The sequence below is a fragment of the Sus scrofa genome, chromosome 15 (genome assembly GCF_000003025.6).
Source record: "Sus scrofa isolate TJ Tabasco breed Duroc chromosome 15, Sscrofa11.1, whole genome shotgun sequence".
Lineage (NCBI taxonomy): Eukaryota > Metazoa > Chordata > Mammalia > Artiodactyla > Suidae > Sus > Sus scrofa.
In genome coordinates, this window is record NC_010457.5 from 24,493,126 (window position 1) to 24,565,214 (window position 72,089).

The following is a 72,089-nucleotide window of genomic DNA, read 5'->3' on the forward strand; positions in this document are numbered from 1 at the left end:
TTAACTTCAACAGTATACTGTTCCTGTAGCACTCCATACCCTCTCATCAATATCCTTATTGAGGATTCCTTGTATATAAGAAGTCACTTCTCTTGCTGCTTTCAAGATTCCCTCTTTGTCTTTGACAGTGTGACTCTAATGAATATCACAATGGGTCTCTTTGAGCTTATCTTACTATTTGCTGACCTTTTTGGATTTGTAGATTTGTGTATTTCATCACATTTGGGAAGCTTTCAGCTGCTAATTCCTCATATATTCTTTTGGCCATTTTTCCCTTCCTTCTTCCTAGATGTGTGTGTTGGTCAGCTTGATGATACCCCACAAATCCTTTAACTCTGTTCACTTTTCTTCACTCTTTTTCTTCCTGTTCAGATGCAGTAATCTTAATAATCATATCTTTAAGTTTTCTAATTCATTCTTCAGTTTGCTCAAATATGTTTTTGAACCCCTCTAGTGTATTTTTCATTTCATTTATTGTACCCTTCAGCTCCAGAATTGCTTTTTGGCCCCATTTTTATATTTTCTCTTTATCGATACTCTCATTTTGTCAATACACTGTTTTTCTATCTTTGTTTTTGTGTTCTTTTGGCTCTTTGAACATCTTTAAAACAATTGTTTTCAAGTCTTTTTATAATAAATCTGACAGCTGGACTTCCTCAGGTATGTTGTCTATACGTTTATTTTGTTCCTTTGAATGGGCCATGCCTTCCTATTTCTTTGTATGTCTTGTAGTTTTTTTGATTGAAAGCTGGGGCTTTTGAGTCTTATACTGTGATAAATCAGTAAGTCAGCATCTTCCTCCTCCACAAAGTTTCCATTGTTGTTGTTATTTAATTTTAAAAAATTGTTATAAGCTGCCTCCATGCTGGGTATTGGCCTAAAGTGAAAGCCTAAGGTTTTTTCCATCTCTTTCCCTGGCCATACTTTCTAAATTCCACTATATATAGGGTTGTTTTTGAATGCCCAAAACAGCAGGTCCTGCTGCTGTAAATTTCCTGGAAGCTGATTCAGCTAATGAGGGTTGAACAATGACCATACAGCCTCTATGCCTTCCCCTTAGTAATCTGAAGAAACAATCTGTAGTTAGAACTCAGAACCCTGATATTTGGAGGACAGGGTCTTTATTACCCACTCTGGTTCAGGAAAGTCATGCCAGAAATGTGGATCTCTGTCCCTACAAATGCCTTCCGTGTGGCAAGGATTAGGTAGAAGATGAGTAGCTTCCACCATGCTAATGGCTGAAACTGATAGAAAATTAACTGCAATTTATCAGCCAAGCTATATCCTAGAAGCTCCAAGTGTTCAAATAAACCTCAGAGTTACAACATAGCCACTTCACACTGTTTCTGGCATTACAATTGTTCAGCTGGAGAGATATATTCCTGCCAATTCCTACTCCATCATCTTCCCTGACATCACTCCTGACTTTATGTTTTAAAGGGATAGATCTGGTTGCTATATTGAATGTGGACCATATGATAGCAAGGATAGTTAGAAAATTGTTGAAGTGGAGATGAAATGTAAAGCATATTAAATATACTATGTATTACATATGAAAGTTTTTAAGAGAGTAAATTCTAGTGGTTCTCATCACAAAGGAAAAAAAATTTCCTATTTCTTTAATGTATCTGTATAAGATGATGGCTGTTCCTTAAACTTTTTGATGTAATCATTTCATGATGTACATAAACTTATACAGTTATACACCAATTCATTGGTGATGTTCTGTATCAACTGTATCTCAATAAGACTGGAAGGAAAAAATATAACACAAAAATGCAAATTCTAGGTTTGAATATTATATTCAAATCCTGTTTCTAAAAAAAATAAATTAGTGAGGTAATTCAGGTGAGAGATTGTAATGACTTGCACCAGAATGGTAGTGGAGAAATTTTGGATATATTTTGATGGTAAAGCCAAAGGATTTCCTAATGGTTGAATGTGGGGAGAGAAAGAGCAAGTGTGAGAGAGAGAAAAGAGTCAAGTCTGGCTTCAAGATTTTTGATTGAAGCAACTGGAGTGATAAACTTGTCATCAACTAAGATGGAACAAATATCAGGAGCCCAGTTTTAGCACATAGAGCTTGCAAAGTCTGCATGACATGTATGTAGAAATAACTATCTGAAGTTCGACAGCAAAGTCTGATCTAGAAATATGGATCTGTGAATAATGACACACAGGTAGAATTTCAACTGTGAGATTAGATAACATCACCAAGTAAGAGAGTAAAGTTGGAAAAGAAAAAGGATAGAACTTGGGGCACCCTAACATTAAGAGATGAGGAAAGAGAATGAATCAACAAAATAAATCAAGAGTTACCAGTGAGGGAGGAGAACTATCAAAAGAGTGTTGTGTCTTAAAAGACAATAGAGGGAGTTCACATCATGGCTCAGTGGTAGCAAACCTGACTAGGGTCCTGAGGACTCAGGTTCAATGCCTGGCTTTGCTCAGTGAGTTAAGGATCCAGTGTTGCTGTGAGCTGTGTGTAGGTCACAGATGCAGCTTGGATCCTGAGTTGCTGTGGCTATAGCATAGGTCAGCATGGGACTGCTAGCATGGGAACTTACATATGCCACAGGTGTGGTCTTAAAAAGACCAAAAAACAAAAAACAAAAAACCAAAAAACAAAAAACCAGCACAATAAAGGATTATCTCAAGGAGAAGAGAGTGAGCAACCCTATGATGTGCTTCTGATAAATAAAATGAGGACTAAAACTTGACCATAGTATGGCACCATGTAGAATTCATTGGTGATGTTAATGAGAGTGTTTTGAGTTGAATGAACATTCCATTGGAGTGGACTTAAAGGGTATGGGAGGACAGAGCTCCAGTAGCACAATAGGTTAGCATGTGGTAATTATATAAAGGTCATGGGAGGAGAGGATTTACCAATTGAGCACTGACAATTTTGAGGAAGTTTTTTCACAAACAAGAGCAAAAAATTGGGTAGTAAGTTGTAGGAAGCGGATCACGAGTAAGTGTTTTAGAATGGAGCGATAATAGAGTGTATGTTCAGCAGTTAGGAATTATTTAGTAGAGGCTGTAACATTAATCTTATATAGAGAGGGAAGGACTCCTGCTGGAGAAATGCCTCTAAGTTAGTGAGAGGTCATGGGATTTAGTGCATGGCCTGAGTGAATGGTTCTTGATAGGAACTTGGACAGTTCATCTAAGTCTTAAGAAGGGAGGCAGAATCCTCAAAGGAGATGCTTGTGGTGATGGGAGTCCAAAGTCTCACTTCTGCTTGCTTGACTTTTCTTAGTAAGGAGGAGAGCAAAGTCATCAGTTGAGAGTAAAGACAGCAGGCGAAGTGAAGATAAAGAGTTGTTTGGGAGAGCAACTATAGTTCTATAAAGAACTTCAGTACAACTGCCAGATGGGATTAAGGTTCATTTACAGTTTATGTCACAAGATTAAAATGAGACCACCAGCACGATCACGTCATTTTCTCCAGTGACATTCAGTTACATGAAGTGTTGCATCTAACCTGTGCCGTGGTTTTTGCCAAATGAGAACAATGAAGCAAAATGGGAACAAGGGAGTTGAGGATGTGTGCCAGGGTGATGTAATGACTGACCTTAAATTTAAGTAGGAGAAAGAGGACAAGAAGAGGGCAAAGGACAGTAGAAGAGTGACAGAAAGACAGATCAGAAGACTTAGAGGCAAAGAAACAGCATACTGAGGGGAGATTTGGAAAGATAGGTGGTGTGGCCAGAGAGTGGAATGTATAAGTAATTATGAAGGATTTACAATGAGTAAAAATAACAAGATAGGGCTGACCCTAGGAACCTGTGACTAATGGAGGGTGAAGAACTAGATCATTAGAGAGGATAAAAGTCTGTTTTCTTCTCTTACCATTGGCGCAGAGCTTGAGACAGATTAGGCCCTCAATGAACATTTGTTGAATGAATTGGGGATGACTGACAACCACCTCCAGGCAATTCTGATTGATTTCCTATCTTCTCTGTTCCATTCCACTTGCTCTCAGTCCAGGATTGTTCAGGCAAAATTGCTTTAAATCCATGTGCAGGTGACCCTTGGCACAATTGCAGATTCTAATTGTAGTTCTTTCTCTTTTAGCGCATATTTAGCACTTACTAAATATACAGAGACTTATACAGAGACTTCCAAGATGCTGGATGGTTCCACTCTCTCCTGCATCTCCTCTAACTCCCAAAACCTGCTCTGAGAAAGGAATAATATTTTTCATTTATACTTTGCTGTGTGTTAGTTATTGTTTCCTCTCTAAAGAGGGGCTACATTTAAATTGGGGCAAAAAAGGGTTGGCCCCTGTGAAAACATTGTAGATGTCAGGAAGGCAGAGGAAGTTGTGTTTTGAAATCAAACCAGGGAGGCATAGCTGCCTTGCTGGACTTTGCCCTGGGTGTGCCTTGGGTGAGAGTGCTGGGTCAGTGGAAAGTCCCACCATAGACCAATCTGCTTCCCTTTTTTCCCCTCTGTTCTGAGAACCAGGCTGCAGTCCTGACACAGCAATCCCAAATGTGTATGAGCATCCTTGTACGGGAGAGAGAAGATATGCAGAAGTTTTCAGGCCAGTGACCAAACCCACACCACAGGAATGATAATGCTGGATCATTAACCACTAGGCTACCAGGGAACTCCTTTAACTTTTGTTTTAATTAACGTTATTGAGGTATAATTTACATACTATATATTTTATAATATATACGTATACATATATAATTTCAAGTGTAAATTCAAGTGTTATTTCAAGTGTAAAATTCGATGAGTTTTGTAACTAACGCCCAGTCAAGGTGGAGAACATTGCCATCAACCCAGGAATTTCCTCTGTGCTCCTCTTCAGTCAATTATCCCTTCCCTTCACTCCAGGAATTCATGGCTCTGTTTTCTGACCCTACTGACCAGTGTGGCTTGTTCTAGAACCTTATATAAATGAAATCATACAATATGTACTGTTGAGATCTAGCTCTTTTCACTCAGCATAATGGCTTTTGAGGTTTACCCTGTTGCTGCTTCTTTATTGCTGATTAGTATCCCATTGAATGGATATAGCACCATATATCTGTTCACCTATTGATGGCCATTTTTGTTGTTGATTTCTTTTAACAAATAATCCACAGTTATTTAGCTTCATTAAGTACCATTATTAATGAAAGTGCTGAACTGGGCCTGGGGCACATTAACCACCGCTATAATACATGACTGACAGGGCAAAAAAAGTCAATAGATAGAAACTGTTACTGTTTGTCTCCTTTATGTTTTTTTTAGCTTGGGTCCTTCTTTCCCTTATCTCTGCTGGTGAGATTAAGCTAACAGCAGAACAAATGGCCAAACAGCCTGTGATGGGTGACTAGGATTCAAGGACCGTCTGGGGATTTGACTTGCTCACATGCCATGAGGTTTTGTTTTGAATTGCAGGGTTTGTGTGGATGATTTTCATTCATTAACATGGTTGCCCCAGTTTTAAATTGGAATGGGATCGCTCAGGAGTTTCTGGTTATCTGTCAGGTAGCCATGGACTGCACTAACTTGGGACCCACTTGTTCATAGGGAGTTAAGCTTTGCAGAGGACAGAATGAGCTGGGTCTTGCTTGCCTGGGACTCTAGCCCCAGTACCATGTCTATTAAAGTTCCATGAGCCATGTGCTGTCACTTTGGAGGACACCAGAACTTGAAAAAACTGCAACAGAAGCCCTCAGAAAACACATTTAAATTCTCCAATGCAATTATATACACTCTGCTAGAAAAATAAAGCCAAAGCTTGCATTTCTTGAACAACATTGTCCCCAGATGCAAGTTGACCACTTCATCTGGTGCTCAAGGGAAGTAACAACCAGATAAAAGTGTCTGAGTGGGACTTAGGAAGAGACTGTACAATATTCCCCAAGTTGTGTGTTTTGCACTTCATGGAAAACAAGGGATTTTTAAGGGTAACATTGACAATGCAGGAGTTTCACATTTCATGCTGGCTTGATATAAGATGCTATTCCACTGAAAGCCCTTTCATTTACAAATACACTTACACTTTTATTATTATTTCTTTTGATCCTCACACCCGCCCTCCATAGGCAAACAGGGAAACTAATATTACCCCATTTTGCAAACGAGGATGCTGAAACACAGAAAAAGGAGCAGGGCTGTGGCCAGAGTGAGGGGGTGACCAGAGTCATTGAAAATAAAGTGTGGGATCTTGTGGTTTATTTAAAATGTTGATTTTGTCTTCATGATGGGACTTCTGCATTAATTTTATTTTTAATGTATTGTGTTAAAATACTACTTGCTTTGGAGTTCCTGTTGTGACTCAGCAGGTTAAGGACTTGACATTGTCTCCTTGGGAATGAGGGTTGGATCCCTAGTCTCCCTTAGTGGGTTAAAGATCTGGCGTTGGCATTCCCATTGTGGCTCATGGTAACAAATCCAACTAGTGTCCATGAGGATCTCTGACCTCATTCAGTGGGTTAAGGATCTGGCTTTGCAGTGAGCTGTGGCGTAGGTCGCAAACGCAGTTCAGACCCCATGTTGCTGTGGCTGTAACATAGGCTGGCACCTGCAGCTCCAATTCCACCCCTAGCCTTGGAACTTCCATATGCCAAAGGTGCAGCCCCAAAGTCAAAAAAAAAAAAAAAAAGAAAACATCTGGTGTTGATGCAAACTGCGGTACAAGTTGTAGCTGCAGTTCTGATTTGACCCCTAGCCCCATATGCCACAGGTATGGCTGTTAAAAAAAATAATAATTAATTAAATTAAATTAAATACTGCTTACTTTGATTACTGAGCCTTTTGCATCTGAAACTAGTGCCTTATTTGCCTAGTCCTGGCCCTACAGGTTGAATGGATTAGCTTGAATCCTATGAAGTACCCATTTATCAAGTGTCATATGGAATAAATAACAGTAATTTCCAATGGTTCAATGTCATGGATCCTCCCAGGATGGAGTCCTGAGGGCTCATGCAGGTCTCTGTGCTGCCTGTCACCCCCTTATTATTCTGCCCTCTGGTCCTCAGCCTGGTTGTGCATTAGAATCAGCCATGAGGCTTCTTATTAAAACCAGAATCTGGAGTTCCCATCATGGCACAGTGGAAACAAATCTGACTAGGAACCATGAGGTTGCGGGTTCGATCCCTGGGCTTGCTCAGTGGGTTAAGGATCCAGTGTTGCCATAAGCTGTGGTGTAGGTCGCAGATGCTGCTCGAATCTGGCATTGCTGTAGCTGTGGTGTAGGCCGGCGGCTACAGCTCCAATTAGAACCCTAGCCTGGGAACCTCCATATGCCACGGTCCTAAAAAGACAGGGAAAAAAAAAAAAAAAAAAAAACAGAATCTGAGTCTTGGGTTGGGGAATGCCGTGTGTGTTTTCACAAAGCTCATCTGGTATGAACTTCTAGATTACAGCCCTTGGATTAAACTAGATTTAAACCAAACCGTAGAGGCAGGACATCCTGAATTTGAATTCTGGTGTCATCCCTTTCTAACCACAAGATCTGGGGCAAGTTGCAAGTTATTGTGAGTATTGAGTAATGTCTGTAAGTGTCCAGCACAGTTCCTGACACCTAATACATCCTTCCTGGGTAACAGTTAATACTTCTATGAGCTATTCCTTTGTGAAGTTCAGAGAAATTAAGTCAGTCACCCAAGCTCACACAGCAAGTTAACAAAAGAGCTGGATTTGGGTGCCATACCTATCTGGCCCAGAGCCAGAACTAAATGACAATATTTGACATCTGCTAGATGCTCCCTCTAAAGAAAACTACAGGTGTCCCTTCTGCACCCTGTGAGTGAGGACCAACATTGTCAGAGCTGCACTGAGCAGGTGGAAAGAGGAGTCACTGCAGCTCAGCTGAAGGTTCCTTTTTGGGGGGAGGCAGAAGCCCCTTGTAGCCCCTGTTCTGGGGTGGTTCATCCCCAAACTTGTAACTGAAGCTGCCAGATGCCTTCATTTACTCACTTCCAAGTATCTTTCTTTAGCTGTTTCTGTCCTGGCTTCTGCTTCTAGCCCTCAGGCCAAACCTGTGACTTCCTGAGTGTCAACACTGTAGACACACTGGGGACCCCTGCCTGGCAAGACACTGCCCTTCCTGGGTTTCTTTCCCCTTTGGCTTTCTGCCAGGACACAGGCCAAAGAAAGTGACTTGGCCCAGCTCAGCCCCATCTCCTAACCCTTCTCCTCTCATGTGCCAAGTATCTCAGTCATCCCTGGTTCCCCTGTCCCTTGGCCCATGCATCTGTGAGGCTACACTTGCCATCTTTGTCATCAGTGAGGCCCTTGCCTTATCTTGCTTTACAGGTAACCCCCCAATCATCCCTTCATTTCATTTTCTTTTTCGGCCATGCCTGTCATGTGGAAGATCCCAGGCCAGAGACTGAACCCTCACCACTGCAGTGACAATACCAGGTCTTTAACCCATGAGCCACAAGGGAACTCCCTTTAAACCCAGATCTAATCATAAAATTCCTTGCAGTTTCCCTCCCCTGCTTCCCCTACATCCAGGCCACCTCTGCCCTACCAGCTGCTCCAGTCACCAACAGTGATTTTTAGGAATTCAGTTGTATCCACATTGTGAACTGGAGTTTGGCACTTGCCATCTGCCTCTAGATGGATTAAATCATGAGCTACTGCAACTGCCAACACGTACCATTCCCTGAAAGGAGCTCAGGGTGGAGACCAGGAGTGAGGCACTCTGCACTCTGGGAAAACTGAAAGAACAGGTCTTCAGATAGATATTTTCAGAAGACGTTATGTGCCCAATCCTTGGATCTCCTGGTATCTAGAAAAGCATTAAATGGTGATGTCTGCTCCTTGGGATTGGTAGTAACCTTCGTGAGAAAAGCAGCAAACCTCGGTGAAATGTGTGCATGGCTGCATGCACCTCCCTTTTCAGCTTTATCACATATATCCTGATATTACCCCCTTTCCTCTTTAGGGTGGTATTTCAGAACTGTCTAAAATGCTGCCTCCTGGGCTATAGTTAAGTCAACAAAACAAAGGATGTCAGAGTCATCTGTGAGTGTAGCCACCTCCAAGTGTGAGTCAGTGAACCCTGAGGGAACTTAGGAAGGAAACAAAGAATACTTGCCATCTAGCAGCAATCAGACTGCAGCCACTCCTAAGAGTGAGCCCTGAGGAAACTCAGGCTCTGAAAACACAAGATATTTGCCCCAGATGGCTGGGTTGTATATCAAAGGAATGATTTCAGTGAGCCCAGGCCTTTGCATCTTCCCATAGAAAAGTACCAAATTCCTTGACTTAATATACCTGGTTTTCTGTTACTAGAAGTAATTTTTTGTTCCTACTAACTGCCTTTTTGTTGCAAAAACTCCAATGTATCTTAGCTCCTCCCTTGCCTTCCTGGATTGGATTCCTCAGGGTTACTTTAGATACTTCCTCCTGGGTTTAAGTCCTAATTTTGACCAAAATAAAACTTAACTCTCAGCTTTTAGTTGCACATATGGGGTGGGACTTGGGACTCTGCCTTTATAAAAATTTCCCAAGTGATGCTAATGCTGCTGGCCCATGGTCCACACCTTGGGCAGCAAGGATGAACTCCTAGGGCTGAAGTAGGTCAGAGGAGGCAGGTTTCAGTGTGGGCCAGAGTAGTCCCAGGACAACGCATTGGGTCTAGGATGATGGCTTGGGTAGGTAGATGAGATGGGGAGAAATGGCCTCCTGGATCATCAGCTCTCTGCTTTCAGGGGTATGGGAGCAAGGAATGCTTTCAAGGACCTGTGACTCGTGCCCCAGAGGTCCCCCTTAACAAGCAGCTGCACGAGGCAGGAGTTCCACATGTGGATAGCCCGTTTTGAAATGCCTCATCTGATCATGTCAAGAATCATTTTGCTAATTTGGAAATCAGAGCCAAAGGAAGTTCTGCGTGCTCTACAAGTAGCAGCAGCAGTTAAAAGGGAACAATCTTTCTTGAGTGGTTCCTCTTGGGGGAGCATTTCTGCTGGCTCCAGAACTTTGGCCATCTATAAAGCTTAGCAGTGGAAATAAGGAAATTCTCAAGGAAGAGGAGCCATTGACCAGCACCAGAGAAAGGACAGCTCATGACCAAACCATGTTGCCTAAAGTGGAGACCTTTGAAATTAATGGTAAAGTACTACTCCCCAATAATGACATTGCCTGTGATATAGTCTTTCTCTTGGCAACACAAGAGTAGACAAGTCAATTGAAAGTCTAGGTTTGCACCTTTGACTCTCAATAATACAGTTCTGTTTGCTTTCATGCTTCCATCAGAAATTCGTATGATGTTAGTAATAAGTGCTCTGACTTTAAGTATACAGGGGTTTTTGTTGTTGTTGTTTGATTGATTTTGCTTTTTAGGGCCACACCTGTGGCATATAGAGGTTCCCAGACTAAGGGTCTAATCGGAGCTACAACTGCCAGGCTATGCCACAGCAATGCAGGATCCAAGCCACGTCTGTGACCTACACCACAGCTCAAGGCATCCCAGATCCTTAACCCCCTGACTGAGTCCAGGGATTGAACCCCCAACCCCATGGTTCCTAGTTGGATTCATTACCTCTGCACCAGGATGGGAACTCCCAGGGATTTTTTTCTTTAGTTTCACAACTCCTTTAAATTATACTTAAATATTTTCCCTTTGATTGATCCTACTGTATATTATATGGCCCTCTTTTTTATTAGTGTCTCATTCTGACATGAGGTTATAGGTGTGATGAACTGTGTGATGAAAGAATAATGCAGAACAAGAGGGATGAAAAAATTCCACAAAAACTGAAGCCAAGTTTTACATTTATTTAATGCCATTCCAAAAAAATTCTTTAAGGTGACTTCTGTTATAACTCCTGTGTTGCTCAGGGAGCGATTTTTCCATCTGGTGTGGCCTAGGATATATTATAGCTTGGTAATTAGTTTGTCTTAGATTACACTCATATTTTAAAAATTCAGTCAACTCTGTTGTTTTTTTTTCTCCCTCAGTGTTACATGGGTGATACCTTTTTTAAAATCCTCTAGAATTTGTAGCATTTAAAGTCACTGTTGAGTGCTTTCCTCAGGGGATCTCTGATTTCTCATTTCAGAATATCCTTTTGAAATTGTCTTCCAAGTCAATCAGTCACCCCCATTCCCAGTCTTTTCTGGAAGTTGTATGTGTGGGAACAAATGCAGCACCATCCCCTGTCCTGACTCTCCTTCTCATCCAGAGTCTGTCTGTGAAGGTCACTGGCTGGAATTTATGGGGGTCCAAAGATGGGGGATCCAAAGATGAGTGGTCCAAGGCTCTGCCTTTAAGAATTTATGGTGGTATGACAAAGAAAGCAGGGGCATAAGTGACTTTAATTGTTGGTTACTCAGACAGAACTTTGGGGAAGGCAGCATTTTGAACTTATGACTTTTTAAGATGCTGAAAATGTTCAAGCAAAGTCAGATGATCAAACATATTTGCACCTACTACCTGCTGGGTGTTGCACTCAGCACTGAGGAAACAGACAAAGATCAGCATGGCCTCTGGCCTCAGGGAGCCCATAGTCATGCTGGCGGTGGCAGGAGGATGGCAGAGCGAGCCTATCCATAACCTACCTCTATACAATTCATTGCTGGCTCTCACTGAGATTTTCACAGGATTTTATGGACAGAGCCAACCTGGTTTGGGGCACTGGAGGGCAGAGCTGAGACCTCTTCTAAAGTTTAAAGGATAAAAAGGATTGCTTAGAGAAAGGAGATGGTGGCGAGGGTACCATGTGTTTATGATATACTTACAAGGAATATTAAGAAAAAAAATACAAATAACTTCATACTGTTGGGCCAAAATTGGATGGGGAAGCTTACTGGGGATTGAGAATAGGACAAATTAATTTGGACTTCACCCTGAGGACAATTGGGGAGCTTTGAAGAGATTAAAGCTGGGCTGAGAGGCAGTGATTGGAATTTGATGGGGTGGTGGATGGGGGACGAGCTGGAAAGAGTAATGCCAAGGACAGAGGACAGCTGGGCAGCAAGAGATGATGAGAAGCAGTGGGTGTGTTGAAGGAAGAGAGAGAATACTCTGGAGAATTATTAGAAGTCAAATCAGTAGTTCTATAGTGGGGACACAAGGCAAGTGAGGACGATGAGAGTCAAGGGTGAATCTCAGATTTCTGACTTGGGTTTACAGATGCAACAAACTAAAAATTTAACCAAAACCCCAAATCAGTCCAGTTTGGATGGAATGTTTTCCTAAATGTTTTCACAACTTCCTGTCTCTCCTCATACAAAGAACATGGAACACATGGAACTTTCTAGATGAGAGCCATTATGGAGTGATCACCATGAGGCTCTGTAACACGGGGACACCCTTGGGACTTACTGAGATTAAAAAAAAACAAAACCAACTTGCTTCAGCACTAAATGGCTCCAAGCTTGTTTACCTGTCAGTTTATCTATCTATCTATCTATCTATCTATCTATCTATCTATCTATCTAACTATATATCTGTCTATCACCTATCTATCTACCTATCTGTCGGCTGAAGACTGCTTTGGTTTTCTGAAGAGACTGCATATTTTGGCTCTTGCTGCCCTGAAGGTCCAGCGAAATCCTGGTCTCCCCTCATGAACCAGTATCAGCCTCTTCCCTTTAGCAACAGAACATTTGAGCTTGAACAAGAGCTTTCTCATTTGTCCCTGTAAACAATATCTTTCTGGAATGTGCTCCTTTCCACCTTCTTGAAAATATGAGCATTTGCCTGTCTCAAGTCTTCCTGTCACTTTTCTGATGTGTCTAGCTCTTCAAGTTCTGTTACCACACCAAGCCCCTTCCAATCTTTGTGGTATTATCTGATCCTCTTACCAGAAGCCCTCCACTATTTCAGGTTTCACATCTTTCTTCATAATATTTCTTCCACCAATTTCAGTCTGAAGAACATCCTTATTGACAAAAAAGACCTCTAAAAATACAAATTGAGAAATCATGAGTTTTTGTGCTGTTTGTTTGTCTTAACATTAAGCATTGGTCCCAGCATTGTATCTACCTGTCCCTTCTTCCTGCACTGAAGTTAATTTTAAATGTTCTGCCAACAGACCTTAACCCCAGAGTGCATTCAGGGTCAGCCTTGCTGATAGGACTACTTTCACTTCATGTCATTGTTCTGACATAATTTTTTTTTGTCATGTCACCATTTTCATCTTTTAAAGAAATATGATTTATGCAGAGGTGATCTTTTTTCCCACTATTTTTTTGGGAAGTAATTCTAAATTCACAGACAGTTGCAAAAAAAAAATGTACAGGGAAGCTCTGTGACCTTCACCCATTTTTCTCTAGTGATAAAATCTTGCACAGCTATAGAACAATATGCCAGGTAGGAAACTGATACTAGTATAACCCAAGAGCTTTTTAGATTTCTTTAGTCTTACATGCTCTCATTTGTGTGTGTGAATATAGGGCTCTACAATTTTACCAGATGTGTGTATTTGTGTAACCATCACCAAAATCAAGATACAAAACAATCCATCACCACAAACATCTCATGACTTTTTTATAGACACACATACCCTCTTTGCCCACCCAAAAATCGCTACTTCCCAGTAACCACTAATCTGTTCCTCCTTTCTATAACTTTGCTATTTAAAAAATATTATATAAATAGAATTCCACAGTATGCAACATTTTAAAGATTAGCTTTTTTTTCATGTGGCATAATTCCATTGAGATCCATCCAAGTTGTTGTATGTATCAATAGTTGGTTCTTTTATTAATGAGTATTATTTATGAATATTATTGTGTGATATGAATGTATCACAGTTGGTTTAACCATTCACTCATTGAAAGACATTTGGGTTGTTTCCATTTTGGCTATTAAAAATAAAGCTTTTATGACCATTTATACAAGTATAAATTTTCATTTCTCTGTGATAAGTGCCCCAAAGTGAAATTTCTAGATTGTAAATACATGTTTGGTATCACAGGAAGCAGCTAATCTATTTTTCCAGTGTAAATGTACCATTTTACATTCCCACCAGCAGTGTACAACTGATTTCCTTTTTTCTGTATCCTTACCAGCAATTGGTATTATTGCTATTTTTATTTTAGTCACTTTGATAGACATGTAATAGTGATATGTCTTTATAGTTTTAATTTGCTTTGCTTTTCCTTAATAGCTAATAATGTTGAATATCTTTGCATGTTTAGTTGCCATTTTATACCCTCGTAAGTGAAATGTCTATTCATGTCATTTGCCTATGTTTTCACTGGTGTGTTTTTGTTTGTTTTTTTAAGGGCCGCACCTGCAGCATATGGAAGTTTCCAGGCTAGAGGTAAAATTGGAGCTGCAGCTGCCAGCCTATACCACAGCCACAGCAATGCTGGATCCAAGCCGAGTCTACAAATTACACCACAGCTCACGGCAAAGCCAGATCCTTAACCCACTAAGTGAGGCCAGGGGTCGAAAACGCATCCTCATGGATACTAGTCGGGTTCATTAACTGCTGGGCCATGAAGAAACTCCGGATTTTTTCTGTTTTTACTAAGATAAACTAATAATAAATGTTTTGAGAATTCTTGATACATTCAAGATACAAGTCTGGATATTTTTCAGATATTCTCTCACAGTCCATAATTTGTCTTTTTATCCTCCTAACAAAGTCTTTTGCAAAACCAAAGTATTTAATTCCACTGAGGTCCAATTTATTGATTTTCTTTTTATGGATTGTGCTTTTGGTGTCAAGACTGAGAACTTTTCACCTAGCCCTGAGTCCTGAAGAATTTCTCCTAGACTTAATTCTAAAAGTTTTATAGTTTTACATTATAGTACCATGGTTAATTGTGAGTTGATTTTTTAAGATGGGAAGTTGAGGTTGGGTTTGTTTGTTTGTTTTTCTTGTGGATATCCAATTGCTTCAACACCATCTGCTGAAAAGACTATCCTTCCTCTAGTTAATTACTTTTGCTCCTTTGTCAGAAATCAGTTGGATATACATCTGTGGGTCTATTTCTGTGTTCTTTATTCTGTCCCATTAATCTACATGTCTATCTCTGCACCAAGACTGCACTGTCTTGATACTGTATGTCTTGACATCAGGTAGCTATTTCTCACATTTAGTTCTTTTATTTCAAGATTAACTTCTGGAACTTCTGCCTTTCCATATAAATTTTAGTATAAATTTATACCTACAAAAATCCTTTCTGGGATTTTTTAAGAATTATATCATACCTCTAGATTAGTTTGAGAATTGACATCTTTACTATATTCAGTCTTACAATCCATGAATATGATATGTTTCTAAATTTATTTAGGTCATTGGATTTTATTTTTAATAAGGATTGTATAACTTTCAGCATGCAGATCCTGCATACATTTGGTTAAATTTATATCTAAATATTTCATTTTCTTTGGAGCAATTATAAATGCCATTCCATTTTTAATTTTGATTTCCAGTCATTTGTCAGTTGCATATAGAAAAAGGGAATGAGAACAGACTTCCTTGTCTTGTTCCCAATCTAAAGAGAAAATTTTCTGTCTTACCATTATGTGTGATATAAGCTTTAGATATCTTGTAGATGCTCTCTCTCTCTCTCTTTTTAACTTGAGGAAATTCTCTTCTGGTTCTGTTGTTGTTAGTTATTATGAGAATTATAATTACGACAGTTATATTACAAATTGGATTTTGTTAAGGTCTTTTTATTCATCAACTATATGATTATATGGTTTTTCCTCTTTAGGCTACTGATATGTTGATTATAATGATCAATTTTCAGGTATTGAACTGGTCTTGCATACCTGGAAATTCCTTAGTCATGGTATATAAATCCTATTGATATTGCTTTATATGGTTTACTGTTATTTTGTTGAAGATTTTTGTATGAAATTTGTGAGAGATATTAATCTTTAGTTTCCTTTTTTATACTGTCTTTGTCTGATTTTCTTTTTTTCTTTTTTTTTTGGTTGGGGGGGAAGGTGCACACTCGCAGCATGTGGAAGTTCCCAGGCCAAGGGTTGCAGCCTCACCAGAACCGAGCTGCATCTGCAATGGCTGATCAGTTAACCCACTGAGAGAGGGGAGACCAGGGACTGAACCTGCATCCTCATGGATTCTAGTCAAGTTTCATTACCACTGAGCCATGACGGGAACTCTGTGTTTGTCTAATTTTCATATTAGGGTAATAGAAAATGAGTTGGGGGTATTTTCTACCCTTTTATTATTCATAAAAAATTGTTTAAACTTGGTGCTAATTACTTTTTTAAAGGTTAGGATACTCCAACAAAATTATGTGGACCTGGATATTTCTTTTAAATTACAAACTTAATGTGTTTAATGGATATAGATATTTATATTATCTATTTCATCTTAGTTGAATTTTTGTAGTTTGTAATTTTTGAGGAAATGGTTCATTTCTTCTAAGTTGTGAGCAAAAAGTTAGTTGTATTTTCTAATTTTTTTTTCTGTCCTTTTTTTTTTCTTTAGGTCCACACATGTGGCATATGGAGGTTCCCAGGCTAGCGGTCAAATCAGAGCTGTAGCCGCTGGCCTATGCCACAGCAACAGCAATGCTGGATCTGAGCAATGTACACCACAGCTCATGGCAACCTCGGATTCTTAACCCACTGAGGGAGGCCAGGGATGGAACGTGCATCCTCATGGATACTACTCAGATTTGTTTCTGCTGAGCCATGACAAGAACTCCTCTTATTTTCTTTTTAATAGTTTCAACATCTGTGGTGATACTACCTGTTTTATTTTTGATATTGGTGATTTGTGTTTTCTTCCTTTTTATATTGGTCAGTCTTGCTAGAGCTTTATCAATTTTATTGATTTCATTCAAAGAACTAGATTTTTTTGTAGGGTAGATAAAGTTTATTATTAGATTTTGAAACTGGAATATTTTAAAATTATAGTTGATTTACAATGTTATGCCAATTTATGCTATACAGCAAAGTGATATATGTATATATATATATACATATATATACACATATACATATATACACACACATTCTTTTTATATATATCTTTTTCATCATGATCTATCCCAGGAGATTGGATATTATTCCCTGTGCTATAGAGTAGGAACTTGCTGTTTCAGATTTTTTTCTTTTGTATTCTTATTTTAAATCTCATTGATTTCTGCTCGGATCTTTATTGTAACCTGTTTAGGGGTTATTTTGTTCTTCTTTTCTGGTTTCTTGAGGTAAGAACTTAGTTTATTGACTTGTGACCTTTCCTCATTTGAAATGTAAGTATTTAGCACTGTAAATTTCCCTCCCAGTGCTGTTTTAGCTGTATCCCATACTTTGATGTGTTGTATTTTCACTATCATTCAGCTTTATTTTTAAACTTTTTTCCTTTGAGACTTTCTCTATGACCCATGCATAAGTTAGAAGTTTAAAAAAAATTCCAAGTATTTGGAGATTTTTTCTATTGCCTACGTGTTACTGATTTCTGTTTTGATTCCATTATTGTCAGAGAACACACTCTGCAAAATTTAAATTCTTTTACATTTTATTGGGCTTGTTTTATGACCCATGATATGGTCTTAGGGAATATTCCATGTATGCATGCAGAAAATGTGTATTCTACTGTTGTTGCATGGAATAGTCTATAAATGTTACATCCTATTGGTTGATGGTGTTGTTCAGTTCTTCTATATCTTTGCTTATTTCCTATCAATTGCTGAGAATGGGATGTTAATGTCCCCAATTATAAGTGACATTTGTCCATTTCTCCTTTCAGTTGTATCAATTTTTTTTTCATGTGAATAGAAGAGCTACTGTTTGGTTTCTTACAGATAGCTTATAATTGAATCCTGCTTTTAAATTCACTTTGCCAATATCTGCCATTTACTTGGTGTATTTAGACCATTTATATTAAAGTAATTTCACATATGGTAGGCTTAAATCTGCATTTTATTTTGTATTTACTCTGTTTCCTCTGATTCTGATTCATCTGTTTCTCTTTTCTTACCTTCCTATGGGTTACTTGAGCCCTTTTTTAGAATTCCATTTTATTTGTTTACAGGTTTTGGGAGTACATCTCTTCAAGTAGTTCATTTAGTTGTTGCTCTGGGCATTACATATGTTATGTATTATATCTGAAATACATAACTTATCACAGTCTATTGGTGTCAACATTTTATGACTTTGAGTGAAGTATAGAAATACTATATCCATTTATGTCTTTTTATCCTCTTAACTTTTAAAAATGAATTGTCTGATGTATTCCTCCACATACACTGAGTACCATATCAGATAGTATTAAAATTTATGTTTCAATCATCAAATGTGATTCTTTAAAATTATTTGGAGAAGGATGGAGTTCCCATCATGCCTCAGTGGTTAACGAATCCAACTAGGAACCACAAGGTTGCGGGTTCAGTCCCTGGCTTTGCTCAGTGGGTTAAGGATCTGGTGTTGCTGTGAGCTGTGGTGAAAGTCGCAGATGTGGCTCGGATCCTGCATTGCTATGGCTCTGGTGTAGGCTAGTGGCTACAGCTCTGATTGGACCCCTAGCCTGGGAACCTCCATATGCTGTGGGTATGGCCCTAGAAAAGACAAAAAGACACACACACACACACACACACACAAAAAATGGGAGACAGGATTAAGATGGCAGAATAGAAGGACTGGAGTCAACTTCTCTCCTAAAAACAACAAAATTCACAACTAAAGACTGAGCGCTCTTCACCCAAATGGACTGGAAACCTTAAAAAAGATACCCTACTCTAGAAGAAAAAGAGGAGGCCACATCAAGAGGTAGGAGGGGCGATTTCATGATACAAACAACCTCATACCTCCCAGGTGGGAAGCTCCACAGACTAAAAACTAACTGGTTCACAGAGACTCACCTACAGGAATGAGAGTTCTGAGCCCCATATCAAACCCTCATGTGTGGGGATCCGGCACTGGGATAAAGAGCCCCTGGAGCACTTGGCATTGAAGGCCAATGGGGCTTGTGCACAGGAGCTCCACAGGACTGGGGGAAATGGAGTCCCCATTCTTAAAAGGTGCACACGGACTTTCACGTGCACTGGGTCCCAGGGCAGAGCAAGGTCTCCATAGGAATCTGGGTCAAACCTGACTGCAGTTCTTGGAGGACCTCCTGGGAAAACAGGGGTGAATGTGGCTTGTTGTAAGTGAGAGATATTGAAGGCAAAGCTCTCAGGAATATTCAGAAGCTGCCTTTCTTTGGAGGTGGCCATTTTGGGAAAATCTGGCCCCACCCATAAGTCAGCCTGAGAAGCCCCAGGGCAAACAACAATCCAGGTGGGATCACAGCCCTGCCCCTCAGAAAACAGGCTACCTAAAGACCCCTCAGGCACACAGCTGTCTCTAATCCCATCCAGAGACTAAGCCCCACCTACAAGAGGGATTAGAATCAGCTCCACCTACCAGTGGGCAGGCATCAGCCCCTCCCATCAGGAAGCCTACAGCAAGCCCCCATACCGACTTCAGCCACAAGGGAGGCAGACTCCAGAAGTAAGAGAGGCTACAACTCTATTATCTATAAAAAGGTCACCACACCAAAAACTTATAAAAATGAAAAGACAGAGAACTATAACTCAGATGAGGGAGAAAGGAAAAACACCAGAAAATCAGCTAAGCAATGAAGAGATTCTCAGCCTCCAGGAAAAAGACTTTAGAGTGCTGATGCTGAAGATGATGCAAGACATTGGAAATAAGCTGGAGGCAAAGATGGATAACTTACAGGAAATGCTGAGCAAAAAGATACAAGATATAAAACTTAAACAAGAAGAGATGCAAAATACAATAACTGAAATAAAAAATTCACTAGAAGAAGCTAACAGCAGAATACAGGAGGCAGAAGAATGAATAAGCAAGGTGGAGGACAGATTAATGGAAATTACTGATGCAGAACAGAAAAGAGAAAAAAGGTTGAAAACAAATGAAGAGAGTCTCAGATAACTCTGGGACAACGTGAAACGCAACAACATCTGTATTATAGGGGTGCCAGAAGGAGAAGAGAGAGAGAACAAGACAGAAAAAATATTCCAAGAGATAACAGCCAAAAACTTCCCTAACATGGGAAAGGAACAACTCATTCAAATCCAGGAAGCACAACGAGTACCATATAAAATAAACCCAAGGAGGAACACACTGAGACACATACTAATCAAACTGACCAAAATTAAAGACAAAGAGAAAATCTTGAAAGCAGCTAGGGAAAAGAAACAAAGAACATACAAGGGAACCCCAATAAGGTTATTGGTAGATTTTTCAGCAGAAACTCTGCAGGCCAGAAGGGAGCGGCATGATATACTTAACGTGATGAAAGGAAAAAACCTCCAAGCAAGATTACTTTATCCAGCAAGGCTCTCATTTAGATTTGAAGGAGAAATCAAGACCTTCACAGATAAGCAAAAGTTGAGAGAATTCAGCAACACTAAACCAGGCTTACAACAAATACTAAAGGAACTTCTCTAGTCAGAAAAGAAAAGACAGCAACAGGAAACAAAAATTCCACAAATGACAAGGCTCACCAGTAAAGGTATATATACAGTAAAGATACAAAATCATCCATGCACAATTATACCACCAAAGTCAGACATCATGAGAAGAGGTGGGTACAAATACAGGCCACTGGAGATGAACTTGCAATTAAGAGAACAACAACTTAAAACAATGTCACATACATATAGACTCATATCAAAACTTCAGAATAACTGCAAACCAAAAATCTACAGTTGATACACAAACAAGGAATCTCTGGAGAAGAAATATATCTCATAGTAAATAAGTGGATAATCCACCATGAAGGGGGTCATTTGACATCATTCTTGGAATGCTGAAGTCTTCTTAGATCTGATTCTGATTTCCTCTCCATCAAAGAATTTGTGATAATTATAATTAAATAATGCAACTGTACATTACAATTAAATAATACAGTACCAAAAAATTATGACTAGAAGGATGTCTAGTTATATTCCTATATTTTACTCATTCTTTTTTCCATTTTCCTGGTCTTCCTTCCTTTTTTGAAGTGTCACATCTTCTTCTATCATTTCCATTCTGTTTGCAAAACTTTCTTTAGCTACTTTTAAAAGGTAAGTTTACTAGCAATGACTTATCTTAGTTTTCCTTCATCTAAGAATCTCTATTTCCCATTCATTGTGGAAGGATATTTTCACTAGATATAGAATTCATGGTTGACAATTCACATCTTTCAGCACACAAAAAACATTGTGCCACTTCTATGTGATCTCCAGGGTTTAAGATGAGAAATCTATTGTTATTATAAATTGGTATTATTTTATAGGTAATGTGTCATTTTTCTCTGCTTTCAAGATTTTTTCTTTTTCTTTAGATTTTTAATTGTCTTTATCTCTAGATTTTTTTCAGATTTTTACCTGAGTGTGATATGTCTTGGCATGGATTTCTTCAAAATTATCATATTTGAGATTTGCTCAACTTTTTGAATCTGTAGGTTTATGTCTTCCAAAAAGTTTGAGAAACTTTCAGCTATTATTTCTTCAAATATTTCTTCAGCTTCACACTCTTTCTGGAACTGCAATGATATCAGTATTATGTGTTTTTTATGGACTCACAGGTCTCTGAAGTTCTGTTTATTTGTTGTTGTTGATAATGATTTTCTCTGTTTTTCAGATTAAGTAATTTCTATTGTTCTATCATTTAGTTCATTGCTTCTTTCTTTTGTCATATTTATCACACTATTGAGCCAAAGTAGTGAAGTTTAAAAATATTGGTGTCTTGAAGTTATAAAATTTCCATTTTGTTCTTTTACGTATCTTCTACTTTGGGGTAAGATTTTTAAAAGAAGTTTTATTTGAAATTACTCATTAAAGCGTTTTTGTTATGGCTTAAAAATTTTTTTGGTCTTTTTTAGGGCTGCATGTGTACCATATGGAGGTTCCCCTACAGCCACAGCAAGACCAAATCAAAGCCATGTCTGTGACCTAGACCACAGCTCATGACAATGCCAGATCCTTAACCCACTGAGCAAGGCCAGGGATCAAACCTGCATCCTCATGGGTACTAGTCAGATTCTTTTCTGCTGAGCTATGACAGGAACTCCTGTTATGGCTTAAAATTCTTATGAAGAATTCCATTTATGTCATCTCAGTGATAGGTTTAGATTTAGTTTTCTTACATAAATTCTTAATGTTTATTACATAGATTCTGGCCCATTTTGTGGACATGTGGAAGTTCCTAGGCCAGGGATCGAACCCATACCACAGCAGCAACCTAAGCCACTCCAGTGACGATGCCTCATCCTTAAACTGCAGTGCCAAGGGGAACTCCAGACCTTTTTCTTCATTGCATTCTTTTATAAAATTGAGATTTTATTTCCCTCTGGAGCCATATTTCTACTGTGAGTCAGACAACAGGACTGTCAAATTTCTATAACTGGCTTTCCTAAAATTTTCACCCAGAATTGCCATATTTTACTCCAGGAAAGCTCGTTCTTATTCAAATGAGGATTTTTTTTTTTTTATCATTCTCTTATCTCAACTAACTCTTTGTCATTGGTCAAATCCAATCCAGAGTAGGTATTTTCTTTGCAGTTTCTTCTTACCACTAAGAGATGAAATGATCAGCATAGGGGTCAAGAATTTATCAGATCCTCTGTTTTGTACAGAGTGAGTTAGACAAAGTCCACAGACTTGAAGTCCCCAGTTTCTAAAATACTTTGCTGCAATGCCAAGTAATAGCTCTGAATTAAAAAGCATCTGGGCCTGATCTATTCTCATCATACTACCATGTCCACTTTCCTCTTCATCATCCTTACTCAAATGTCTTGCACCATGCTCCTACTATCCAGTTTGAAAATATCTTTATATCTCCAATGTTGACCCTCACCCCACCTCTGACCTCTATAGTACCTATACCTCTGAAGCATAGTTCATCTCTCTATTCCCATTATGTGTTATGTTTCATCATGTTTAGTGCTGTTTATGAGATTTTATTCACCACCCAACACCTTCTGTCAAATGCAAGACTTCCCTTGTGTGTTACTCATCCTTACCGTGATGATTGTATGGATACTGAGGTCCTAAGTTGCATTCACAATGCTCTCTTATCACTTCTAAACTGGCAGCATTCAACTCTGTCCATGTTTAGCATCTAAATCTCAACAACCACTCATTTCTCCATTCATCTAGCCAGCCATCATCTTCCCAGCATACCTAAGAAACTTCCAGGCCATCTGGAAGAGATTGAGACATAGACACAGTCCAGGGTGCTCAGTGCCACAGTGGAAGAAAACACAGAGTGATGTGGGAATTAGAGCAGGGTCCACCCAGCACAGGGGAGCCAGAAAATCTATCTTGGAGCAGGAAAACTCCACTGTTCTCCCAAAGGAGAAGAACTAGTTCTGCTGAAAGAAGGAGGGGAGGCTGGGTATTCAGAGAAGATATGCTGCCTGAAGTCAGAAAGGTGTAAGCAGAGTGGTCCAGCCTGACCATTGGTCTACCTGGAGGTGTGGCATGGAGTTTCCACAGGAGATCTGGATGGCATCCAGGCTTCATGTACCAGGCAGGAGCTGTTTGTCCTGAAGGCAGTGAGCCACCATTAAAGAGCTGAAGGCAAGGAGACAACTTGACCAGATTGTATGTTCGAGAGCTCACTCAGGCTGCCAAGTCAGCCCAGACTCTGAAGGTGCATGGTGGAGACACCCTGTACTAGACTGAGCCTCACCACATGTCTTAAAGGAATATGAGGCAGCTGCAAAATAAATAGTTAAATTTCTACTGAGGAAACTAGAAGGGTAAATCATTCATTGCAGAAAGCAAGCTTCTGTAAATGATATGTAATATGTAATTGTAATATGATGTTATTAATATATTATTAGTGTAAAATTAAAAGAAAAAAACCAAGTCTACCTAGGAGTATATGGGTTTGTAATTTCTGAGAGAAATGTGGAGTGAGAGGAAGGCCACACCCCAGAATGCTAACACAGCTTACTTCAATGGGTTAGGACCTCTGGAGGTTAATTGCAAGATTATTTATTCTTGCAATGCTCTCCATATTGTTTGACAAATTGTATTAAGCATGTTTTGCTTTTTAAAAAAATTACATGTAGAAGTTCCTAGTTTATTTATTTTCTTTTATTTTTTTCTTTTTTGGCCTCCCCAAGGCATATGGATTTCCCAGGGATCAAAACCAAGCCACAGTTGCAACTTACACCACAGCTATAACAACACCGGATCTCAGATCCTTTAACCCACTATGCCTGGCAGGGATCGAACCTGCATCCTGGTGCTGCAGAGACATCACCCATCCCATTAATCCTCTCATGAAAAACCTGGACAATCACCACAGACATAGTCACTGCAGAGTCTTTACTCTTTTTTGCAAGTGCCAACCTTGGTCTTTGCAGTGCCCCTGACTTTCTTCATTCTGTTCTTTTTTTCTTTTTTTTTCCCTGATGTTTTCCTGAGGTCTTTTTCTTCTCATGCAAGCCATGTCTTACAAACCTGTGTCTGGGCTCATTTTTCTTTGTGTAATTCAAGGCATCCTAAATCAGGCCAAAGCCAGTTGCCTTGCCACCACCAAAATGGGTTTTGAATCCAAACATAAATATGATATCTGGTGTGTCTTGTACATTTGGTTATTTTTTCCTGAATTTCTGTTTTAGGGTACTGTTGCCTTCCCAGGGTGAAGGACATGGATGACTGTTTGTTTCCACTCAAGTAGTCAGCTGGTCATGAACTTCCTGGTCCCAATAGTTACTGTGTCATTCATGATGGCGGCTGGTCTTCAAACAGCCAGGGAGGAAAAGAGTCTGTTTTACTTTAAAATTAAAACATCTAAAGAAAAAGAAAAAAGCCCTGGACAAAATCTCTAAATCTTGTCTTAGAACCTTTTTTCCACTGGATTTCCACCATCCCAAACCTCACTCATTGCCATCTTCCTGGAGTTTTGAAATTGAAATATGTTAATTCATTAACTCATCTGATGAGCTTCTACTGAGCACCCCCTTTGGCCAGGGACCCTGCTGAGACTTGGACAGCAAGTAAGGCCCACATAATACCAGTTTGAGGACTGTGCTTCTCCAGGCAAGGATATGTGTGTGGTGTTTTTTCACGCAGCCACACAAATGAGGGATCCATAATGGCATTTCTTGCCTTGTGGCAAGAAGGAAGATCAAGGGGAAGATGTGGGGGTCATGGGCCTTTGTGTCTTTCCCCTCCTGGGACCTCCAAAGGAGCCCCTGCTCACAAAGAGAAGGTTCAGAAACGAGCCGGGGTTCCCTGCTCTCCCCACTCTGCAGCAGCCACCTTCTGCCCCGGTTGCCTTTCAGAGTCAAAGCCCAAGAAAAGAAATGGGATGAACTGGTTCATGTTCCTGGTGGTCATCTACCTGATTCTGCTCACCGTGGGCACCGGGATGCTGGTGATGACAGGTAAAAGCATCTTGGTCCTGTCTGGTCCCTCCTAGCGTGACATTGTAGTCCCACCAGACACAGGGCTCAAGTTCAGAGGAGGGTCCTGAGGTCACTGATGCCCACGTGCTGGTAGAGAGTTCCCACTATCTGAGTGGCCACAGTGGTGGGGGGAGGGAAGAGGAAGCAGAGAGGGAAGTGTATGTTGTGTGTGTGTGTGTGTGTGTGTGTGTGCTGGGGGTGCAGGGAGAGGATGGGGGGAGGGAGGAGAGAGAGAGAGACTGCACCTGTGTGTGTGTGTTTGTCTAAAGCAGTGAAAGATGCAGTGATTTCACACATCCTATTCATCTCACATCAATGATTCCCAACCTCTGAGTGGGAAGAAGTTTTGCTGATCAGAGCATTTTGTTTTTTTTTTTAATTTTATTATGATTTTTATTTTTTCCATTATAGCTGGTTTACAGTGTTCTGTCAATTTTCTACTGTACAGAAAGGTGACCCAGTCACACATACATACATTCATACATTCTTTTTTCTTACATTATCATGCTCCATCATAGGTGACTAGATATAGTTCCCAGTGCTATACAGCAGGATCTCATTCCTTATCCATTCCAATGGCAATAGTTTGCATTAACCCCAAATTCCCAGTCTATCCCACTCCCTCCCCTACTCCCTTAGCAATCACAAGTCTCTTCTCCATGTCCATGATTTTATTGATCAGACCATTTCATTTTAACATGATTTTACTTCCAAAGTGCTCTCAGTCCAAATGGTTAGGTCATGAAGTAGTTCCACCAGTAGACAGTGAAGTCACTCAAGATTGTCATGTTCCCAGTTGTCATAAACACATGTCACATGCATATTAGGCCCGACCAGCATCTTAGTGACCATGCATTTGCACCCAGAACATGCACATAGCCCTTAACTGCATGAAGGTTGATCTTGGGTGCAGTGGGTACACATGCCATGCAGGTCTGTTCTGTGAAGGTGTGATGTACTCCTGAGTGTGGTGTTCACACATGTAAGATGCAAAGTTCTGTGCTCATGCTAGATCCTCACCTGAAACATGAGTTTGCCCTATTCAGGAATTACAGGGTCCTGCACATATGACACAGAATGCCCAGTTGCCTCGGGCTTGAACGAGGTCCCTGAAAGGGTGCTATGGGGGTGGGGTGGGTGTTCAGTTCTGAAATTGCAGGAGCAGCTCCGGGCCCTGGTGATCTACCCTCACAATGAAACGCTGGCCACGGAGGGGAGCTGGTCCTCTTTCCTCCAGAGCATCCCTCCCCCAGCTGGGGATGCACCGAGACTGCAAATCCTGCAAACTCAGCTCACCCAGATCTGCGCCAGGCAGGAGCAGTTACTGAGACGGGTGGACAACTGTACTCAGATCCCAGGTTGGCCCCTCCCCCCTGGGCTGGGACTCCTCAGAGGTCATGGGAAAGGGGGAGCCACTTGTGAGTGGGCAAGGGGGCCTTTGGACCTGAATCCCTTTCTTTGGCAAGGGGGGGGTTCCCAGATCCTGGCCTAGTATGAGACCCTGGGGGTGAAGGCCATATAGGGTGGGCATGAAGTGACAGACACCCTGGGTGGCTGGGAGACAGTGGGATTGGGAACCTAGGAACCAAGGTTCTTTCCAAGAAGAGTGTGACCTCCAAGAGCCTGGGTCTGGAGCGACCAGCCCAAGGCCCAATTGATCCAAAATGTGTGGGAGGGCAAATAGGATACAGGGCTGGAGGAGTCTCAGGACCACTCCCAAGCAGCTGACTAACACTGGCCCATGGCTGGAGGGAGTAAGGGTGGGCCTCAGGCCAGTGCAGCCAGCATGTGGACCTCGGAGGGAAGAGAACCTGCCCTTATAGAAGAGACCCCTGAGAGCTCCTTGGTCCTCCCACCACATGAGGACACAACAGGAGGTCTGCAACATGGAAGAGACTCTTCCCGGGAATACAGGCGTCAGGCCCCTGATCTTAGGCTTCCAACCTCCAGAACTCTGAGAAGTGAATTTCTACTGGTTAAGCCCCCCAGCCTGTGCTGTTTGGTTAAAGCAGCCAAATGCAGTAAGGCAGGATGAGGAGCCCTGTCCCTCCCACCAGAGTTGTTGGGAGACCGCAGAGCAGCCCTGGAAAGGGAGTGTTCCTACGTGGGTGGCGGCAGTAAGAGGTGCCATTTTTCAGAGCCTGGGCATGCTTTCTGTGGTGGTCTCCGCATGGTGACCTCAGGAGAGCCCCAAGCAAGCAACTAGCATGTGGATCCCTATTCACTGACAAGGAAGCTGACCCTCCCAACAATGAAATGATGTGCCTGGGATCACCCAGCTAAAAAGCAGTGCTACTGTTTGAACCCACGTCTGCCTGACTCGGCCCCCCTCATCATCCCTCAGCATCTGCAAAACTGTGTTTTGCCGGCTGGGCCTTGAGCTTCTTGTGGGAAGGAGCTCTGTCTTTTCATACAGTTGGGCTGGTCCTTGGTGCCCAGTAATACTTTGATGAGTAAATGATGATGGGAGTGGCACTGTCACCTCACCTTGTTGCCTGATGCATTGGTGCCTCTGCTTCTCTTCCTCAGGTCTTTCAGGTCTAAAGGGCCCCAGGGTGTACCTGCACCAGAAGAGAAGGGGGCCCTGGATGGGAGGGAAGCACAGAGAATGCCCTCTGTCTACCAGCCCCATAATCATTTTTCTCCTTCTTGTCCAGTCAACATTGTGAATTCTGTTTCCTTTCTAGGCCCCCCAGGTCCCCAAGGCCCACCAGGAATCAAGGGAGAGACAGGTAAGCAGGGGCTGGGTGTGTATACCAGCACCCACAGCAGGTTTTCTTGTAGCAGCCTCAGAGGACTGCAGGAACACACCCACCAGAGTCTGAACACCCGGAGGGGGGGCGGTCTGTGTGTGAGGGAGGCCAGGCAGGGTGAGACCCAAGATGGGCTGGGGATGCTAGGAAGTGCCTGCATCCCAGGGAGGGCACCCAGGTGTGGCTGGAGGGGTGTGGACTCCAATCTCCTCCTTGGTACTTGGAGTACAAGCCTGTGAGCATCACTGGGGAGAGTCCAGCTCATTGGTCCAGACTCCACATTCTGACACATCTGCCTTCCCCATGCATGGACAGGCTCTGGGACCGTGGGAGGTTTCTTGTATCTTTCTTAGTCTCAGTTTCTTTGTCTGTAACATGCGAATGAGAGTGCTTCAGAGGGTGACTAGGAGGTTGAAGATAATGATTCAAAGCCCATGATTGTCTCCCTCTTTTAGGCTGCCCAGCTGCCTTACAAATGGCCACAGCATGTCTGGGTCAGAGAATGTGGGAGCTCGGCTGCCTCCCAGGGGAAGGACCCATTGCTGTTACAGTCCACTCTGTTCTCCACTTAGACCCTCCAAACTACAGTCCCTGAAGCGTAAAGCTGCAAAGACAAACATAACTAGAGAGAGAGCAGAATGAGATGGTTTGCAGAGGGAGGGGGAAATGAACCAGCTGACAGCCTCTAAGCCTCCAGGCCACTGAACAGAAAGAAAAACATCATCACTTACAGACAGGACATGTGTTAAGAGGGAAACTCTTTCTAGAGAAACTAATTTTTGGAAAGAATTTCACAGAAGGGAAATCCCAAAAAGTCTAGTGTTCTAAGTCTCCAGCAGGGTTTTTATGGGGAGATTTTCAGCTGGGCAAACAGTAGGAGGAGAGTTTGTGGTGCAAAGAGGGACACACACAAGCACTCACAGATTTATGCAATACAATCACGAACAATCACACTCGTGCACTTGCTCACAAGAGCATACGCACTCACCACTCCAGGCACGAACTTACATTCATACTTAGCCTTTGGAGCCAGAGCCAAGCAAGGTTACCCAGAAGATGTCGAGTGGCCAGGCATCCCAGGAGCTCAGCTGTGGTCCCTTCTGCCCAGGCAAGCAAAGGACAGGAATGGGCCATCTAAGGGCAAAGTGAGGGGGGACAATTTCCTGCCAGGCAAGTAGGGACACAGGCAGTGCTGGGAGCTCCAAGAGGAAGAAGAAGATAAGACACTGAAGGAGGGCCTGAGGTGGGCCTGTGGAAGGAGGGGAGAGTTGCTGGAACGACGACAAAGGGTTGATTCCAGAAGGAGGACTTCAGGCATCTAGGCTCCTCCCTCAATGGCAAGTGCCATCTCTAAAGCAGTGTTTCTCAGGTTATGGACCATGGAGAAGAACCATCTGAGGTGCTTGGTTAAAATGCAGATCTGGGAGTTCCCACTGTGGCTCAGTAGGTTAAGAGCCTGACCAGTGTCCAAGCTGGGCTCACTTGTGGGTTAAGGATCCAGTGTTGCCAAAAGCCATGGTGTAGGTCATGGATTCGACTGGGATCTGGTGTTACTGTGGCTGTTGCATAGGCTGGTGGCTGTAGCTCTGATTTGACCCCTAGCCTGGGAACTTCCATATGCCACAGGTGCAGCCCTTAAAAGCAAAAAAAAAAAAAAAAAAAGAGAGACAGAGAAAGAAAGAGATGTAGGTCTGTGCCTTAGAGACCCTGGAGTGTTCTGATCCTGGAGGCATAGGGGCACATTCTGGGAAGCATTGCCCTAGCCCTCTGACTGAACCAACCTCATACTCCCAGTCTCTTGGCCCCATGGTGGCTCCTCAGAGTGGCTCTGTGAGGTAGTAGGGAGGCTGAGGACTCTGGAGTTGTAGGCTCTGTTGCCATACCTGCTCTGTGGCACTTCACCTGTGTAACTAGACATATCATTTGGCCAGCTGAGATTTAATTTTTTCATTTCAGAAAAGAATGACAATTACATTAAAATAATAATAATTGGAGTTCCCATTGCGGTGCAGTGGAAACGAATCTGACTAGGGACCATGAGGTTGCGGGCTTGATCCCTGGCTTCCCTCAGCGGGTCAAGGATCCAGTGTTGCCATGAGCTGTGGTGTAGGTCACAAGACGCAACTCAGATCTGGCATTGCTGTGGCTGTGGCATAGACCAGTGGCTACAGCTCCAATTAGACCCCTAGCTCGGGACCCTCCATATGCCATGGGTGCAGCTCTAAAAAGACACTAAAAAGACAAAAAGATGGAATGCTCATACTAATTATACAAACTAAAAAAAAAGTAACAATTAAATTATACATGTTTTTCAGGGCGGTCATAGGGGTTAGAGATCACATTTTCAAACTCTGCCACATGTCAGGTAGCATTAGTGATCCTGTAAGTGAGAAAGGTAAGGGAATCATTTCCAAGATCAGACAGATCTGGGTTCTAGTGTGGCTCACTAGCTATGTGACCTTGGGTAGACGACTTCACCTCTCTGAGCCTCAATTTACTCACCTATGAAAGAGGGATAATAAAAGCAACTTTTATTTTTCTTTTTACAGCCACCTGCGGCATATGGAAGTTCCTGGACCAGGGTTTCAATTGGGGCTGCAGCTGCTGGCCTACACCACAGCCACAGCAACACCAGATCCGAGCCATATCTGTGACCTATGTTGCAGCTTAATCCTATGCTATGCCAGATCCTTAACGTACTGAGCGAGGCCAGGGATCGAACCTGCATCCTCACAGACATAATGCTGTGTCCTTAACCCACTGAGCCACAATGGGGACTCCAATAATAGAAACTTTTAATGATGGTTGATTACAACAGGAATATAAGGTATATGGGATGTGTGATACTGTACCTGGTGAAGAAGAACTATTTCTATGATAAAAAACTGAGGGTGCCGGCCTCCAGGAAGAGTCTTTACAGGGATGTGTCAACTATTCTCAAATATTAGGCAGGATCTCATGGAAGAGAAAATAGACTTGCTCTCAGTGGTAGCCAGCTGAAGAATGAGGACCAACCAGCAAAGGTTTCAGGAGAATGAATTATGCCGAGGTAAGGGAGGGACAACCTGTTAAGACTAGGACCTCCCCACAATGAAATGAGCAGATGAAGGGGCAGGGAAGAGGGGCTGCAAAAATTCTCCTTGGCTGGACTGAAGGAGAATTCACCTTCCACCAGGAAGACAGAGGGACAGTTGACCTCTGAGGTGGCCCTCGACAGTTCTCCTGGCACTGGGAAGGGAGGTCCAGGCTTTCTCAAGGGGATCCCGTCAGCCCCAGAGAGGGGATGACAGCCAGGCCTTTGCCCTTTAGACTCTACCCCTGGGGTCTGGGCCACACTGCTTCCCATCCCACACTCGCCTGTGGCCACACCCAGACTCAGGCCTGGAAATGCTGGGGCCAGCAAGGGGAAATGCATTGGTTTCACATCTTCAGAAATCAGGACTCTAACCTACCCCTCCTCTTCCCAAATTTCCTTGCCCAAGATCACCAGATGTCTCTTTACCCACTGCTTGCCCCAGGCACTGCCTGCAGATGGGGCCAGCGGACCAGGTGAGACCTGACTCAGCCATATTTAGGTTTTCCGCTCTTTGTCCCAGCAGATGGGTAATGCCAGGTGGTGAGGTGCCAGGGGATACATCTGTTTCCCTCACTCCACCTTTAGCTGTGATGATGGGAAGGTTCTGAAGTCAGGCGCAAATGTGACTCCTCAGCTGGTGCCAGGCTCTGGTCCTTTCACTGGTGCTGCTCTGCTTCCCCAGGTTTCCCCCTTTGATGGAGGCATGGAAGTCACAGATTCAGGCCCAGACCGGTCACAAGACCCCTCATACAGCCACACAATTACCTTAATGCAATGACTCTGGCCAGCCCCAAGCAATAGGGAACCAACAAGGAGTTCGCATCATGGCAGAGTGAAAATGAATCCAACTAGTACCCATGAGGATAAGGGTTCCATCCCTGGCTTCGCTCAGTGGGTCAGGGATCCAGCATTGCCGTGAGATGAGGTTCAGATGTATCCCACGTTGCTGTGGCTGTGGTGTAGGCCGGCAGCTGTAGCTCGGATTCATCCCCTAGCCTGGGAACTTCCACATGCCACGGGTGCAGCCCTAAAAACCAAAAAAAAAAAAAAAAAAAAAAAAAAAAAAAAAACACAAGACACCAACAAATCCCTCTAGGGAAATAATTCCTAGCCTCTTCTCACAAGTGCCTTTTGGCCCCTCTGCTCATGTGGACACCTAAGGTCACTCAAACTTTTGACCCAGAGAGCCCTGTATGACAGTGGCTTCTTTCCCTCCACTCCAGACGACTTTGTCTACTTTCCTAACCTAAGGGTACCAGAAGAGCCTGGCACCCTTCTGAGTCCTCTCCAGCTCTGAAATCTTAAAAATCACAGAATAGAGACTTTAACCAAATTCTATCCCAACCAGTCAGTCCTGGCACCTGAGGGAGTAGCTTGGGGTGGGACTCTGCTGATGATGAAATGTTAATGGCTTCCTAATCCCGTGGGACAGCTGGCAAGTTTGGGAAGGGCTGCCAGGCCCTGCCTGGGAGGAGCCTCCCTTGATTGGTATGCGCTGAGCAGTGGCAGAGAGGAGGAGGGAGTGACAGAGGACCGAGGAGAGGACGGACAAGGGTGAGCCTGGAATGCTGATGACAAGTGGAAAATTTGAAACCTTGGGCACCAGGAAAGCCTGTGGCTGAACCTCTGGGGGCATAAGTGCTGCTGCAATGTTTTTCTTTCCATCAATGCTTCAAAGCTTCTATTCTCAGCACCTGGGATCTGCTTTCTGGAATATTCAGATTTCAGTTTGGGAAGTTTGAAAAAACAATTCCCCAAATGCAGACACTCAGATAAGCTGGTCAATGCTGGTTGAGCCCTGGGCTGTGGTCCATCCTCTAGGGACTGGGGCACTGACCAGGGCTCTGAGAGTACCGAAGCCCATCCGCCAAGCTGGGCCACCTCGGCCACATTTCAGGAGTTGGTGTCTTGTCTCTGGAGCAAGGTGGTGTGCTTTTGGAGAGCAGCCACTGTATCTTCCACTCTGGGCACCAAGGAGGAGTCCAAGGAGTCTGAGTTGGGAATTTGGGTGAGACGGGCAGTGTCAGAGTTGGACGTGGCAGCCAGGTTTGCCCTCATCCCATGTCTGACTGCAACTTCTTGGTTTTTCAGGAAGAAAAGGAGACATGGGCATGAAAGGGGACATGGGGCTCATGGGACCCCCCGGAGCCCGGGGGCATAAAGGTGACTTGGGGATGCCCGGGTCCCCAGGTAAGAGTCTGCTCGGTCAGGTCCGTTGACCTGTGGGTATTCCCTTTTTTTCTGGTCCACTGAGCTAGAGGGGAAAAAGATCACTAAAAGTCTCTCTGTGTTTTAGGTGTGGCTGGAGTTCCTGGACTCAAAGGAGATCAAGGTAAGAACTGTGGGAATCTGGGCATCATTCCAGCTACCACTGTTCCTGACTTTACTGTCTTTTATTTCATAGTATTAAGCCAGAGCCTCTAGGGTTTCATAAAACTTGGTGCCTCCTAAGAGGACAGAGCAGTATGTAGAGGAAAGCCTAATTGATTTTTTTTTTTTTTTGAGCTTTGCTCCACTCTGCTGCCCAGTGGTGCGAAGCACTCACAGAATTCCTAGTAAGTCCATAAGCCCCAAACCCTACATCAGTGAATGGAAAATAAATAAATAAATAAATAAATAAATTGCTGAGACTTAAATTTTCCTCCCACTAATAGGGCTAGTTCAAGGCTTCTAAAGAGAGATCTCCATTAAGCTGTACGTGGGGCATTTAAAGTGTTAAGCGATTCATGTGTCACTGCAGAGAACAGAGATGTATTGAAGGGGTAGGCAGCCAGGCCCTCTGCCAGCCTTTCACTCATGACTTAACTTTCAGGACAGCCTGGAACCAGGGGTCTTCCAGGCCTTCCAGGAGCTGCGGGATCCCCTGGTGCCAAGGGTGAGCCTGGCAGCCCTGGCCTCACTGGGCCAACAGGTGAGCTTATGGGTCCTGTGGTGAGTTTGGGAGTGAGGTCTGAAGATCCACCCCGTCCAGCCCTGACACCCTCTATGGCATCTGTTGTCCAGGACCAGCAGGGAGTCCCGGGAGTCCAGGAGCCGAAGGCTTGAAAGGAAGCAAGGGGGACACAGGTAACAGAGGGTGTGGGTAGGTGGGTGGGTGGACTTGCTGGGTGTCAGGGGGACGAGGGGAGGACTACTTCCCAGCAGGCTCACCAGTGCTCTGGCATCTGTTAGTACATTTTCCTCTGCCAGAATCCTTTCAGTCCAAGGCCCTGAGGCTACCCTTTCTCTGCCCAGAGTCCCTGAAAGGCCTTGAACATCATGACCAAGCTTTCATTGTCAAAGAGGAGAGCAGGGCAGCTCACCTGCAGTGTCTCCTGGTCTGCCTTCCAGCTGCGTGCATAAGGTCCACTCTCTCCCACTGACCTGCCGTGGGCCTCAAAGTTCAGGGCTCTGGATTCAGGCAGCAGGTGTCAATAAACCCGTTCTTGCACATTTTCCCAGCGGGGCCAAAGTCTGAGAGGAATGACCCACAGTAACAAACTCACAGAGACTAATTTATAAACCATCGTGCCAACTTAGTCAAGGTTATTTATAAACTATCGCCTCAATTTAGTGTAGGTTATAAACCATCATACCAATGTGGTCTACTTTATAAACCACTGTGCTAATTTTCTCTAGTCATTCAGTGACTTCAGACATCTTCAATGGTCTAGAAAGGCTGGTCTACTGTGTTGGGTACTGGACCCCGGTAACACATAAGACCTGGTTCCTGCCTCAGACATGCAGACTGGTACAAGAGACAAGCAAGACTGTTTGGGGGCAGTGTCAGGCACACTCTTCTGTGGGTTTTGCATGGAGAAGTGCCACATGCCGTTTAGAAAGCCAGGTGCAGGCCAGTGCAGGGTTGTGAGAAAGGGCTGTGCATCTTCTGAGGGTGCTGTGGACTGTCCGTTGCAGCCCCTTCTCTGCCAGAGCAGAAGGTCATGCTTGAGGTAGACAACCTGGATGCCTTCACCTCAGAGCCATGCTAGAAACCCACAACAGGGGCAGGTCCTCTCCATTTTCATTGATTAAGTGGTCAACTGATTGAGAGTTTCTGTTATGGCTCAATGGAAACGAACCCAACTAGTATCCACAAGTATGCAGGTTCCATCTTCAGCCTCGCTCAGTGGGTTAAGGATCCAGCGTTGCCGTGAGCTGTGGTGTCGGTCACAGATGAGGCTCAGATACGGTGTTGCTGTGGCTGTGGTGTAAGCTGGCAGCTAGAGCTTCAATTCAACCCCTAGCCTGGGAACTTCCATACGCTGCAGGTATGGCCCTAAAAAGTAAAAAAAAAAAAAAAAAAAAAAGTGGTCGACTGACTGATTGATTCATTAAACAAATAAAAAAGTTCTGTCCAATGCTCCAGGTTCACAGTGGTTCCTGTTGGGGGTAGCAAAAGGCAGAGCAGTACAGAGGCATGGAGGAGATGGAGCTGAGGCTTGCAGGCTGCGTAGAGCTCATCCATATGGAGGAGGGGAAGGCAAGTCTGGAGAGGGCACAGAGCAGGCGCAGTTGGTGAGGGGCGTGGTGGAGGGCTCTGTAGGTTGGTGTCCCTGAAGTCAAGTCTGCGGTGTGCTGGAGGCTCAGGAGCTCTAGTCAGAGGGGTGGGCTGGGCCCCTTCCTGAGACTTGCTCTCTGAAATCTTTGAGGTTTCCCTCAAGCTTGTCAGGATCCATGGCCCAGGCAGCTCCTATGCTGGCTGTCCTTTCAATCCATCCAGCCTTGAAACTGACCTCCTTTTTATTGATGGTGGATCAGTACCATCAGAGGTGCTGCTGCCTGATGCCATGGAGATGCCAATTGAAGGCCACCAGCAAGGTCTTGCATTCCATATGGGAGTGGTTGTCAGGGGTCCCTGATTTGTTGCCTGCCTCTTTCTGATCTGATTCTTCTATTTTCCCTTACCCCAGATCTTCAGGGTCTGACCCTGAGGCCTGAGACTGTCTTGTTATTCTGGGCTTCGTGGAGATGTTGGCTTTTCTCCCTCAGTTATAAACTGGGAGAACCTCTGCCCTGCACCACCACTGTCAGACTAATGATTCTTATTTATTTATTTACTTATTTTTTGCCTTTTTGCTATTTCTTTGGACTGCTTCTGCGGCATATGGAGGTTCCCAGGCTAGGGGTCGAATCGGAGCTGTAGCCGCTGGCCCACGCCAGAGCCAGAGCAACACGGGATCCGAGCCGCATCTGCAACCTACACCACAGCTCACGGCAACGCTGGATCCTTAACCCACTGAGCAAGGGCAGGGACCGAACCCGCAACCTCATGGTTCCTAGTCAGATTCGTTAACCACTGCACCTCGACGGGAACTCCGAGTTTGTTTCTTTTCTGTAGATAGGCTCATTTAGTGCCGTATATTAGATTCCAGATATAAATGATATTATATGGTGTTTGTCTTTCTCCTTCTGACTTACTTCACTTAGTATGAGAGTCTCTAGTTGTATCCCTGTTGCTGCGAATGGCATTATTTTGTTCTATTTTATGGCTGAGTAGTATTCCATTGTGTATATATACCACATCTTCTTAATCCATTCTTCTGTAGATGGATATTTGGGTTGTTTCCATGTCTTGGCTATTGTGAATAATGCTGAAGCAAGAGTATTGGAGATAAAGCATGGTTTTGCTCACAAGGGGCACTGTGCTTCCATGGTCTGAGGGTGGGGAGTCTTGCCTGCACCTGTGTCCTGGGAGGATTTGCATAATAAGAGCAGCTCCCAATTAGGAGTATTTTCAACCCTAATTAGAGCTGCTTCACAGAAAGAGGTGCAGAGTGGGTCAAAAGGAAGGCCTGGCTGGCAAAGCTCAGGCCTCATCCATTTTACTTCCCCCTACTGTCTTCCTCCCCAGGCAGCCCAAGGTATCTCTGTCACCATCAGGGCCCTCTGATAAGCAACACCTTCTCTCTCTACCCAAGTCCTAGAAGAATCAGAGCAGCTTCTTCCAGTCTTAGGAAACATGGAGCCCTCAGACCCTGCTATGTCTCCTTATTATTTACTCAAGATCTTACTCTCCTTTTTTTTTAAATAGCCACACCAGAGGCATATGGAAGTTCCCCAGGCCAGGGATTGAATCCAAGCTGCAGCTGTGACCTACTCTGCAGTTATAGCAATGCTGGATCCTTTAACCCACTGTATTGGGCTGGGGATTGAACCTGAGTCTCCACAGCCACTCAACCCACTGCAGTCAGGTTCTTAACCCACTGTGCTACCGAAGGAGCTCCCTCACCCCCATTTTAGCACAGACACCTTTGTCCCACAGTCAGAATCATTTTATTTCCATTAACGAGCCTGTGCACATCTGTGGAGCACCATTAGAGGAATATCCATCAATCAGGCCTGGTGAATACCAACCAGGCATATTCTAAAGGCCGTTCCTTAATCCTGGCTGCTCAGCTAGACATGGTGAATTACACTTTCATCTGGGGCATGTGATGATTACAACTTATCCCAAGTTGCATAGGTTTCTCACTCAAATACAAATGTTTGTCTTGATTAAGTAGCTGATAGTCCTCTCAGGAGGGAATTCCCATAGGACCCTGGTTATAGCCAGGGCTGTACACCATCCTGAGGTCATAGATTCATGAACTTTTGGAGAGGTCAGGTTTCTGAGGTGGGAGAAGGAAAGGTGGGGTGATTGGGAGCCAGATCTTCCCACTGCAGAAGATAATGCATAGTTTTCAGTATTAGGATGTTGGTACTCCCCAAACCAGAGATACTGTGGCATTTGTTCAGTTTCAATTATATCAAGCCAGTCTTCAAACAGAAGCATTTTCCGTTTTGTAAATAAAATCATTAATCTCACAAGAGACTATCTAGCTTCCTGGGATGAAAACAGAGAAATTACAGGGCATTGGATTGACCTAGGTAACAGCTAGATCTCATTATTGTGCATTCATTACCAAACATAAGAGGTCTGTTTATTATTAACAATGCCTCTAAGCCAGCACTGCGCTTGGAGCTTTACTCCCATGATCTTAGGTCCTCTCCCCACACAACTGAGTTTCATCATCCCTACCTGACAGCTCAGGAAGCAAAGGCTCCCAGAGGGTAAGAGCTTTCCTCAGGCTTTCGCAGTTAATATACACTGAATTCAGAAGTTAATCCCAAAGTCTAAGCCCAAAATTGTGCTTTTCTAAATTTTGTTGCATAGAATAACATAGAGTGTAGGATTCAAAGAAATCAGAATCGCTCGAACCTCTTACACCTCTGGTAGATGAGTAAATCCTGGCTTAGCTGGCAAATCTTCCTGCTGTCGTGGAGTCTCACTAACTGCACTCCAACCCATTCTGGTGGAATGTTTCCCCTTGTTCACAACCCATGAGAAAAAGGAGCCTTCTCAGACTAAAGACGGTGAGGAGGAGACTCCTTCCATTCGGCTGGGAAGTCAGACTGCACAGTTTATTGAAGGAGATCATTAACACCCAGAAGAACTTTCTCTAATGGTAGTTTCCTGCATCATTCAGAAAATAAGGTTTTGGGAGTTCCCATTGTGGCTCAGAGGTAATGAACCTGCCTAGTATCCACAAGGATGCGGGTTCAATCCCTGGACTCGCTCAGTGTGTTAAGGATCTGGCGTTACTGTGAGCTGTAGTGTAGGTCACAGACACAGCTCAGATCTGGCAGCCGTGGCTGTGGCGTGGACTGGCAACTTCAGCTCTGATTTGACCACCAGCCTGGGAACATCCATATGCTGCAGGAGGGGGACTAAATAGACAAAAAGAAAAAAAAAAAAAAAAGAAGGAAGGAAAGAAGAAAATAAGGTTTCATAAACCCTCCAAAACTTAGTTTTTTCTAACCTTTGATCTTTCAAATGACTGCAAAATAAATCATTTAATTTTTGGGAGAAAACTGAAAAAAAAAAAAAAAAACTCCACAGAAACACAACAAAACCAGTTTTAGCTCTAAATCCCTTAGCCATTTTGGAAAGTTTGTTTGGAAATGAGGAAGGGCTCAATTCAACTTGTAATCATGGCATTTTTCTTTTTCTACCTTTCCCATCTTCCTGAAATGATGTGAGAGGCAGCCAAAACAGTTAAGCTCCCAAATACCGATCAGATCAGAAATTCTACATCTCAACAGACTTCATGTCTAAAATAGAACAAGGATCTGAATTGTCTATGTCCTTTTATTTTTCTCTTGAGGCAAAGCCAAAGGGGAAATAACCTGAAATCACGTTTCTCCTCTGTATTTTAAGTTTTTTTTTTTTAACTTTAAAGATAAGCAGCAAAGAATAATCCATAATAGAAATTAAGCCCTATACCATGAATTCCCTAAGTATCAAGTTAGTCCAAGACTTTATTATATGCTACCTAACTCATAATGAACTCATATTACTTGTCACTTAGACTTTTCCTCATTTTCCTCAAAATTTCTTAGAGACATCTGCAGAAATCTACGTGTGTCCCAATTTTGGGTGCCCTACCTCCTATCTTCCTTCTTGCCACACAGCACAATTTGTAAGCTATTAAATTAATCCTAAATTGGCCAGCTGTACTTAGCCTGTAAGTCAGGATGGTACTAAGGAAGTTTCCATCAGAGGAGACCTGCCCATCACCTTGGACTTGCCAGCTAGCTAGGTGACAGTGGGTAGGGACATCATCCCAGGGCCTCAGTTTCCTCCTCTGTGGAGTGTAAGGAGAGGTCTAGAATTTGGCCAATTTTCCAGCACGCTGGTTTGGAAACAGGCAATTTTCTTTCCAAGCAGGGATGTTCTACGATTTTAGAACATCGGCCGAACATAAAACAATAGGAAGGCCTGTGCTTTCTAACTAAACTCTTTTCTTGGAAGAAAATCATTTCTCTAAATAAGCACCTTGCCAGTAAACACTTTGGGCCCTTTCGGCTTGATGCTCTGTGATACTCAGGGACTCCCAATTTGCTTGTGGTTAAGAGGACCAGGACATTTGTTCCCTCCCACTGTACATTTACAACATGCACCTCTGGACCCTAGCTTTCAGCCATGTCTCCTTCTCCCTGATCCAATCAGGGTGGGCCGGTGGTGTTTGAGGAGAAAACCAACATCCATTATATGCATCTCACAGGGCGTTTTCTCAACGGCCAAGGCAGAGAGGGAGCGCTCAGAATGGGGCAGGGCTGTGAGTTCCTCAGAGTCAGGAAGACTCCTTGGAGGAGGCAGGCTGTGAATTAACTGGTTCCTGAAGATTGAGTGAGATATCTATAGGGAAGTGGTTACTCAAACCATGGTTCCTGGGCCAGCAGCACCAGCAATGCCTGGAAACTTGTTAAAAGTGCTGTGCTAGAGTTCCCTTTGTGGCTCAGTGAATAATGAAGCCAGCCAGTATCCATGAGGATGCAGGTTCAATCCCTGGCATTTCTCAGTGGTTAGGATCTGTTGTTGCCATGAGATGCAATGTAGGTCGAGGACAAGGCTCAGATCTTGCATTATTGTGGGTGTGTTGTAGACCAGCAGCTGCAGCTCTGATTCAACCCTTAGCCTGGGGACTTCCACATGCCATGGGCACAGCCTTAAAAGAAACCAAAACAAAAAAACTGCAGTGTCTCGGAGCCCCAACCTAGATGCAGTGAATCAGCAACTCTGGTGGAGGGTGGGGGGAGTGGCTTAGCAAGCTATTTTCTAACAAACCCTGTGCAGGTGATTCTGGGGCTCACTCTAGTTTGACTACTCATTGTGGAGTCAGGGGTGGCCCAAGGCCACTGAGAGGCTTTGGAACCAGGCAGACAATCCAAGTGAAATTCCAGGAAGGAGGGAGATGGCATAGCTGGAGGAACACTGGCAGCCGAGGTGCCCAGTAGGAGGACAACCCTGGGTCCCAACCCCAACCACACCATTCTCTCCCTGTGTTACCTGGGACAAATCACCTGGAGTCTCTGAGTGTGGACTTTCTCCTCTGTAAAGAAGGAAATGACAGGACCTTGAAGGGTAGCTTACAGTGCCTGCATAGTGCAGGCTGCAGCAGATGCCAAGTCCCCAGAGGTGAGGGGCTGGAGGGAGGGTGTGAGAAATAAAGTGGGGGAGGGTCAGGCCAAGGGGACCATGGACCTGGTGAACAGGGACTTCTCTAGGGCTCCTGTCTGTATAGGGCATTTGTCGTTCAGTGCTTTAGAGAGGAGCACTTCTTTGGCAGGGGTGGAGGAGGGAGGCAATATGGGGAGACCACTGTGCCAGGTATCCCTGCACCTTGCTTCTAGGGACAGGGCACTTAGAGATTTGTGCAATATGGCACCCTTTAGGATACGAAGGAGAGGGCCAGGGGTCTAGATATGGACCATTTTTCTATTTAACAACCAAAGACGTGTTTTTGAATGTGGCTGAGGAGCTTAGGACTCTGGAGTTGCTGTCATGGCTCAGTGGTTAGCAAACCCGACTAGCATCCATGAGCACGCGGGTTCTATCCCTGGCCTCTCTCAGTGGCTTGAGGATCCAGCATTGCTGTGAGCTGTGGTGTAGGTTGCAGATGTGGCTTGGATCCCGCGTTGCTATGGCTCTAGCATAGGCCAGTGGCTACAGTTCCGATTGGACCCCTACCTTGGGAGCCTCTATATGCCACGGGTGTGGCCCTAAAGACAAAAAAGACAAAAAGAAAGAAAGAAAGAAAGAAACAAACAAACAAACAAACTTAGGACTCCCTAAGCTTGTAACCTGCAGTTCAGATGCAGGTGAGCAGAAAGGATACATCAGCCACCTCTGCTGGGCCACCTAAAGTCAACAGCAAACATTGGGGTGGGCCTGCTCAGCAGCAAGGCTGGAGCTCACGCAGGGGCTTCAGCCCCAGAACCCCAGACAATCCCCGCTGGAGGAGAGACAGACACGTGCAACAGAGCCCCTGGGGTGCTTGGGGCACCACTGGCCAGACGTGAGGATCAGTGCTTGACACAGACTTCATTTCAGTCTCACAACCACTCCTGCAGGCAGCCAGGAGACTCAGGGAGAGGGAACATGGCTCAAGGTCACAGAGGCAGACACAAGCCCAGACTGTCTGACTGGCCACTGTGCTGCCTTGGGAGGAAGTGCATTATCCATGGGTGAGGCCAGAGAAGGCTGCTTAGCAGGTTTCACAGGCTTGCTGAAGTTCTCCTGGGGACCAAAGCGGTCAGGCTTTCCAAAGAGAGGGTCCAGGGTGGACACAGATTTCCCAGGATGAGCTGGGGCCTGCCTGGCTTGCGCCCAACTCAAAGGTCCCTCCAGCTTTTGGAGGAAGCTCTCTGAGCCTCAATCTGGTCCTCACCCCACAATGAGGGGCAGAACTAGTTGCCCTCTCAGATCCAGGTGTTCCTACCTCTCGGCCCAGGCCTGCAGTAGTGCTTCCTAGCTGTTGGCCCTCTGACCCTCCTCCCCAGGCAGCACCCAGCCTCTGATGAGCCATGTCAAAAGCTGCTGGGAGCAGGATTTCCCTTGCTCATTATTCCAAGAAGGGATCCTGAAGGGGCCTGCCCTCCACTGAGCACATAGTAAGTGCTCAGCAAAGTCAAGAATTGAAGTTGGAGGCAGGAACTTCTCCCAGGCAACTGTCAGTGAGGGTAACTAAGCTCCTTGTGGTTTCTGGTGATCATCAAACCAATGCATCTTTGGTTAAACCTGGGCTGGCGCCATGAGAGGGACAACAGTGAAGCACATGGTGGAAGTGCATTCCCATTGATACCTTCTAGTAATTGTTACTTCTCAGTCAATAATGAGCTTTCATTTCCCTGAGTCTTTGCAACTGTCTTGGAGAGTCCTGTTTCTCTGAGATAAAATCAATATTGGCACTTCAAATTGAGAGACCATGATGTTGTAAACCAAGAAATTGTTGTCCCACAGTGACCCAGCATGGTGCCAGGAACAGTGGCCCTTCCATGTAAATTAGTGATAAAGAGATGAATGGGAGGAAGGAAGGAAGCGGGGAGAAGGGAAGGAAGGAAGGAACTCTCACATTAGAACTGCAAATAGGTGGAGTTCCCGCTATGGCGGCAGTAATGAACCTGAGTAGTGTACGTGAGGTCCGGGTTCCATCCCTGTTCCCCACTCAGTGGGTTAAAGATCCAGCATTGCCGTGAGCTGTGGTGTAGGTCTCAGACATGGCTCAGCTCCCTCATCACTGGCTGTGGTGTAGGCTGGCAGCTGCAGCTCAGATTCAACCCCTAGCCTGGGAACTTCCGTATGCCTCGGATGCAGCCCTAAAAAAATGGTAAAAAGAACTGCAAATAGGACCATCACCAATAATGGCAGTGATGATTTTTCCATTTTCCGGCCGTAAAACCCTTTATCCACATGACTCTTTAGCTACACTTGGGGGCCATAATGAAATCCACCAATAAATGCTACAGAGTGTCTATGGTGGATGAACACCTCCAAAGCTCCTGGTGGCCACTGACTCCCCTCCACAGTCTTTTAGAAATAAAAATTATTATCAAAGTATTACTCAATTGTTTTCCAATAAAATGCAACAGAAAGGAATGGGATTGAATTTAGACACCAAGTCAGGTTGTCTGGGGTCTGTCTGCCTGTCTGTATAATCCAGATTTTGATCCAATACATTTCAATTTCACCCCAACACGCGTCCCCATTTATCTGCAGCCTGTCTCCTTTTATGCTCCGCTAAAGAGGCTTTAAACAATCGTGGAGAACCAATGTACCTTTCCTACTGCATTAATCAGACAAAAGGTAGAGGTTGTCTAAGATTAAAAGTGTCTAATATCTAAGTTTTATTATCTTCTCCTCTTTTTTGTATTTTGATCTTAGGACTTCAAGGACAGAAAGGAACAAAAGGAGAATCAGGATTTCCAGGTAAAGGGCCAGCCTCATTTTAATTTCTCGGAATGATCACTGGAAAGGCTTGTGCTCCAAGGTCAAGTCTTATGGACCCTGAAATCACAGCAGTAACCTTCCTCCAGAGTGGCCTGGACCAAGCTGGTCTGAGGCTGAGACTCCAGGGCTGGGTCCCTCCAGCCTCAGATTCTTCTTCTTCCGATGGGGAGGGGGTAGAGAGAGGGGCAGGGGCTGAGAGTGTGAAGGGTAAAGAAGGATGGGAGAGCTGCCCCCTGGTGGTGGTGTCAGGCTGCACAGCGGCCCTGGGAGCTGGGCCACCTTCATCTCTAGTTCCCAGTTGGTTGCCTGGCCTCCATCTTCCTGTGCACATCTGCTTCCATCCCTCTCCATCCTCCCTTTGGTCCTTAAGCCCTACCCCCACCCCTCCTGCTGCCTCTCACAGAATATCATTACCATCCCCCATGGCCCCGCCCTTACCTGTGGTTGGTTACTGTGCTCTACCGGTGGCATTTCTTTTTTTTTTTTTTTGTCTTTTTTAGCTATTTCTTGGGCCGCTCCTGCGGCATATGGAGGTTCCCATGCTAGGGGTCGAATCGGAGCTGTAGCCGCCGGCCTAAGCTAGAGCCACAGCAACGCAGGATCTGAGCCATGTCTGCAACCTACACTACAGCTCACGGCAACGCCGGATCGTTAACCCACTGAGCAAGGGCAGGGACCGAACCGGCAACCTCATGGTTCCTAGTCGGATTCGTTAACCACTGCGCCATTACGGGAACTCCCCGGTGGCATTTCTAATCTCTCCTGCCTAACCCAAGCAGACACAGCAAAACTCCTCCGACACATTTCCTGAGCAGCCTTTCTTCCTCCTGAGCTGGATGTTCTATTCCTATTCTAATTTATTGAAGGAGAAATTGAAGCCTGGAAATGTTCTAGCAAATTCTCCCAGAAAGGCTAGAACTTCCACACAATTATTTAGTCCATGAGGATCAACAGACTTGGAATCCTGGTGGCTATTTTCACCTGCACATCCTCAACCAGAGCTTACCTGGCTGTAGGGTGATCCGGGCAGCACCCCACCCCTGTCCCAGGCCCACCATCTAAACAGCTGTTGATAGGGGTGGGGGTGGGAAACTCATTCACTAAATACTCTCGGTCCCCCTTGGGAAGCAGAGCAGAGCATCTGATGGCGATGGTTTCTCTCCTCTCCAGGCCCTGCAGGTCTGAAGGGAGAGAAGGGAAGCCGAGGCCTGGAAGGCTCCAGGGGTGCCCCTGGACTAGGTGGCCAAAAGGGAGAGCCCGGAGCCAAAGGTAAGGCCTCTGTTTCTGATTTGAGGGTTCTAGGAGAAGCCTGCTGTAAGGGGTTGGGAGTTTTCAGAACCAGAAGGGTGGAGGCTTAGTGGTACTATGCCCTGTTCTGGGCTTGCCCTCAGCGCTGAGCTTACAGACATAAGGCACAGCCTGAACTGTAAGAGGAAGGCAGGTGACCATGTCTGGTACCACACCCAGGCAGGCCCTGCCACAGCACAGGCTCTGACACTGACCAGAGGAGAGGCCTTCCACTCCATGTCTCTTAAATGTCCCTCTCTAACCAGCTTCAACCCCTCCTGCTGTAGCTCAGGCCCATCTCTTCTTGCTCAACCATGGGGGCCCATGGCACATCCAGCCCCGATGATGCCAGGTGGCTGGCAAAGCTGGGGGTCAGAGAAGAGAGTCTCACACCCCCACCACTCCACCCTTCTCCCCACACCCCTTCCCCACTGCTGGCAAAGGAGGGCAAGGGGGTCCTGGCTTGTTTTCCCTCCAACTGTGTGGTTTTTCTCCTTATGACAGGATCTTCTGGGCTACAGGGAGCAAAGGGAGCAAAGGGTGAAAAAGGTAATTACTATCCTGTTCTTTTTAATTTCTTTCTTTTTGTTTTTTTTTTTGTTTTGCTTTTGTTTTTGTTTTTTTTAAGTTCACACCTGCAGCATATGAAGGTTCCCGGACCAGGGGTCCAGTTGGAGCTATAGCCACTGGCCTATGCCACAGCCAGAGCAACATCACATCTGAGGCACATCTGTGACCTACACCACAGTTCACGGCAACGCTGGATCCTTAACCCACTGGGCAAGACCAAGTATCAAACCTGCGTCCTCATGGATGCTAGTCAGATTTGTTTTCATTGAGCCACGATGGGAACTCTTATTCCTGTTCTTTTTAATGTATGCTTTAGAGGCTACTCTGTGCCTGAAAGTTACAAATGTGCTGGGGAGAGGCCTTGGTTTTCAGAGATTCCTCATTCTGGAGAAAAGCTAATGGGTTTGACCTTTGAATAAGACTGCACATGGCTTGAAGACACAGACAATTGTTTCCTTCCTTTCTTCCTTCCTTCCCTTCCTCCTTCCTTCCTTCTTCTCCTTTTTTCCTCCATAGCAGAAGGCAAAACTTGTGAGTTGGATGTGTAAGGCTAGCTGCAGAAGCACCTGTCACTATGGTCTCACACCTACAGACCCAGGGACGTGGAGGCCACTGGCCAGGGGGTGCTGCTGTCACCATGTGGGACCTTCCCAGTTGTGGACAGCCAAGCAGGAGGTTTCTTTTCCCTAACTACACAGCTTCAAAAACCGAAAAGGCAGAACCCATATCCACACAAAGTGGCCAGGCTGCTTCCCTCACCTCTCCCATGTGTTTTGTCGTCAAGGTGAATCCATGCTGTCTGTCAGGATTATCGGCTCCAGGAACCGAGGCCGAGCTGAAATTTTCTATAGCGGTGTCTGGGGGACAATTTGTGATGATGACTGGGACAATTCGGATGCCACTGTCTTCTGCCGCATGCTGGGTTACTCCTCAGGAAGTGCCGTTTACAATGTGGGAGGAGGTAAGTGACTCCCTGACCAGGACCCTCTTTCCTGGAGGAACTGACGTGGGCTTTCTCTCCCTGGTAGGTTGTTGGCACCCTTTGAAAGCAAGTGGCTCAGTGTGGCTTGGTTAAAAGAAAAGAATTGGTCCAAGCCACTGAAAAATTCTGTAGCTCAGGGCCCCGGGTTTGCATCCTTCTAGCTTGAAAGCCCCAGGAGAAAGAAGGCTCTCTTCCCGAAAGGGACAGCAAAAGCTTAGTCGGGCCATTGTCTGTCCACCCCCGAAGCCAGAAGGTCACTTGCCCAAGGGTGTTTGTGAGGGACGCTCTCTGAAGTATGGCTGAGGGCCTAGAGCTGGGAGAACAGAGAAGAGACAGGGGCGAGCAAATACAATGGGCATTCTGGCTCTTTGGAACCAGGAGGCCTGGCTTTGATCATCTTTAAGGAGAAAGTATGAAGGGAAGAGAAAATGAATCAGAGCAGGGACTTCCTGACATCAGTGTCGGAAAAATGTCCATGGGGTGCCAGACACTCAGTTATGTCTTACAGCAAAAGTTTAGACTTTTAATAAAAGAGTTAACCCTCTAGTCTGAGATGGTTTCTTTGGCCCTGAAGGCTGACCTTAGCAGGAACACTAAGTTTCTCCTGCTCCTACCCCCAAAATATTCTCTGCTCTTATCCCTCCCTCCCCCAAAAGTACATACCTACTTTTAAATCTGAGTCCAGTTGGATTATAAAATCCCATTAGAATACACATTCTCCTCAAACAGGTTAAGCCTATATCGATTGTCCCACTGTAGTATAAATAAATTATCGGGATCAAATAATTCAGGAAGTCCTCTGAGCTCTTGATCTGAAATCCATAATATTAGAAGGAAGGGAGCTTGAGGAAGGTTTGAATTCCTGTGTAACCAGGGGATTGGCCTGGTTACAAAGGTGTTTGAGGAAGAGACTAACACTGGGCAACCCCCAGGAGGAGATTTCAAATCATGTTCAGACTACATATTAAATACTTGGATGAGATTTCTGTCAAAGGGTAGAAAGCAGATCGGAGGCAGAGTCATCTTGCAAGCAGAGCAGCCATCAGCACTGGGCGGATGTGGGAGAAATTGGTGGACGCCCCCCGAGGACAGATGAGCCAGGCTGCTTGGACCTTAATTCCACATTCCTCTCCCCTCTCACTTTCTCTGTGTCTAGGCACTGGGACCATCTGGCTGGACAATGTGGCATGTAAAGGGAGCGAATTTACCCTGTGGGACTGCGGCAAGAATGCCTGGGGATCTCACAATTGCAACCACAATGAGGACGCAGGCGTGAACTGCAGCTGACCCCACAGCCCGACACCACTCTGTCCCTTGGGTGTCTGCAGCCCAGACTCAGCCCTGTGCTCTCTTGGATCTCCCTGGGGGTGGCTGAGCAGCCCCTGGGGGTGGGCTCGCTAATAAAGCTCAAAGCGCTATCTGGCACCGCCCTGGGCTGTGGCTGAAATCACTAGCTGGCCCCTCCCACCCCTTAGGGATACTCGCACTCTCTTCTAGTGTTTTATTCAGTCCTCACGCCTCCACCCCACCGCACACAGGGACAGTGGAGTGTCAACTCAGAGCCAGGGGAGGGTGAGGGGACGAGGGACCAAAATGTGATGGTTCACCTGTAGTCAGATTTAGTCATGATCAGCCCTTCAATCATTCAGATGTAGCACTTCTGCAGCTGCCAGCGCTCCCTCCAGCAAATGAAGAGGCCCATGATGTTGGCATCAGGTTGTATGGAAAATAGAAACTGTACTTTTAAGCATGAAAATATGTCTCGTTAGGATGTGAGCTCCATGAATGCAGGAATTTTCGTCCTCTCCTGAGCCCCTACAGGGCTCCATAAATTAATATTTATGGAATGAATGACTGAATTAAACCAGGAAGGTAGAGCAGCTCATCATCTCTGAGAAACGCCTTGTCCCCTTTGCAGTCTCCCCCGGGACTGTATTCCAAGTGTGGTCACACACCCCACCCCCACTCCTCCAGGTGTTGCAAATGGTTCAGAGTAGTGTGAAATCCAGAGCGTCCAGTGCACCTGTGATACGATGTGACTCTGACGCATCTTCATTCACACTTGACCTGTAAGGAGCTTAGCCTTGGGGCATTAGCAGAATTGCCCAGGGTCACAGTTTGAACCCAGGAGGAACAGTAGAAGGCCTGGGGATGGAGTGGGGATCTCAGGGCTTCCTCCCTCAAGAGCTCAACCAGCCACCTAGGACCCAATACGTGCATGCTTTCTGGTTTTAGAGGCTGCAGCGGCTCAATCAGTGCAGGTATCAAGGCTGAGGGAGCCCTTGATGGGGAGAGGGGCGTGGATGGGGCTTTGAAAGCTGGATGTTTTTCTTTTTTTTTTTTTTTTTTTTTTTTTTTTTTTTGCTTTTTATGGCCGCACCCACAGCATATGGAAGTTCCCAGGCTAGGGGTTGAATTGCAGCTATAGCTGCTAGCCTGCGCCACCGCCACAGCAACGCCAGATCCGAGCCTCGTCTGTGACCACAGATCATGGCAATGCCGGATCCTTAACCCACTGACCGAGGCCAGGGATCGAACCCACATCCTCATGGATACTAGTTGGGTTTGTTAACCGCTGAGCCACGATGGGATCTCCGAAAGCTGGACATTTTCATTTGGCAGAAACCTCTATAATGATGCAGGTTTTTCTAGCACTTTGGGATGGGGAAGTGGTAGATCAGGGAGGAAAGAAGATGTTTTAAGCCCTATCAGGTGTTATGGGATATAATATTTTGCAAATGTGTAACTAATGTGTCTTATCAGCCTCCTGATCTCTCAGATCTCTCAAATCTTGTTGCCTGTTCCTTATCTCCCCCTAAGGTTGGTTTTTTGTTTGTCTGTTTATTACCCAAGGGAAGGAAAGGGCAGGTACAGCCTGAAACAGGACATCACCTCTCCCATCTAAATCTCAAAGCTGACTTCCTGAACCTTTTGAGAAATGGGAGAGCCATGAAAATAAAGTTGAAAGCAGAAACAGCTTTCTAGATTTTTCTGCATAGCTTACCAAAAGCCAAGCCTGGCTAACTTGATCATGGTATTTTAAGTATAGGAGGTCTGAGCAGAGCAAGCAGGAAGGGTAGATACCAGGAAAGCCCCCTGCCCATCAGAGAAAGGCAGGAGAGGAGGACAGAAACAGAGGAGGATCTTCCCTGGATTCTCAGGTCCTGTTTTCCCACTCTCATCTCCTAGCCCAGGATCTGCCTCCTCTAAGAATGATGAACTGTGGGACTGGTTCCTGCCTAGGGAACCCCTTCTGCCATCCTTAGGGATGTGCCAGCCTGTATGCTTGCTCACATGCTCTCACTCCCTCTCCCTCTCTCTCTCTCTCTCTCTCTCTCTCTCTCTCTCTCACACACACACACACACACACACACACACACACCCTTTCCATAGGTACAAACAACAACTTATAGGCATAGGCAAAAATCTTTGCCTATGGAATGGACCATCCTCCAGCACCTACCACAGCAAGAAAGCTCAAAAACAGAGTTCAGCCACAGCCCACACTTTCCTTCCAGGGCTTTGGTGCTCATCTCTTGGCTGTCAATTCCCCACAACCTGTACTTGAAGTGCAGACCTCTCTCCTAATCTCTGCTCATCTTCATGCCTACCAATTCCCTCTACACAGTACCTCGAAGGTCAGGCAGCTAAAGCCTGTCCATCATCTGCCCTCATCACAGCCAATGGCTCCCTCCATCCAGTCAGTGTCCAAGACAAAAACTGAATGTCACACACCATGCCTCCCCCAGGCACCAAGCCTCACTCATTCTCCCTCCCAAACATCTCTCCGATTCACCCACATCTCTCCATTTCTGCCACCATAGTGGTCCAGGCCACAGCCCCAGTGGCCTGGATGCTTGGAAATTCTCATAATCAGTCTCCTCTCCACCACGCCCAACCAACCACCTGTTCATTCTGCAGGCAGCCACCTGGGAGATATTTAGAAATGACGTAGGTCACCATGCCACTCCCTGCCTATAGCTTTCAGTGGCTCCCCATTACCTTAGGCAGTGGGCCAAACTCAGCCTTATAGACAAAGACAAGCCCCTGACAATTGACTTCACACAGGCTTCCAGCAAACGTAATGCTTCCCCTCTATTACATCCAGTCCTTTGTTCATAGAATTTCTCTTATACAATGTTTCTTACACAATAGAATCATGATGAACATTTTCCAACTGGCTCCCTGAATAAATGAATGACTGCATAAACAAGTGAAGGAATGAAGGAATGTTAGAGCACTTAGCTCCTCAGTATTGAGAGTGCTTCACAGGCTTTCCTCAGCACATCCTTGTTGTGTGTTGTACTCTAATTATTCTGGCTAAAGACTCCCCCCATCCACACCCACTAAACAGGTTCCCCAACATGAAGAAATGGTTTTCTCCAAAGGCAGATCTAATACCAGCCTTTTACATCTTATAAGATTAGCTTTCAAAACAAACTAATGGGACCCAAGTTTTACAAGGCGTATTTTCAATATTAAAAGTTCTTATCCTCCTCCTGCCTCAGCATTCCCACAGCACCAGCCCAGATGACCAGGGGAGCCCAAGTGATAAGCTGGGCCCCTACCACAAATTCCCTTCCTCCCCTCCTGTGACTGTGACCTAATGACACAAACCCACCAACGAGGGAGTTCCACTTGTGGCTCAGCAGGTTAAGGATCCTACATTGTCTCCGTTAGGATGTGGGCTCAATCCGTGGCCTCACTCAGTGGGTTAAGGAGCTGGTGTTGCCACAAGAGGCAGTGTAAACAATTTTGTGTGTGTGTGTGTTTTGGGGCTGCATCTGTGGCATATGAAAGTTCCCAGGCTAGGGGTCGAATCGGAACTACGGCTGCTGGCCTATTCCACAGCCACAGCAATGCCAGATCCAAGTGGTGTCTGTGACCTACACCAGAGGTCATGGCAACACCAGATCCTTAACCCACTGAGTGAGGCCAGGGATCGAACCCTCGTCCTCATGGATACTAGTCAGGTCCATTAACCACTGAGCCAGGACAGGAACTCCCCAGCTATAGCTTTGATTCAACCCCTAGCCCAGGAACTTCCATATGCCATGGGCTCAGCTATTTAAAAAACAAAAACAAAAACAAAGCCAAAACACACTAATGAAATCCCCTCACACTTTTTGCTTAGGTATCCCACCTCACCCCAAATAAAGTCCCTCACCCACAGCTCCTCACCCTCTCCCGGCTCTCTGTTCTGCATGGCTGACCCAGTCCCCTGGAGCCCTCTGCATGTGGCCCTCTTGGTCTGCAGTGCCTCTGTCTCTCTAGAATCGTTGAGTATAATAGACTTTGCCTGCGCCTCTCCTGCACCTGCTCCTGAAGCTGCATTTGACCATCCCCTAAAATGACACAGCACACTAGAGCAACACATGACATAAGCAGTATCATCCCCATCTTACAGATGAGCAAACTGAGTCCCCACAAGGTTCAGTACTGAGGTATGTTGGCTCCCATTCACCACCCTTCATGGCCTTTGCAGTGGGACAGCAAGTCTTCTCAACAGGAGCCAGACCTGTTACTCTCTCACTCTCTCTTTCTCTCAGAATTCCTTCAACATATGACACCAAGCTCAGACTATCCTGCTGAAGGATGAGTGAGCGTATGGAGCAGGGCCCAGTTGCCCCTGCAAAGGCCTCCTCCGTGGTCCATCCTACAGCAACGTTCATGAACCCCACCAAGACTGGCCAAGCCTGGTCCACATCAGGATTCACTGCCCAAGCAACCCAAAGAATCATAAGTGATCACAGATGGTTGTGGCTTAAAGCCACTAGGCTTGGGGGAGATTTGCTATATAAGCAATAACTGCCTGGTAAAACTACACACAGTAAGAAGCAGAGAGGGGCTCACTCCTTGGTGGGGAAGGGGGGCTGCCATCCACCCCTTGGCAGTGGGTCCTCTGATAAGCTCTCAGGAAACCCCCTTCAGGACTGCAGGGACCAGAGAACGTGGCCACAGCATGTGGCATGACAGTGCTGTGGCTGATTGTGGGCCTGAAGAGGAACTGGGTAAAATCAGCCAGATGGCATCCTCAACTGTCAGAGAGCAAGGGAGGGGCTGGGGCCACCGCACGTCATGAACTCTGAGTGACACTGCTGTTTGTTTGAAATAACTCTCCTCCCTCCTGCTTCCCCTCCCAGGGAACGCTGTGCCCTGGCTGAGGCCTGCAGGACAGATGCCAGCATGGAGCAATACTGGATATGACAGCCATGGCAAGTTCCTCAAAAAACCACTGTGCACAAGCCCCCATCACCCCCCTGCCTGGCAGGGCAAACCTGGAGAGCTTCCCAGCGCCCAGCTATGGAGACTTGGCTCGGAACTGAGGTTCCGGAACCAGACTGCCTGGATTAGGACCCTGTGCTGCCACATAACAGGGCTTTTCCTGGACAATCAAGTTCTTGAAACCCTCTGGGCCCCGTTTACTCATCTGTAAAATAAAGATCGTAACAGTTCCTCCCTCTCGGAACTCTTGTGAGGACTCATTCACTGGATCAGATAAAAGAAAGCATTTTAAATGGTGCCAGGCACGTGGGAAATGCTCAGTGTCGGTTATTATGATCCTTCAAGAACCTTCACAGTCGCCCTCACCCCAGTGTTGGCTGTGCATCTCCTTGGGCCCCCCATACCCCCTGCCCCATGCACATAGGCTGGTGGGGAGGACAGCCTAGGATGGTGTCTGTGGGTCTCCAGAAGCCTGCATGGATGGAGCTGGGAGCGGAAGAAGTTTGTTGGGAGTAACACCTGTGAAAGATGAAAGGTGAGAGGAGAGCCTCAGACAAACCAGCAGAGTCTCAGTCTGCTCTCCAGGGAGATGTGAGCCAAGACGGCCCCTCAGGGAGTCCCAAGCTGTCCAGGAGCCTGCAGGCCTAGTGCCTTCTCCAAACTCAGTCCCTGGCTTGGGGCTGCTTCGGAGGTGCAGGGCCTTGGCCTGGGTGTGGAGGTGGAGCCTCTACATGGTGCCCTGGTGCCAGAGGCTCCTGTTGAAGCCAGAGGTGGTTTGCTGAAAAGAGGGTGGGACTTGGTTCAGATTCAAATCCAGGACCAGTGACCAATTGTATGGCTTAGGGATACCACATAACCTCTCTGAACTTCTTCTTCATCATCTGTCAAGAGGGAATATGGTGAGGAGGATGATGGTAAAAATAAAATACTACCTCATGTGGATTAACTCATGTGCTCTTGGCATGTACTGGGTACTGAATAACAGCAACATTTATTAGAACAACTCCTGAATCCAAGCCTGTTCTTAACAGAATTCCACCTAGAATATCTTCTTTTCTTCTACCCACTACTCTAGAATCCTCCCCACCCTTTAACACCCAGTTCCAGTTATACTTCCTTTAAGTAAACTTCCCAGATTGCTTTCACTCCAGCGAACTCTTAATCCATAGAGCCCATCCACGTGAGGAAGGAAAAAATCAGAGCAGAATCTAATATTTTTGGAGTTCCCGTTGTGGTGGAGTGGAAACAAATCCAATTAGTATCCATGGGATTCGGGTTCGATCCCTGGCCTCATTCAGTGGGTTAAGGATCCAGCGTTGCTGTGGGCTGTGGTATAGGTTGCAGACTCGACTTGGATCCTGCATTGCTGTGGCTGTGGTGTAGGCCAGCAGTTGTAGCTCTGATTCGACCCCTAGCCTGGGAACTTCCATATGCTACAGGTGTGGCCCTAAAAATAAAAATTAAAAAAAAAAACCCTAAGAATTTTTTTGAGGCCTTACGGTGTGGTATGCACCATACTAGGTGTGTTACTTTTTTGTCCTGGTGACATGTTACCTTATTTATTCTTCACAGCAATACTGAGTGGGATGTCCCACTATTATCTCCATTTTACAGACAGAAAAACTGAGGCTGGGAGAAATAAAATGATTCCCCTTTGGTCATTAGAATTCATCGCCAGTTCTTCCTAATTCTGAATATGTTTTCATTTGCACCATACTGGATGCGGAAGGCATTCAGAAAATTTTGTATTTTTGCAACATAGGAACTTGTGTTATTAAAATTGTACACAAAAAGCACTCGCCTGATAGGATTTTCTAAGTCTATGAGGCTGAGGAGGGGCTCAGAATACAATGGATTCATCCATTCAAGAGTCTTCAGTTTCCTTCAGGGGCAGGATAATCAGAGGTGAATAAAACCAAGTCCCAGGAATATAAACCATCAATTCACAAAAGAGAGTCCATAGGCTAGTGAACATATATATATTTTAAATATTCATCCTTACTTATAATAAAAGAAATGCAAAAAGAGGGAGATCATTTATTTCCACATCAAATCAGCAATTTAAAAAAAAAACTTTGGTGTTGGTGAGAAGGGAGAGAAACTATAAATAGAAATAAAAATGGATTTCAATGGTAGTTATTGAAATTTGGAAGATGTCATCTGAGCTTTTTAAATAAACCAAAGGAGCTAATCAAAAAATGCCTACTATATTGGTTAGTTATTGCTGCATAACAAATCATACCAAGATTTTGTAGGATACATCATTTATGCTCAATCATGCATCTGCAGGTCAGCTGGACATTGGCTGGGCTGACCTGGGCTGGGCTCAGCTGGGCAGCTCTGCTTCAAGCTGCAGTCCAGTTGGGCTTGGCCAGGCTTAGGGTTGCTCCACTTGTATCCTTCTAGAACTTGCCTCCTGGTGAAGGCAGAGGCATGAAAGAGTGATCAGGAACACGTGATGCCTCAAGGCCTGGACTCAGAGGAACCACGCTATCACTCACATTTCACTGGCCAAAGTTAGTCACATGGTTGAGCACAGTCACCCAGCAGGGAAGTTCCCTCTACCCCTGGTGGGAGGATAGCAAAGGGACAAAGGGAATTTACAAAAATAGGGAGATGGGATGCCAAACTGGGGCCAATGGGGCCTAACACAAGTAGATCAAATTCTTCAGAGCACTGTGTACACCACTGTAGAATCACACAAATGCATGGTTAACTTATATAAATTCAACTACTCGAGTTCAGAAAAATTAAAAGAAAAATGGCAATTTAGTGACCTAAAGTTCTATTTTTCACATATCTTCTTTAGTAGATGCTGTATATTATATATTTATACATACACAGTACTCTCCATGGCCGTGTACACAAAACAAGGAAGACTGTACTTCATGAGCTATTGAAAGGGTTTTCAAAGGAATTTTGACTATAAAGGCAGGCCTTGGAGATATCATGGATTCAGTTCCAGGCCATTACTATTAAAAAAAAATCACAATAAAGTGAGTCACGAGAATTTTTGAGTTTCAGAGTTTTTATAAATATTATGTCTACACTCTACTGGAGTCTATCAAGTGTGCAATAGCATTATGTTTCAATAAAAAATGTGCATACCTTAATTTAAAACACTTTATTGCTGGAGTTCCCAAGGTGGCTCAGTGGTTAACAAATCCGACTACCATCCGTGAGGATGTGGGTTTGATCCCTGGCCTTGCTCGTGAGCTAAAGATCCGGCGTTGCTGTGAGCTGTGGTGTAGGTTGCAGACACAACTTGGATCCCATGTTGCTGTGGCTGTGGGCCAGCAGCTACAGCTCCAATTGTACCCCTAACCTGGGAACCTCCTTATGCTGTGGGTGTGGCCCTAAAAAGACAAAAATAAAAATAAAAAAATAAAACATATTATTACTAAAAATGCTAACCATCATCTGACAATGTAGGGTTGTCACAAATTTTCAATTTGTAAAAATTCAATACCTACCAGATGTGGTAAAGCAAAGTGCCATGTGCTATGAACTGAGATTTCTTGTAAAGAAAAATTAGAACTAGCTGATGGCCAGCAGGAGACCACTGGTTAAATAAATGATACACACAACGTGCAATTACAGATTATTTGACCATTATAAACCACATTGCAGATGATATTAGGAATATGGAGAAGTATTCATGATAAATTACTGTAGCACAACCGGATCAGAGGCATCTCAGCAGCACCAGGGCACAGGTTCAAACCCCTGCCCAGCACAGTGGGTTAAAGGATCTGGTGTTGCTGCAGCTGTGGCATAGGTTGCAGCTGTGGCTTGGATCTGACCCCTGGCTTGGGAACTCCATATGCCATGGGGCAGCCAAAAACAACAACAAAAAAAGATATATTCATTTTAAGAGAAAAATTTATAAAACACTATGTACAGAAGGGCCATGATTTAATAAAAAGAATTTCCTTCTTCACTCTCAGATCGGGGGTAGATATCTACCCCAGATTCAGTCAAGCACCAGAGACTTGTGAGTTCTCCCTGAGAGGCTTCTGGGGCACATCCTCTTACCCCCACCTCCCCCAGCATGGCTGGAACCAGAGTCCTAGATAATGGCTGTGGCCTCCCTGCTGGTTTCTCCCCTTTAAGTCTCACCCGTTCTTTGCCATTCGGCCCCAAACAGTCAGAGTTGCCTGAGCTCTCATCACTTTCCTTGTTACAAACCCTTCAAAGACTACCCACTGCCACTGCAAGCAAGTATCCACTCCCAGCCACTGCATGAGGCCTCAGTCCTTCAGCCCCTGCCAGCCTGTCAACTTTTGAATCACCACTTCCCACCAGCCTGAACTTCCTCTCTAGCCTGAGGAACTTCATCCAATCCCTCAGAGCAGCAGTGGTCATTCAGCCTGTTCCCTGAGGGCCACACACCTGATTCAGCCAGCATGGCAGCACTCGGCATGGTTTAGAACTCTTCACTGCCTCTCTCTACTCTGAAGCAGGAGCTGTATCTTACTTTATTCCCACTGTTGAGCACAGGGCATGGTACATGGTATATACAGTCTGGTTTGTTTTTTTGTTTTTTGTTTGTTTGTTTGTTTTGGCTGTGCCTGCATGCCTGCACATGCAGAAGTTCCTGGGCCAGGGGTTGAACACTTGCCACAGCAGCACCCTCCTCACAGCAGTGACAATGCTGGATCTTTAACCCACTGAGTCATCAGGGAATTCCCATAGTGTGTGTGTGTGTGTGTGTGTGTGTGTGTGTATACACAAAGGATTTTGGGCTCTTCAATGATGCATATTGTGCTTTTATTGCTTACTTTAAGCACAATATGCATCATCTCTCTCTATATATACATACATATATACATATATATATATATACACATACATTTAAATATACTTAGGCATAAAAAAATTGGTATACTTAGGCAAAAAAAATTGGAAGGAAACACATTAAAATGTTTGGCAGTAAAATTATGATGGCTTTTTCTTTTCTTTTTTTCTTTTTTTTTTTTGTATCTTTCTATGATTTGGGTGTTGTCTGTCACGAGTATATTTTTACAAGCAGAAAAGAAATTGGTATTTAAAGTAAGCAATAAAAGCACAATATGCATCATCAAAGAGCCCAGAACCTTCCTCCTCCAGAGCTCAGACTTTCAGCCCCAGTCTCCCTGTGTGTCCTGGTGCACAGGCGCCTGGGAGGACAGGAAGTGCAGGGTCAGGAGCATACCTTTGCTGTGTGAGCTGTGAAGAGACATGTGGCTGCAGTCAGAGGAAGACAGGTGGGCTGCAGGAGAGGACTTTATTTGTTATAACAAGATGGAGTATGTCTTGTTTGTATGCTGATGGGAATGGCCAAGTAGAGAGGGAGGAATTAATAATTCAGAAGGGAGGTCATGATTTCAGGAGCCGAGTCCTTACCCAGACTAGAGGCTGAGAGGTTTTAAGCAATCAGTGGGGCAGGAGCAGTTCTACAATAGTAGGAAAGAGGTGAAAATCTGAATAAAGATGCAGAAGCCAGTGGATTTGGTGGTGGCAAGATGAGGGACGAGGGAGTTCTCATCTGATTACTCCTATTTCCTCAGATGCATGAACCAAGGTCCTCCCCAGAGTGGCAGAGGAGGAACAGGAGCTGGGGGTGTCTCAGAATAAGGCTCTGATGCTGGAGTGGGGTGGGTTGCACTGCCCCTTTCCTGGAAATATTAGAAGTAGTTGGGAGACCTCCATTGAGAGTTCCCCCTGGGCAAGGCACACATTCTTACTTCATCTTCCGAACAAGTTGCCAAGTCAGATTCCTGGAGCTGTGGGTTCAAGGTCACACAGTTAGCAAGAGGCAGAGGCTGGATTTGAACTGGATGTATCTAATGACAGAAACAAGTCACCCTCGCTGAGCCCTTGTGTCCTGCCTCCCAATCTGTCCAGCTGGGCACGACCTCACCCTACTTCTTGCCTCTTGGTCAAGTCCTGTTTCCTGTAGGACTGGCAAGTCTGGGAGCTCTAATACATGAAGTGTAATGTCCTACCAGGAGAGTTTAGGGACTTTTTAACGAGGGCCCCTTCTGTGTGTAATCCTGTAACTGCACTTCTCTTTTCCTTTCCACCTGTCACAACCCTGTTCCCAAACTCACCATCTCACACTGCATTTGCCCCTGTAATTTGCATTCACCTGCACCTTCTATGTGTGAAGTGCTGTGCTGGGAGCCACAGATACAAAGATTAAAGACCCACTTCGTGACCCCTGAGGTCATAGTTCATGGCAGAAACCATAAATGAATTTGGGCTCAGCACTAGTGATGGGCTGGCCTGGCCCAGGAGAGTGTAGGCTGTAGGGGTCTCTGCTCTGAATGCCCCCAGGCCCTGGGCCAGGTGGTTGGGATTCCTTCCCTACCCCCTCTCCTCATCTGCATGGTAAAATTTTTTTCTTTCTTTTTAGGGCCACACCTGTGGCACATGGAAATTCCCAGGCTAGGGGTTGAATTAGTGCCATAGCTGCCAGCCTTCACCACAGCCACAGGAACACCAGATCCTAGTCCCATCTGCAACCTACACTGCAGCTTGAGGCAAATCCAGATCCTTAGCCCAATGAGTGAGGCCAGGGATCAAACCTCGTCCTCAGGGTTACTAGTCGAATTCTAGTAAACGACTAGAACCTGGCTGAGCTAAAATGGTAACTCTTGTATGGTAAAATCTTAATCATCTCATCCAAACAGCTGTGTGATATCTCTCCAGGAAATGCATTCAAAATTATACTAAAGAACAAATGAAATTTGCATCTTTGTTAAAATGGCTTTTTTTTTTTTTTTTTTTTGTATTTTCTGATTGGAATTTTCCAACAAGCTGATGGGAGCTCTTCTCTGGACCTCTGCCCCTTTTGGAGGGGACTGAGAAGAACGCAGTAGGTGCACCGTGGAACACAGTAGGTGTTTGGTGCCACAGGCTTGGCGCCGCTCCGAGAACTCAGTAAACACTGCGCGATGACTGACCATTGCAGGCAGTGGCAGAGCTGAGGCTGTGCAAGAGTCGGGGGTAATGTGGGTTTCAGGCCTCCCACCTCACAAACGTAACCGGGCTGCCTCCCGCTCCGCGCGATTGCTGTACAGCTCCAGGGACAAGGCCTGGGAGGCCGATCCAACCGCGGTCGGGAGGCCGCCTTTTCGCTGCGGACACGAGGGGGCGCTGCAGGCCGTGCTCAGCCCGCCAGGCGCCGGCCTTGATTTCTGCCGGCCTTCTCTTGGCCGGGACCTAGAGAAGCGGTGGGTCCTCGCGGAGGCTCCAGGGCCAGCACCTTCTGCACCCCGCCCACCGCTCAGAGGTATTACACCCTGTTCCTCTTCGCTACGTCCGGGCTTCAGCTAAACTCGCCCCTCGTTCTCTCCTCCTGATGCCCAGTAATAACCAGTTTACTGCTGGCCCTGAACAGAATCTCTTCCAAACAGCCCTTCGGGGAGTCAGCACCCTTAGGATGTTGGGAAATTCCCACTTCTTAAGCACTCACTATGGACTGGTACTGTGTGAGGTTCTTTATGTACACTCATTCTTCAGGAAAATCTCATGAGATTCTATAGCTCCCATTTTACTGAGAAGCTCAGAGAGGTTAGGTTATTTGCCAGGGACCGCCAGCGAGCTGGTTGCAACAGCGCTAATAGTCCAAACTCAAGGCTAATCTGAAGCCCATGTCCTCCCCATCCTTGCCCTGTTCTTCCCATGCCCACACCGCAGGATAAAGAACCTGGGAAAGAGGAGATGCTGCTACAGCAGCTTTGGGACTTCTGAAGCGCTTGGGAAACGCTGAATGTTCTATAGCGGGAAAAGCACCGATCTAGACAGGGAACTTGAGTCCTAGGCTCTACTCAGTCACATGTTAGCTAGTGACCTCCAGCCAGATCCTGCCCCTCCAGAGCTTGGTCCCTTGTTTGGACAAGGAGGGGTGGGACTAGGTCATTCCAGGGCACCCCAGCATCTATAACAGTTTATGCCTAGAGGACTCCCCAGCTAGGGGCTTCCTCCAAAGGCTGGCCAGAGACGTCAGAAAAGAGCCAAGAGGAGCCATCGTACAGTCTTGGAGCTATGCCATCTGTGAAGTGGGATCTGGGTACCAGAAGACCAGGGCTTCTGAAAAGTGGCCCCACTCCAGGCCTGCCTGAGGGTAGCCAGTGGTCTGAGAAGGCAGGGAAGCAGGACAGCAAGTACCCAGATCAGCAGTACCCCAAGGCCACTGGTTACATCTTGCACCCTCTGGCATCAGGTGGCATTCCAGCACTTGACAGCCCACCCTTCCTTTGCTCCTTCCACTGTGAGTTTGTTCAATTTTGTTTCAATACACCCTGCCTGAGCACATTCTAAGTGTCAGGCCCTGTGGCAGGTGTGGGGCACTGGGATGGGGGCAACCTGTGGCTGGACCCTCAAGGCGCTCGGTCCAGCTGGGGAAACAGAACCATTGGCATTCAACCAGGTAATCCAGTACAGGGACCAGGGAGCAAAGGAGGACGGTGAACTGCGGAGGGGAGGGAGTGATGGAGGCCCTGGGAGGATGAGTAGTCAGCTAGGGGAGGGAGGGCCGAGAGAAGCTGCTCTAGGAAGACGGAACTGTGGGAGGGGCCCTTAGGGAACAAGACCTTGAGGAAACAGGCCCAGTTGCCCAGCTGCCCCACTGAGAGGGGACAAGGCCTGGCACATGGCCAGGGTGCACAGGATGGCCCTCAAAGCCTAGAGAGGAGGGTCAATTCCAGCTTTATTCTTGGGTTCCTGGCTGGGCTGCCCAGGAGCATTGTGCTATTCACTGAAATGGAGAATTTGGGAGGGTAGTTTGTGGGGAGAGCAGCTTGGGCTGGACCTGTGAGAACCTCTGAGGAGTTGTGCAATCAGTGACAACAGGAGGGCCCCTGGGGGCTATGTGGGCCTGCTGAGGAGGTACTCCCAGGCCACCTGAAGTGTGGAGAGTTCTCAGAGGCAATTACAATGATTCTGTGATGCTGATTGTGGCCCCTGCTGTCACTGATAAAAGAGGCTGCAATTAATTAAAAATGAGCCTCCTTCTCTGGTGAGTGGCATTTGCAGACACTCCCCAGCGCACCTGATGGCTCTTTATCTCCTGGATGAATGGCCTTGCTTCTCCCTCAGGCTCCTGGCTGATGGCTGAATCCCCACCAGGCACATGGCACAGGGGTCGCTGCTTATATCAGGTGGCCCAGAGAGCCCTCCCCACCGCCATCCACATAGGAACCCTCCTAGGATAGCACCACTGCAGCTGAAACATGTGGGTCAGTGATGGTTTGGGCCTGAGGAAAAACCACCTCCAAAGCCTGCAGGCCTCTCGGGCCTACCTGTGGCAGGTAACCAGGCAGGTACACTCACCTGACAAAAGTATATCTGTGCCAGGTACTGTGCCAGGTGCTAGGGATTATGATTCAGGACCCCAAGGAATTCACAGTCTAGTGGGTGACACAAAGACATTCAACAGACAATTTCAATAGAACGTGACACACACAGTCAAAGAGGTGGTGACATAAATACCCAGAAGAATGGCATTTGAGAAGACTTGAAGGAGATAAGGAAGTAGGCACCTTGTGCCCTCCTATCATCACTTTCTGATGCCATTATTAGAATTTCCCTTTTTATTGAGCACCTAATAAGTGCCAGTCGCCTGAGATCTCTACTCCATACCACTACCTTGAAAGTAGTTTATAAAAGGGAGAAACCAAGGCTCAGAATAAGTAACTGTCATATTCCAGGCCCCACAGCTTGTGAGGAGCAGAAATGGGGTTCAAATCAAAGGATATCTGCCTCTAAGATCCAAACTCTCCACCCCAGGAAGCCATGTACCCCAACCCTCTGCAGGCTTAGCCCTGTAGGAGGCTCTACAGATAAAGTAGAAAAAGGGAAGAAAAGATAACCAAGCCTTGAAATGGGGCCTAGAAGGAAACATAGAAAAACCAGAATGTGGCTTGCACAAATCATTAGACACCACGACTTAGCTGGATTCCTTCATTTTAGAGCCAGTGCAGTTGGCCACAGGACACAGCTGGTTGATCACTGAGCTAGATTTGAGCCCAGCTTCCTGGTCCCTACCTCAGGGCTCCTTCTACTCATCAAGCTGTGCAGCTCACCCTGGCAGACACAGAGACCCCACTGACACAGACAGACAGAGAGACACACACACACACAGAGTTGTTCGTTTTCTCACATTATCCTCCATCACGTTCCATCACAAGTGACTAGATAGGATTCCCTGTGCTATACAGCAGTGCCTCATTGCTGTCTACTCCAAATGCAATAGTTTGTATCTACTAACCCCAAACTCCCAGTCTATCCCAATCCCTCCCCCTCCTTTTAATCCAGCCTGATATTATAATGAGGTACACTATTCTCTGCCAAGCTGCTTTCACTTATAGTTCATCTTTTCCAATAGATGCACATTATTCTATAGTCTGGACATAGCATAACTTATCAGCCAGTCCCCAGTTGATGAGTATTAGTTCATGTGCAGTCTTTGCCACCATGAGCATCCTTCCTGGTCCACCTTGGTCTACCTATGCAAGACACCTAGGAAGCTCATTCCTAGGGATAAAACTTCTAGGTCAAGTGGGATATGTATTTTAAATGTTGGCATGGTACTAAATTAGCTTCCAAAAACGCTGTACTAGTGAACTTGTATCAGTAGCAAGAGGCTGTCTATCTCCCCACACTCTGCATGGCTCTGGATAGTAATGAGCATCTTAATATTTGCCAACCTGAGATGTGGTTAATGAAATCTCATTGCTGTTTTGAATTACATTTCAGTAATTATGAGTCAGGTTGAGAATACTGTCATATCAGCTTTCATTTTTAAGAATTTCCTGTTCACATCTGCTCATTCAGGATCTATCTCTCAATGATTCTTCCCATGTAAATTAAGGAAACTCGTCTTTTGTCTGCAATATGCATTAGAAATACCTTTACAGTTGGTCCTGAAGACTTTTTTCCTCTGTACTAAAGCTTTTAATTTTTTTTGTGTGTGGTCAAATTTATCAGTCTTTTCCTTTGTGGCTTCAGGGTTAAACTGTTATTTAAATATTTTATAGCTAGTTTCAATTTTCAACCGACTAGAGTATAAGGCACCTTAACAGCATTGCCTGCAGATTTTAGCATGATGCCTTGTGCCTGGCAGGCCTGTCTCAAGTACTTACTGATTAGGTAAATGGATGGATGGTTGGGTAGACAGATCAAAAGATAGATAGACAGATATGGAGATATTTGACTGTGTTAACTATTGCCTCCTTTCAAAAAAAATGTTTTTTTTTTTTAATTCAAAATGTACTATGTACTTTTTGAAACATTCTCTGCCTTTCATTTCCTCATCCTTTTCTGGAGTCACCATCTGAATGTCCCGCTAGGGCCTTCCACTGCACAGTCCCTAACTTTCTCACCAGATTCCTCTTCCCACTGGCAGCTGTCATCTACGCAGCTCCTCAGGAAACAGGGGCTGGCTTCAGTTCGCCAGCTCTTTCCATTCAGTCCCCAGGTCATCCTCAGCTTCTCACCCTCTCCCTGGCAGCCATAGTCTTAATCCAGATCTTGTCCTCTCTCCCCTGAACCAGCCTCCAGCTGGTCACCTGCCTCCGTTCTTGGCTCATCTCTGTGGCCCCCTGTAGTCCAGGGGTCTCTAACATTCAAACCTGACTTCATCCTTCCACGCAGCACAGTTCAGCCCAGGACCAGGCAGAGAGCAGGCAGCTGACAACTGTCTGTGGGTCTGAAGTTAGATGGGGGTGGGGGTGGGTTAAGAGTGTTACTCAGCCCCAGGGTATCTCCAAGCTCTCCCTCCTGCCCAACCCCTGAGGCAGGCCCTCACTGAGTGACTTCCTATGTGGATGTGTTGAATGAATAAATGAATAAATGAGTGAGAATATTAGGTGTTCTCTGTCCTGCCCTTACTTCACTTCAGATCTTACCTCCTTACTCTGCTGCTGCCTCAGCTTCAAGTTTCCAAGCTCCGCCCACCCACCCACCCAGATCAGCTCCCTCCTGTCCCTGAGGGGAGGCCATGAAGGAAGACAATGGGGGCAGACCTTTGGGAAGTGATGGAGGCTGCAGGTAAGATGCTAAGGTATCGTTTCAATCTTTTCATTGAAAAGTTATATTCACAAATGGTAAAAGAGGAAAGGAATACAACAGGATATCTTTTGAAGTATAAGCCTCACCCTGACTTGAACCCTAGATCCTGATGCTGGCTCTGTTCGCAGGTTCTTGTGTGTAGTTCCAAATATAGTCTATACATGCAGAAACACACTGGCTTTCTTTTCTATACAGTTGTCAGCCTACTCTTCACCCTGCTCTGGAGTCACTTCACCCAACCATGCTTCGGGGAGATGGATCCCTGTGACTACATGCAGCTCTACTGTCAGATCCTCCTGGGGTCCCACGAAAGGAATGTGTCATAACCACTTCAGCTAGTTCACTACCACTGGCATTCATAATTCTGCCATGAATACCTTTGTGTATAAGTAATGCTAGAATATTTACTCCACATAAAACAGCCCCAAAGATGCCCACATCCTAATCCCCAGGACCTGTGGATATGCTCCTACATGTAGCAGAAGGGACTTTGCTGATGTGACCACCTTAAAGGTCTGGAGATGGGAAGATTGACCTGGATTCTCCCTGTGGGCCCTCAGGTCATTATAAGGGTAAGGCAGGAAGATAAGAGGCAGAGAGAAAATGAGGAGCCGTGAGCCCAGCAATGCAGACGGTGGCCTTTAGAACCTGGAAAGCAGGGAAATAGATCTTCCTAGGGCCTCCACAAGGCACTCAGCCCTGCTGAAACCTTATTCGTCGGACTCCTGACCTCCAGAATTGTACGATGATAAATCCATGTCGTTTTAAGTCACCTGGTTTGTGGTCATTTTTACAGCAGCAGTCAGAAACTAACCAGCTGTAGCTGTGGTTTGCCCACCCCTCATTGTATCCCAGTGCCAGGGACAGTGCCTGGTATACAGCAGGAGTTTACTGCAGACCTCTGGAATGAACAGAGGTGCACGTGTGATGACAGCTGTAAAGTAGCTCCCAGAAGTCGCATTGCCCGCTCAAAGGGAACAACCCTTTAAAACACCAGCAAATCCATCAAATCACTGGTCCCAAGAGGCTGCACCAGCTCACATCCCCATTAATAGTACAGGACCGTCTTTCTCCCCGTCCTCTGGCTGGACAGTCGTTGTCATCATTATTTTGCCAATATAATTGTGAAAAATGGCATCTCTGTTTGTGTGTGCATTTCTTAATAATGAGTGAGTCTGAGCTTCTTTTCATATGTTTATTGACCATTTGTACTTCCCTTTTTGGAAATTGTCTTATGTGTTCATTCCCTTTTTTTAAATTGAGTTATTATTCTTTTTCACTAATTTGTACGAGCTCTTCCTATTTCATGGCTATGAATATGTAAATAGATTCCCTTGGTTTGTCCTTTTACTTTGTTCGGGGTATTTTTTGCCATGGAGAAAATTTTCATTTGACAAAGGCATGAATGAGGTGCTCAGGCTCGTTTGGCAGACAGGAGAGGCGAGATCATTCTGTCGCACCTGACAGGAGCAAAGGCTCGGAGATAAGAAAGAACAAGGAAGATTAATATGACTGGAGCAGTTAGGGGAGAGAAGGATTGATGAGGTGTGTGTTGTCAGGGCTGGGGGCGGGGGAGGCAGACAGGAAGGCAACAGTGGAGACAGCCAACTGTCCATGGGGGATCCGATCACCCACTCCTCATAGGCAGGTCTTCCAGGCAAGAGGATCATTTTTTTAAATTCCTTATAATACGCCAGGTCTTGTGTTAGAAATTTGAAAGACTTTATCTTATTCCATCTCCACAGCCCCGGGAGCTAACACAATCCCATTTAAAAATTGGAGGGGGAGTTCCTGTTGTGGTTCAGTGGTAAGGAACCTGACTAGTATCCATGAGGATGCAGATTCAATCCCTGGCCCGCCCCACTCAGTGGGTTAAGGACCTGCCGTTGCCCTGAGCTGTGGTGTAGGTCACAGAGGTGGCTTAGATCCTATGTTGCTGTGGCTCTGGCATGGGCTGGCAGCTGCAGCTCTGGTTCAGCCCCTATCCTGGGAACTTCCATATGCCATGGGTGTGGTCCTAAAAATAAATAAATAAAAACTGAAGGAATGAAGATTCAGGAGAGGTTAGATAATTGGCCAAGGTCACAATCAGTAGAGAACAGAGCACTTGCCTGCCTTCCAAGTCTTCATTACTGCATTTGGGACAGTCCTAGGAGGCATAACTACCCCATTTACAGAGGGAGAAACTGAATCTCAGAGAAGTTAATTAATATGTTCAAGGTTAAAAAGCTTGTAGGTGGAGGAGTTAGGATTTGGGACTCAGGTCTGCTGATTCCAAAGCCCTTTCTGTTCACTATTCCCTCTTCATCTTTTCCCGAAGCACAGGAGCCCCCAGAGATTCTGGTTCAGCTGGGCTGGCATGGGTCCAGAACATCGCCAGGCAACTCCAATTGTGCCTCCAGGTTGGGCACCCCCACCTGGCACAGGAAGGCAGGGCCCAGGGAGAAGCACTGGCCTGCTGAGGTGCCCTCTTCAAACAGTGGCCTCCCTGGGGACCTGGGCCATCACTTCCTATGCCAGGCCCATCAGCCCCACTGCAGCCCTGCCATGTCCACGGTAATTAAGTTACAGGCTAGACGGAGCAGAGAAATTCTTACGCAATTTAGTTCTTCTTGAACATAAGGTTTAAAATCTCAGTGTTTTCTTTGGAAATACCTCCCTTAGGCCTAGGCGAGCAGACCCCTGGCTCTGTGCCTTACAGCTTCCAGCTTTTGGGGTGACTTTCTTGAAATTCTCTGTGTCCTCTTGGGTACCTGGGACTGGCCAGGACTAGGAGTTATGACCAGTCAGGGTACCTCAGGCCCAGACCAGATCCTGTATGTTTCTAAGGTTTTGTTTGTTTGTTTTTAGGGCTGCACCTACGGCATATGGAAGTTGCCAGGCTAGGAATTCAGTCAGAGCTACAGCTGCCGGCCTACGACATAGCCACAGCAATGCAGGATCCAAGCCATATCTCTGCGTCCTACACCACAGCTCATGGCAACACCAGATCCTTAACCCACTGAGTGGGGCCAGGAATCGAACCTGCATCCTCATGGATACTAGTCGGGTTTGTTACCACTGAGCCACAATGGCAACTCCTGTTCCTAAGTGCTAACGGCTCCCTCCTTGATGATTTCTTAGGATCCTTCTGGTACTTGAGACCCCCTGTGCTGGCGGAACCTCTGTGCCAGGCACCCCTAGTCTGAATTTAGACAGGTGAGACCTCTAGGCCTGTTTCTCCAGGTGTTCTCAGACCCTCTCTCCCACACATGGGATATACAAGACAACTGAAGTCCCCAGGACTCATGCCTTGGGAATCATCCCAAGGCCCATGGCCAGGCCACACTCACAGGAGGGTGGCCAGCTGAGTGGATCACAACTACTGGCTGGCAAGTTATTTCTTTCACTGGCTGGCATGGGCTTGTGCCCCTAGAATGGTGCTGACATGCTACTTTGAGGTAACTCTCATGCGTGACAGGCAGACAAATTTGGGGCTCTGAGCTATGCACAGTCCACGGTGGACCTGGGCTTGAGTCACCACTATGGGCCCACGTGCTGCTTCTCTCTGGGCGTGTTTCACCACAGCTGCTGCCTCGGTCTATGGCACCCAAGGCCAGTGGGGGGTGGTGGCAGGCCTCCTTCACCCCGAGTGCCTCCCACCTCTGTTACCCAGGATGAAGCCCACACCTCTCTCCCAGGCTCCAAGTCAGGCAGCCTCCAGGCTGACCACACTTATTTCCTCCAAGGGCTTTGGAGAAATGCCAATGGACCTTTCCTACTGATGCATTCTTTCGTGGCTGATGGGTGTGGGGACGCCACACTCCCCCAGCCCATCTTAAGCCACTTGGAGAGGGAGTGGGCACCCCAATGAGCATGCACCAGTCTGTGGCTCCCCCTACACCCTCTGCCTGTCCTCCATGCCTGTGGCAGCTTATGAAAGGCTGATACCTGCAAGCGATCACATTCTAGGGACATAGTGATTTTAGCCTAACGAGTTCCAGAAAAGACGTGGCTGGAAGATGTGTTGTTTTACTTTTAGGCTGTAAAATTCCAAGGGCCAAGTTTAACATGACTAGAAAATGAATTATTGCTCCCATTTCCTTGCAGTCTTCAGGAAAGCCATGCCCATGTGGTCATCAGTAAATATAACACAATAACAACTTGAAGTCAGTGGTCATGGCCAGCACAGCAGCTGATGCAGCTTTGGGAGTCATGATGTCAATCAGCATTAGCTAAATAGCATTAGGGACCTGCAGGGGCAAAAAGATTTGCATGACTCCAATACACCCAGGTTCCAAAAAGCCATGGCATTGAGAGTTAACATGGTGTTGCCACCTTTTCCTTGCAGTGGGAAGTACAAAATTAGTCGAGAGTGTGCATGTAACAATTAGGAATACAAAAAGGTGGTTCCAGGGCCTGAACAGGGAAAGAGACACTTCCTGGGGACACCAAAGAGGCTTCAGGAGCTCTGATTGGACCATAAACAATTGTTTCACTTCTCTGCCCATTATTCTAAATCTTCATCAATAAATCATTACACTCCACATGGATTTTAGAACACATTTTTAATCAAATATTTTCCTGGGGCCCCATACACCCTAAGGATCCTTCTGTTCTTTGGGGCTTGGTCAAGTCATAAAAATGCACATATTTACTAATTCATATAATTCATTTTGTGCTTCCCACATCCCCTGCACCATGCTAAGCATGGCATTAGCATTATTACATTTCATCTTCACATCAGCCTCTTTGAGAATGGTTCTAGCACTATTCTCATTTTCTACCTGGGGAGTCTGAGGCTCAGAGAGGTCAAATAATTTGCCAGAAGTCACACAGCTATATAGATGGCCAAAGCAGAATTGGACCCAGCGCCTATATGGCTATTGTCATATTTGTTTCAGCAGGGTTGAGGTGTCTGCAACTAGGTAGACCCTCTTCCTCCAGCCACGCCAGATGCACTTGAGAGCAGGCAAAGGTTGAGAGGCCTGCTAAGTGGGTGTTTTCCTCACTGGGGTCCAAGTCCCCAAGGCTTCTCTTGCCTTTACATACTCCAGCCTTTCCTCTGGCAGGGTTGTGTTTTCTCCTACTAAACAAACATGCCAAAGCTTCCTGTTAGGGAAGCTCTGAGAGTCTAAGTAGCCCCAAAACTCACCTGAGCCACAAAGAGGTGTCAGCAATGGGAAGACAGGCTAAAAGGAGATGGGCTGCAGCAGCAGGACAGGGGCCAGTGAAGGGACCCCAGGGTGAAGGAAGGAAGTGGATATTTATGGAGGACCTCTGAGGTGCCAGGCTTTGCGCCACAGAAGCTTCGTAACCACTCAGTGTAGACATCTCTTTATAACTGACTGATATGGAGAAGCATGAGGCTTGAAAGTTAAAGCAAGTGGCCCAGGGGTCACTGGGTGTAAGTGGCAGAGCTGGAGAGGAGCAGAGATGCAGGGCAGTGAGGAAGAGGACTAGCCTCAGGACAGAATGGGCATGTTCACAGTGGAAAGAGGCTCTTGGGCGGGCTTGGCCAGCAGCTCAGTTAGATCTGATCAGCATTTTTGTGACGGGCCTTGTACTGGGCGCTGGGAGTCAAAAGTGCCTGTCCTGGGGGAGGGCCCAGCGGAGGATGGAGAGACTGTGTGAAGTCCAGCCTACACATGGAGGGGGTAGTACAGGCTGGGTGACTCCCTCTCCTGGTCTGTGGGCTTAAGGGAGAAAGCCCCTGAAGTGTTCTGAAGGAGGAATGGGGGATGTGGTGGATTTTTTTTTTCTTTTTGGCTGAACCCGCTCTTGGACCAAGAACCAAACCCATGCCACAGTTGCAGCCTGTGGCACAGCTGTAACAACGCCCAATACTTAGCCCACTGTGCCAGGAGGAACCTCCTGGAAAGAGGAATCTGGACAAGGCGAAACACATGGCAAAGGCTTGGGGGTGGGAATCAGTCTCCACAGTACTGGGGCCATAACATGTTCTGAGCATAAATTGTAGGTGGAATGTGACATGTCACCAGGCTCCCCAGACCTGCGGATACCCCTCCTCCAAGCTCCTACACCCTCTCATCTCTCCATGGAACATCCTCCTCCATCCACACCAGCTCTCACCCAGCTACCCTGACCAAGAGCCTCTCACCCAGGCTCTTCCTGACCAAGAGCTCCAGCCCCCAGCCTCCTTGATGCCTGTCACCTGCAGCAGTCCAGCTGCTCTGCTCAGTCCTCTGGGGCATGGTTGTGCCTATACTTCATCTCCCAGAGATTCCAAGGTGTCCTCAAGAAAGGACCTGTCTTTTCATTCTCTGGAAATTCTGCAGCTCCTGGTCCAGGATGGATGGGGCACAGGTGGATGGTGGGCATCCGGCTGGTGGCAGGTGGCAGCCTGCTTTTTGGGCCACAGAAAGAAGATGCAAGATCCTGGATGCAGCCTAGGCTGGGCAGCACCTTCCTGGCTGCTTGAGGGTCTGCGTGCTTATGTAGGAGGGAACTGGGCAGAGTGGGGCACCAGGTACTGGGTGTCTATGAGAATCTGCCCCCACCAGGGAGAACCTGAGAGACGGGTTGCAATTCCCAAGGCCCCAAAGCAGCAGGAAGCTGGGGGGCTCCTGAGGAGGTGCTCTATCCTAGAGAAAAGCCGCAGCCATGGCTTCTTTAACTTTCTCACCCAGGACCCAGTAGATTCCTGTGAGGAGCTGGGTGACAGGAGGACAGAGGGAAGGAGGGCACCCATGATTGGGGATGGAGGTATCTGTTTCCAGGCTGGGAGGACTGGTGTGGCTGGGCAGGCTGACTGCCCCATCAGGGGTGCCAGCCACTAACCACATTGTGGAGCCTGTACATTGGGAATACACTTTGTCCCACCCCAGGAGGTTCACACCCTGCTCTGGGGGAAGACAGCTGCCCTCCTGGAACCTCCCCAGCTCCCTCTTGACTTCTCTTTGAATGAAGAAGGTAATGAAATGTGTTGGTTTTAAAAGTCCTTTCTCTTACACACAATGCAGAGTACTAAACACTATACGATCACAGCAATATATGCCATCCCAGAGCATATGGAGTTCTCGGGCCAGGGATCAGATCTGAGCCACTGTTGCCACCTATGCTCCAGCTGCTGCTA

General features: G+C 45.7%; 1 protein-coding gene and 1 pseudogene across 1 annotated transcript; one reads left to right on the forward strand and one right to left on the reverse strand.

Moving 5' to 3' along the window:
* On the forward strand, nt 9,810–48,161 carry MARCO (macrophage receptor with collagenous structure). Its single transcript, NM_001256366.1, has 13 exons — nt 9,810–10,070; nt 25,191–25,292; nt 26,459–26,671; nt 28,001–28,045; nt 33,234–33,332; nt 33,439–33,474; nt 33,955–34,053; nt 34,146–34,208; nt 43,828–43,872; nt 45,064–45,162; nt 45,685–45,729; nt 46,535–46,711; nt 47,889–48,161. The coding sequence occupies exons 1-13, from the start codon at nt 10,037–10,039 to the stop codon at nt 48,017–48,019; spliced, it is 1,188 nt and encodes a 395-aa protein (NP_001243295.1). The 5' UTR covers nt 9,810–10,036; the 3' UTR covers nt 48,020–48,161.
* On the reverse strand, nt 24,063–25,184 carry LOC100516467 (annotated as a pseudogene).

Coding starts and splice junctions, on each gene's coding strand:
- MARCO (NM_001256366.1), top strand. CDS start 10,037: ATGTTGCCTAAAGTGGAGACCTTTGAAATTAATG. Junction 26,672..28,000: donor CAACTGTACTCAGATCCCAG/GTTGGCCCCTCC, acceptor TTTCCTTTCTAG/GCCCCCCAGGTCCCCAAGGC. Junction 43,873..45,063: donor AGGAGAATCAGGATTTCCAG/GTAAAGGGCCAG, acceptor TCTCCTCTCCAG/GCCCTGCAGGTCTGAAGGGA.